The sequence below is a fragment of the Telopea speciosissima genome, chromosome 8 (genome assembly GCF_018873765.1).
Source record: "Telopea speciosissima isolate NSW1024214 ecotype Mountain lineage chromosome 8, Tspe_v1, whole genome shotgun sequence".
NCBI classification, from domain to species: Eukaryota; Viridiplantae; Streptophyta; class Magnoliopsida; order Proteales; family Proteaceae; genus Telopea; species Telopea speciosissima.
In genome coordinates this window covers 49,830,298-49,902,386 of record NC_057923.1, presented here as the reverse complement: position 1 = coordinate 49,902,386, position 72,089 = coordinate 49,830,298, and the positions used below count along the sequence as shown (strand labels likewise).

At 38.0% G+C, this 72,089-nt stretch overlaps 3 protein-coding genes across 3 annotated transcripts; all 3 read left to right on the top strand.

The window, feature by feature from the left end:
• Nucleotides 1-736: 736 nt before the first annotated feature.
• On the top strand, nucleotides 737-9,430 carry LOC122638234. The gene is made up of 7 exons (XM_043831100.1): nucleotides 737-1,173; nucleotides 1,455-2,343; nucleotides 2,648-2,927; nucleotides 3,759-3,866; nucleotides 4,758-5,036; nucleotides 6,298-6,441; nucleotides 9,044-9,430. The coding sequence occupies exons 1-7, from the start codon at nucleotides 885-887 to the stop codon at nucleotides 9,218-9,220; spliced, it is 2,166 nt and encodes a 721-aa protein (XP_043687035.1). The 5' UTR covers nucleotides 737-884; the 3' UTR covers nucleotides 9,221-9,430.
• A 23,329-nt stretch (nucleotides 9,431-32,759) lies between these two features.
• LOC122638382 (CTD nuclear envelope phosphatase 1 homolog) lies at nucleotides 32,760-45,789 on the top strand. Its single transcript, XM_043831310.1, has 6 exons — nucleotides 32,760-33,154; nucleotides 38,905-39,033; nucleotides 39,113-39,233; nucleotides 39,314-39,395; nucleotides 45,091-45,244; nucleotides 45,366-45,789. Exons 1-6 carry the CDS (start codon nucleotides 32,846-32,848, stop codon nucleotides 45,492-45,494), a joined length of 924 nt encoding a protein of 307 aa, XP_043687245.1. The 5' UTR covers nucleotides 32,760-32,845; the 3' UTR covers nucleotides 45,495-45,789.
• Nucleotides 45,790-50,577: 4,788 nt separating this feature from the next.
• LOC122672398 (putative serine/threonine-protein kinase-like protein CCR3) lies at nucleotides 50,578-51,507 on the top strand. Its single transcript, XM_043869880.1, has 2 exons — nucleotides 50,578-50,692; nucleotides 50,781-51,507. The coding sequence occupies exon 2, from the start codon at nucleotides 50,839-50,841 to the stop codon at nucleotides 51,505-51,507; it is 669 nt and encodes a 222-aa protein (XP_043725815.1). The 5' UTR covers nucleotides 50,578-50,692; nucleotides 50,781-50,838.
• The last annotated feature ends 20,582 nt before the right edge of the window (nucleotides 51,508-72,089 follow it).

The window sequence follows — 72,089 nt, the reverse complement described above, 5'->3', positions numbered from 1 at the left end:
GAAACCGATCCACGAACCCTAAAAACCCTATCTAATCCCTATACAAAACCAATATATACCCAGTTTCCAAACCGAATCGAGTCCAACCCAAACCAAATTTGATACCGAGAAATCCTTATTGGTTTGGTTTCGATTTTTCTAAAATTCCACCTAAACAGGAAAAACCCGAATCGAACCACCCGATTGACACCCTTACTAATATCGATACATAGCGGGGGATTTTGCACCCTAAGATTCCGATACCTTTTGAATAGGGGGGGAGAGGAGAAATACGAATTTTTATCCTCTCAATTACACTGCCCGTACTTGATCTTCAAGTACATCTAATAGAGGAAGGTGGACCTCACCTCAGGCAGTATGTTCGGATAATGGGTAGGATAGTCATTTCTGCCTCTTCTTTTAGATGCACTTGGGTCAAGTACGGACAGTATAATTGAGAAGATAAAGATCCGGGGAAATGCAAGTAAAACTGTAAAAATTTCATACGATAAAACCTGTCCCCTGTCACCAACGACTCACCCTTGACCTCTCACCAGAAAAGTATAAAGTAAACAATGGAGAAGCATTACCCAATCCGCCACGTGGAAGTATAATCTTCGTACAATTGTCCATCTGTCTCATCGTTCAGTATTCCGGGCCCACATAACACCCCAAAATCCATCTAAAGCTCTACTTTTTTCAAAGTTGGTGAGTTTCTAATTTTTTCTCCTGTTGCCTTCAGTTTTACAGTTGGGTGTTGAAGGGTGGTGATCATCATCTCATTCTTCAATCCAGCATGCAAACCTTAACCCCTTTTGACCATTTCGATTCACTTTCTGTAAATGATGATGGGGTTTTAGTTTTATTCTTTTCTTCCCTCACTCTGGATTTGAATTCTCACTTCCATGGCCGTATGGGATGTCGGAGATGTTTTGGATTTCTTGAGGAAGAATGGTTTCTCCGATGTAGAATCAGCTCTCAGAGACGATATCGTAGAGAGAGGCGATTTGAGTTCTTCAGATTTCGAGAGGTTTATGTTTCCAATTGCTCCTCCTCTTCCTCCGGTGAGAATTCGATTAGGTGGTCGACAATCGGAGGTTTCTAATGGTGTTGTTGATCGTTCCGATTCCATCTCTGATTCGTCAGATGATTTTGTTAGCATCGGTTCTTCTACCATCGTTGTTTCTCCCTCTGGTATGTCTCCAAATTTTGATTCCTTATCCCATAATTCGACTTCAGAATTGTCGATTTAATTAAAAAAAAATTTCATTTTTTCCTCTTTTCTTCTACTGGACTTTAGTAATATGGGTCATGTTCTTCTTTTGATCATAAAATTTGTATCTGCGATTGAGTTTTTTCTGTGTCATAGATTCCATAATCCATTGAAATTGTGCGCCTTGCTGATGTTTGACAGAGAATTTTGATTCAATGCTTTTAACTATGAGGTTGAGTTAATACCTGTGCATGTTTAACAGGTCTGACAAATCCATATGCCGTTTGGCCTGAAGCTGGACTTAAATCCGAAGCTTCATCTGATAGACTCTCTGAATTTGGTACTGCCCGTGATTACTATGACTCTGATGTTCTCTATGATACTAATTGGTACAGCGAGAAAGATGAGGGCTACCCTGAAAATTCCTCCTTCAGCGGACCCGAATTCTTTGGTTGTCCCAGTGAGGACAAGTATGTTACTGCGTCAGAGGCAGAGAGGCAATGTGATAGACTGTTTGGTATAAATTATGCAGCAGAAGGATTTCATTCAGTGACTAGTATTAATTGCTTGGACAAAGGGTGCTTTAATGATGCATCGATGGAAAATGGTATTTCAGTTGCTGAACATTGGAATAAGAATGCCCAACAGGAACATTCTGTTGAAGCAGGCTTTGAGGATCGGACTGGATGTTTTGGTTCTGCAGATCCTCTTTGTGACTGTTGTAAGGGAGAAAAAGATTATTACTGTGGGGAGTATGAGGATTATAACCACGTGAAGAGCTTGAAAGACCCTGAGCTGAAGGACATTCAGTTAAAGCTTGTGCCTGAATGCACCTTTTATTGCGATTCTAATTCAGAGCACCAAGGAAATGAGAGTTCGAACCACTCTATAAAAAAATGTTCTACAGAGAATGTAGATATGAAGTTCTGTAAGGACACCAATTTACATTCTCATGATTCAGAAACCGCTTGTCAACCATATGGAGATAATGATTATGTAATAGGAGATGGAGAAATGATAGGAGAGCCCGATGTATCTGGAATTGCAGGGGATAATGGGGATTGTGCTACTCCTATCGAGCATCTAGCATATGACATTGACAAGGATGAATATGAAATATTCAACCTAAGAATTATACATAGGAAAAACAGGTTTGGTGACTGTATCCTTCAACCTTTTCACTTCCATTAAGATTTAAAAGCTTAGCATGAGAGACTTCTTGGCCAACCAAAACTATGTATGAGCTAGAACATTCGAACGAGTCACCATAATATTTCCTCATAGTCAGACCTGGCAGAGCTCAGTTAATACATTTATCCTTTTTCCATCAGAGTTCGCTAATCCATAAAGGATCTGATACCAGTTACTTGGTCTTGGCCAAGATCTTAAAGCATTGGTTTGATTTTGGTCGTTTATACTGAAACACTTATATTCATTTTTGTGTGCCCTCCACAGGACTGGGTTTGAAGAGAGCAAAGATCTGCCTATTGTTCTGAATACCATCATAGCTGGCAGATATTACATCACAGAATACCTTGGTTCTGCTGCTTTCAGCAAAGTTGTTCAAGCACATGACCTTCATACTGGGGTGGATGTTTGTTTGAAAATAATAAAAAATGATAAGGATTTCTTTGACCAAAGTTTAGATGAGATCAAACTTCTGAAGTTTGTGAACAAGCATGACCCTGCAGATGAACACCACATCTTGCGCCTGTATGACTACTTCTATCATCAGGTACGTGCCTAAGTATCTTGGCCACTCTGATGCAGCTCTCAGCATAGAAACTGTAAGTTTAAGTGAATGGTCTCTATCTTTGACATCACAAGTTCATCTGACAAAGTGGCTGTAATCTCTCATTTCTTATTTTCCTTTGGCAACTTTCTGTAACATCTAAGCATGAGTGAAGGCTTTTATTTCGATTCCAACTTCAGAGACTGCAAAGATATTGCTAGATTTCTCCTCTCCTTGATAATTGTTACCAGCCTTATACCTCTAGAAGTAAATCATATCAAACTCAATCTTCTCTGCATTTGAGGGGTAACATGTCCTCTAGGTATTGTTGGGGTGTCCTATGCACTCCAAATTGTTGAAGCAGATTTGATTGGAGGAATCATTTGATCTCCTCTATGGCTTCAGAATTTTACCATTCTTTGGTCACTGGGAGGTGGTAAGTAAAACTATAATAGGTGATTTTACCACTATAATTGGCTAGTCTCTATTGCTGTGAGGTGTACCATTGACACTAACTCACATTATGAGGGTTTCGCTTCTGGTATCCAGATTGAACATCTCATACAGTGCCCGGATCAGCCAACGCTTTAACCAATGAGCTAGCCAATCAGGGTTTCATTGTCTATTTTGTAGCTTCTAATGCATACACGACTGTAGTCCTTGTGTATTTTTGGGTCCTGTGACTGTCTTGTACTCTTTCTTTTTCTTCTCAATACGATTTCTCTACTATATTTAAGAATAAATAAACAATGAGATCATTATCCAGACACTTTTTGTTTAATTTTGTTTGATCTTACGTGAGACTCTTTTTTCCTTTTTTGAACAACTTTACAGGAACATCTATTTATCGTTTGTGAACTCCTACGAGCAAATCTATACGAATTTCAGAAATATAATCAGGAATCTGACGGGGAGGTTTATTTCACATTGCGCAGGTTGCAGGTTGGAAACTTTGAATGTGATTATTTTTGGTCATCTTTTCGTTTTTAATATTACAAAAAATTCCTCATGAAAATAGAAGTTCATGTTCTTTTGAAAAATTAAAATACCCTTATAATTTACAAATCCTTGATGAAAAGGCCCCTTCTAAACTTCCATCAGTTTCATGATGGTCTCACCCTTTTTAACTTATCACTGTATTTGCACCTGGAAAATTTGGAATAAGAAAATGGTGGTTTTGCATAAGAAAGGATACTTTAAAGTCTCTCTCTCTTTCTTTTAAGATTCCCCTTGTTCTTCATACCAATCTTGTAAACTCAACTCATTCAATACTGTCTTTTCCAATTAAAGAGAAGTTTTCTATGGGGGTTTTCTCGCTTAGTCTATGTGAACTATAGGGGTGTCTTTGATTTTCTGTCGAGTAAGAGTATATATTAATTGGGCAAGAGATCTCTACTTGGTCGCATGGTCTCTACACAAGTGCCTGGGCCAATGGGGGAGCACACCTGGGTATCTACCCAGAGGGCAGAGGTGTCCTTTCATGGTGCCCTGTGAGAGGGCGTAGGAAACACCACCAAGTAGAGATCTTTTTCCCATATTAATTATATGTTTTTATGTGGGTAATCTTTGTAATTTATCCTTTTCCATTTAGTAGTCATTGGGTTAGGTCATCATTCTTCTCTTCTCATTTGACTAATGTATTGCATTACAAATTGATTTGAGATATTCGAGTTTGTACAAAATAATAAGTTTAATAATGTTATTTATTTATCATCTAGTATATAATTGGAGAGCAGAAAAAGGTTTCAGACACGGGTTAAAATGAAAAATCATTTGGCCATTCACTTTCTCAAAATGTCTGAAATTTAATTGTGGTTTTGTTGCTTTTATCAGATCATAACTCAACAATGTTTGGAGGCATTAGACTACTTGCATGGTCTGGGAATTATCCATTGTGATCTGAAACCTGAGAATATTCTTATCAAAAGTTACAGCAGATGTGAGATAAAGATCATTGATCTTGGGAGTAGTTGCTTTCAGACAGATAACTTATGCCTATATGTACAATCTCGCTCCTATAGGGCTCCTGAAGTTATACTAGGTCTCCCATATGATCAGAGGATTGACATTTGGTCTCTTGGTTGTGTCTTGGCTGAGCTATGCTCTGGTGAAGTAAGTTCTTCTAGTCTGTTTTTATTTGAATCAATCATACCATTAGTTTTTCTAGCTAATACTCTCATTTTAAACAGGCTTTCAAAATTCTTTTGGTAACTTCCATCCCCAGTTTACGTGGTATATATGCATGAATGTGTGTCCGTACTTGTCTATCTGTATTTGTATTATTCCATCTATCCAGTTGGACCAATGTAATTTTATATGCCCATTGTCTAGGTGAACTTATTGTCATAAATTATTCTATGCATGCTCACGTAGATAGGTCCATTTTGATATTTCCTAGTTATATCCTTAACATGAATCCTCTGATCATAGTTCATTTGCTGAAGGGAAATGTGATCTTACTCATTTCCTGTAACTGAATATCCTTAGGTCCTAATCTGAATTCTTATACATTTATGAAGAAAATGGAAGTAAACAGTGACATAAAGGTCCTCTGGTCCCTATCGATATTCAAAAACATATAATAGTGTGGGAGAGAACTAGAGTTGTTGAAATGTACATGCAAAAGTCTAATGCGAACATGAGACCTTATATTATATTTGCCACATTCAATGGAGTTCTGACTCTATCAATAGAAAAAGTATCCATCAATTTTTAATATGGCAGAAAAGGGAAACCATACCTTAATTCATCACCCATAAGGCCTTTGCTAGAATATGCCCAACTGAATCATCAAAAAAGTTTTGGGTTTCTAGGAGTGAACATCAGTCATTGAAAAAATGGATTTGATCACAAGATAAAGCTACCTTGATCAGAGATGTACCTCTTCAGTCCAATAAGACATGTATTTGCTCATATATTCATCATAGAAAGGCTTGCTGGCATGTGGAGCTTATTGTCCATGCTGGTGAGCAACAAATCCAACTTGCAGTGAAAACAAAATTGAGTGTTACCATTCAGGAAACATGACAACAATTCTCCGGTTCCTTCTATATGCTGATGCAGGCGTTCAAAGTTATTTTTTGGTGGATTTTATGCACAGTTGTAGAATTGCAAAAAGTAATGGAAGCATCTTGTACATATCCAGGGAATCTAGCAATCTTTCGTATAGTTTCTATTCACTACCATATGGTTCTATTTGCTGCCATATGGTTATGCTTTATGTGTATTTTCTGGTGTCAAGGCCTCTTATTAGGGCATGGGCTATTAAAAACTATTATGGTTCTTGTTATATCGGTATCATTTTGTCTACAGAGAGTCCCATGGTGTAATGGATATTATTATTTTTTCCACTCTAATGTCTGTGTTCTAACAGGTGCTTTTTCCAAACGATGCACTGGTAATTATACTTGCTCGCATGATTGGGATGCTTGGTCCTATTGATATAGAGATGCTGTTGAGGGCGCAAGATACTGACAAGTATTTCACAAAGGAATACGATCTATTTCATGTTAATGAGGTGTGTCTACATTCTTCTCCAACTTTAACAGATATTCAACTTCTCATGCTAGATGGTAACTGTCAAATTTTTTGCTCATATGCTCTGTCACTACTCACTATGATGAATATATGTGAAAAAGTTGAATACCATGGTTCACTCGAGACACATTATGAAGTTACTGGTTCAGAGAATCTTTGCCACTCATGCTTGTGGATATGTGGTTCCCAATCTGTTAATACCTCAGATTTGTTTGGGGATTGGCTGACCTTCGGAAAGTGTGAGGGGGCAACATACTGATGTAGTGAGGCCTGGGTATAGGGTGACATTTTCACTTTCTTCTCACTCTTCCTCTTACATTTATGTTATCAGGTCTGTTGAACGTCCCACGTACATAAGAAAAAAGTACTGAAATCTCAGTTAACATAGCGATGACCAAAGAAGTTGAACAAATTTTGTTGGGGTGGTTTGTTAAATGTCTATTTAGACAAGTAATAAGTTATTTATACTATTGGCTTCTTAATATCTTCTTCTGGATGAGGCTGTGGAAATGGTTAGGCACCCTTTGTTTATATCTACTATGTCTCTTATGATTGTGGCAACTTAAATGCAATATTTCTGCTTTATTGATCATCATCATTGCTTGAATCAGGGGTTAAATACCTGTTGAAGGATTCGTTCTTCTCTCAGGAACAATACACTCTCCTACATATATGTGTTCATCCAATGTGTCAATTTTCGCAGGTGCATCATCAGCAGATTTACCCTCTAAAACCTCCTGATTTTACCTCATGGTCATCATGGTCATTTATTTGGGTCTAAACTTTGGGTTTTTGATATGAGGTTTAACCGTTTAAAGTAGGTATGGATTTGGGGTTGGTCATAGGCTACTAGCGCTCCACCTTTGAGAATCTCCTGGCCCATTGCTAGACTGCCTATTGACTTCCATGGTGGCTATACATTTGTCTAGGATCTCACCTGTTTTTCTCTAAATGAATAAATAAATTTATTAGAAGACAGCCCAGCCACTGAAACAAGAAAAGTAAAATACAGCAGCAAACCAAACAGAGCAACCTCCATGCAGGGGAAAAAAACAAAAGACTACAATCGAGATTACCATGCTAATGGATAATACTCAAAGTAAGAGAAATCCTCCTAGCACACACTTTAGCTGTCTTGTAATAGCAGTCACTTCTAGAACCCAATTTAGCTGTGTTGGGTCTCACTATCTGATCTTTCTGGTATCTTAGGCATTATTGGAGTCTCTATTTATAGCTTTTGTTTTAGAATTAATTTTTATTGATAAATCTTGTAATTGGACTTCTCTTTTTGTTTTTAAACTTAACAATACATAATTATATGTAGGAGTCAAGATTTTCTGTGCAAGTGTGATGTGTAGCTCATTTTCAAACATCATCTTTGTTGTCTTCTGTCAACCATCTTCTGTTGAACCCTAAACAAGGGCAGCTGCAGAACATAATGATTGTTATCTGATTACTCTTCAGTGTACATTAATCAGGCAATCTCTCTCTCATTTCCACTTGGCTGATTTTTTCGTTCCCAACCAAACTCATTTTTATTTCTGTTCAATCACTATATCTTTTCTCTTACAAAAATAATTCAGAATGCAATAAGTACGCAACAAAATTCCATCTAAGGTTCATCATCTGTTCCAGAGTCCTCACTGCCACGTCCCTTCAATCATACGGGGGGAAATTGCACCATGATTTGCATACCCTGATCCAATTCATCTCTAAAACCATCTGTAACTGTGTAAGTTCACCGAGCTTTAACCAATCTACCCCCATTTGTGCAACCTTAGCTCTGATAAACTAGCCAATCGTTCTTTATCCACAAACTTGGATTTCTTTATAACAATCTTATAACCATCCATACTCTCCATCTTAATTATTGGAGAAATCAATTTTCACCCAGCTACACTCCAGAAACTGTATTTTATTTCGTCCTTTCAAGTTTCATTTGAACCTGTATCCTATATTCTTGGTGTTCTCCTTTTCTCTTCTAGAATTCTTTTGACACTTATAACATTTGTTCTCAGACTGTAATGTCATTTAACTCTGATTGATCGCATTTTCTTTCGTGCTCTTTTTCCTTTCTATTACATACCTCGTCCTTATTTTTTCTCATTTGAGCTGTGGCTATTTGTAGGATAGGGTTTTTTTTTTGGCAAATGCTAGGCCAAGGCATACATAGTATGACAGGGAACTTAGTGTAGCCGTACTGTGGGCCCACCCCTCTATGGGTAGGTGCCCCACTATACCGTTGCAACCCCCCCCCCCCGGGGGCGCGGGATATACTTTGGGAAAGCCTTCCCCTTTTTCCTTTCTTTCCCAACTGTCTGGTTTGCTCTTGGTCAGTTTGAATCCCTTTTCTTTGGTGGTTTATTTGCACCCCATCAAATGACAGAGGACTATTCTTTTCAATGAGGGTTGAAAACTAGTGATGTTTACTTGGACACTTTCATCTGTAGTTGAGGTTATTATTAGTCAACCATCTCTTGGCCGAGGAACCAAGAGCCTATGAGCTAGTTCTTCATTCAAAATCAAAATCATTGTTGACAGAACAGAGCACTTCTAATCTAAATTTTATTCTCTCTTTTCAGGAAACAAACCAAGTGGAGTACATTATCCCTGAGGAGTCCTCATTGGAGCATCATCTACAGGTTTCTGATGTTGGATTTATTGAGTTCATCAGTTATTTGCTTGAGATTAATCCACATAGACGGCCAACCGCAAAGGAAGCACTACAGCATCCTTGGCTGTCTTGCCCATATAAGTGAAGCTGTTCTTGAATATTTTACTGAGATTGGCATTGTGGGAATGTGTGGTGTTTTGAAGTTTTGAGTGGAAGCTCTTCGCTGTGAAAAAAGGTTTTGAGAGTGAGATTCTGCTCTGACTTTTTGTTGTTTAATGTCTATTGTGTGTACAGTGCTTGCAATTTTATTATTTTCAGAGGGTGAGCACGTAGAGTGCTTGCATTTTGAGCTTACAAATAATTAATTTTTTTCAATTTTTTTTTTGTTCTCTATAGATTTTCTATTTGATTACATTGTGTGCATATATGTCCAACTTGTGTCATCCTCTCTCCTCCGCTTTGAAAGATTCTTTTACCCTCCTGTGTCCAGTTCTCTGATTGGTGTATGCCCTTAGTTTACCAAAAGCTGATGGCATGCCAAACCCCTAGTTTTTTTCAGGCTAAATTTTTCTTTCACTCACAGTGAAGGGTCAGCCACAAATCTACCATCATCATTATTCCCCTATATTTATGTGTTGGAGGTTGAAATAGCCCTTCAATGTTTTCTTATGTCCATCCAAGAGCAATGATGGCCGGGGAATTCCTCCTTCACCATGGTTTAAAGAAAACTTGGTCCTATTTTCCATCTCTTTTGTTATGGCTAATGAAGAGAAGAGAGGCCGGGTAAAATAATAATAAAGATTCCGACCTTCTCAGGAGGAAAGTAAGATTTTTTTTTTTGAGAAAACTATGGATCACCATCGATTGATTAAGCCATCTGATAAACTAAGGTCCAGAATGATAATATGTTAAATGTCAGTCTCAAATTCAATCAGTTAAGCAGCTTCTCTTATTCCCTTCAGTTTCTTCTGTCCTTCCCCAACCCCCCCCCCCCCCCTCCCTCCTTGAAGGCTTCTCTTTGATACAACGAGACAACAAATTCTGGGACCTAATAAGAGGAAAAATGGGGACCATACATTGATCATGACACTTGGTTATGGAAAATGATCTGGAAAAACCAATCTCTATACATCACAAGTTACTCCTATGAAAATGATATTTTGGGATATACCTTTCTTTGGTAAAAGAGCAACTTCTATGAATCCTTTCTATAGTAATAATGAAGGCAGCAACCAACATCTACTAAAATTCAATGCTAGTTCTCAGCCCATATTTGGAAAGCATCACAACTAGGGTTAAAACTTGTCAGCATTAATCACTGCCTGTGTTAAAGTGCTTTTTAAGAAAAAAGAGATTTGTCTGTGTTTCATCCAAGATTTGCAACAAACAAGGAGAAGCTTTTATAGTGGACCTTAAGTATGAACTCCACTTCATTTGATTGCCTGCCAAGGGATAATTTTCCCTTGGCTAGTTTTTCTCCTATCCTGGAAGCAATGGATGCTACAATTGAATCACCTTTTTCCTCAGGGCTAGAATACTTTACGCCCTCCATTTCAAAGGAAGTTGGGGTTGAATCTGTTCCTATTTCTGATTTCCAAAAGAATCTCTTTGCAAAAACTACGGAGATTCAATCCACTGCTATGGACTATCTTACCATATGAGTTTTCATACCTTGTATATACGCTGACTAGGATAATTGATCTTGATTGATTCTTTCCATTATAACCAGCAATATCTTAGGTTGTAATTAAGCTCTAATTTGGGATGATTGATCCCTTGTAATTCTGTAATAATCTTGTATATATTCACCTCACATATCAATGGAAAATACACACAAATTTCCATTCATTCTATTATTTCATGTGGCCTTACCATATGCTTAACATGGTATCAGCCTAGACACGATTCTTGGGCTTCCCTTTCTCTTCTCCATTAAAGGCCGAAACCATCACTACCCTCCCTACCGCCACCACCGCTGCCACCACCATTTCACCCACATCTCCTTATTTCCTACATAGTTCCGACCAGCCGGGTACACCACTTGTCACCCCGTTGCTTGATGGTGATAACTTCCCTACTTGGAATCGCGCCATGATCATGGCTCTTGAAGCCAAAAACAAACTACAATTTCTTGATGGTTCATTGCCCAAGCCGGAACCTACTTCGGTTGATTTCTCATCTTGGATCCGTTGCAATAGTATGCTTCGTTCCTGGATTGTCCACTCCACGATTTTGACTATTGCTCACAGCATCCTTTGGTTCGACACTGCACGTGATGCTTGGCTCGATCTCCAGGCTCGTTTCTCTCAGAAGAATGCCCCTCGGATTTTTGAGATCCAACGTTCCATATCCATATTGCGCCAAGATCATGACTCCATCTCGGCCTACTACACCAAACTCAAGGGTCTCTGGGATGAGTTATCCTCTTATCGCACCCTCCCGATGTGTACTTGCGGCACTGTTACTACTCTTCATGGCTTGTTTGAATCCGATTCCCTCATGGGTTTCTTGCAAGGCCTCAATGATTCTTACTCGGCCGTTCGGAGTTAGATTCTTTTGATGGATCCCCTTCCATTAGTTGCAAAGGCTTATTCATTGTTGTTGCAAGAGGAGCGCCAATGCTCTATTCACTCTACTCCTGCGCCACTGACCGAATCTGTTGCACTTGCCGCTGGTTCTAGCAAAGGGACCAATCAGCGATCTAAACCATTTTATCATTACAATTTTTGTGGCAAAGATGGGCACTCTGACAGCCGCTGCTTCAAGAAGCACGGCTATCCGGATGGCCGCAACCCGCGCCTCTCCAATCGTGGTAGCAATCCACACTCCACTGCCCCTCTCTCTGCCATGGTTTCTGCTGCATCTACACCACCCGCGCCAACCTTGTCTACTGATCAAGTCACTTAGCTATTGGCCTTGATTAATGTTGGTAACACTCATCCTCTTGCATCTCTTGTGAGTAAGCTTTGCTTGGCCTCTTCATTCGGTTCCCCCCCTTGGATAATTGATTCCGGGGCAACCGATCACATTTCTTGTGATTTATCTCTTTTTTCCAATATTTCTACTCCATCTCATGCATTAACTATCACTTTATCTAATGGCACCCAAACCCCTGTTACCCACATAGGTGATATTGTTTTAAATTCAGCTTTAACTCTTAAGCATGTGCTTTATGTCCCTACATTCCGTTTTAATTTGCTCTCCGTTCCTAAACTCACTTCCCGTATTTCTTGTGCCGTTATATTTTATAATTCTTCTTGTCTATTTCAGGACCTACGCTCGAAGAGGACTATTGTGATGGGTAAACATTGTGGTGACCTTTATTTCTTGGATCTTCTCCATCGATCCATTGCTGCTGCTGATCGCTCCTCCTTTGATCTATGGCATTGCCGCCTCGGCCACCCGGGTTCTTCTGTTATTTCCTCTTTGAAACATTTGGACGCTTGTTTTTCATTTCATAAGGATTGTTTATGTACTGTTTGACCATTAGCAAAATAGACTCATTTTTCATTTCCTACTAGTTCTATCTCTACATTTGCTTGTTTTGATATGCTTCATCTCGATGTTTGGGGGCCATATCGCACACCCACTTTATCAGGTGCCCGTTATTTTTTGACCATCATTGATGATTTTTCTCGAAGCACTTGGTTATTTCTCATGCAAACCAAGGATGAAGTTCCCAATTTAATTCAAATTTTTTTTTCGATGATAAAGACTCAATTTGGGGTAACCATTAAGGTGATTCGGTCTGACCAAAGGACCGCATTTTTTAACCATCCCACCCTCCGCTTCTTACAACAGTTGGGAGTAATTCATCAATCTAGTTGTGTTTCCACCCCCCCCCCCAACAAAATGGTGTGGTGGAGCGTAAACATAGACACCTCTTGACCATTGCCTGAGCATACGCTTTCAGGCTAACATACCCTTACAATTTTGGAGGGATTGCGTTCACACTGCCACCCATCTCATCAACCGTCTACCCACTTTGGTCCTTAATGGTAAGACCCCATATGAGTTATTATTTGGAAAAACGTTATCTTTTGCACATCTTCGTGTTTTCGGATGCCTTTGCTTTGCTAGAAACATATCCATTCACCACAAGTTCGATAAACGAGCTTCTCCTTGCATTTTTCTTGGCTACCCCTATGCACAGAAAGGGTATCGGGTTTATGATTTAACCACTGGGAAATCTCTTGTATCCCGTGATGTTACATTTCACGAGCACATTTTCCCTTTGCAATCTATACCCGATGCTTCTCCCACCCCTGTGTGCCCCATTTCCCCATCTGATGATGATGATATGTTTTCGATTCCCCTTGATCCACCCCCCATCGAGCCGAATCTTGATGAGCCCGCCCCCTTGATGCCACTATTCCAAATGCTCCAACTGGGCCAAACCCAGCCCCGCCCGTCACCTCCTCATGCCCCCAGCGTACTAGGATGCTCTCTACCCTTTTAAAGGATTATCACTACACGTTAACCCCTTCCCAATTGCCTTCTTCAGCATTGGTCCAAGGTACACTTCACCCTCTTCATAACTATTGAGTATTTTCATTTTTCTTCCAATCATATTGCTTTTCTAACCTCTTTGGCTAGCACTACTGAACCTGCAACTTTTGCTGAGGCAATGAAGTTCCCACAATGGCGTGATGCAATGCAGGCTAAGATTACTGCCTTGACAGAGAATAACCCTTGGACCCTAGTTCCTTTACCACCTCATAAGAAATCCATTGGTTCAAAATGGGTGTTCAAAATCAAGAGGCGTTCTGACGGTACCATCGAACGGTATAAAGCCTGTCTTATCACCAAGGGTTACAACTAGGTGGAAGACATTGATTATCATGATACATTCGCCCCCGTGGTGAAATTTGTCACTGTCCGTACCCTAATTGCTCTTGCTACTATCAAAGGATGGTTTTTGCATCAAATGGATGTTCACAATGCGTTCCTCCATGGGGATTTGGATGAGGACGTCTATATGACACCCACATCCCAAATTTTAAATATTTTTTTGGTGTGCCTATATGCAAGACTTCCAGTCAAGGCAACTCTTTCAAAATGGATCCCGACAAGCCCTATTGTATTCTTTGTGGCTCATGTGTTAAATCTATCTAGCACATTTTTCTCTCCTATAATTGGTCTAGGCATATCTAGGTTGCTGGTCCATTCGGATTGAGAACAGAGCTTTCCTACCATCCATTGATGGAACAATTCTGCATTTTCACTCTCTTCCATAGTCATCTTGATAAACTTTCTTTAAAGTGATTTTTTTCTATGTTTATAATTACTTGCTACTTTATTTGAAACACAATGAACAATGTGTCTAATGGTTGGCTAAGCCTGACCCTTTATTGGATCTAAAGAACATTGAACGATGTATTTGTGATTTAAATATTCACCCCCACCTATCTTCCCTCTTGTGATGTAACTGTTATACCTCATGCGGAGGTAACTACATCTTCAAACTACGATTATCTTTCTGATTTAATTTATCCTATTATGATTTGTGCAATAATATTTAACTTAGGTCTAAATTCATCTGGTTGGGCATTCTGCATTTTGTAAGAAGGGAAATTCATTTTGGTCATTGAAGGATATTTAATTATTAATGATTTTTTTGGAACTGGAGGTTTCTAGCATAGCCAAAGGTCTCGAACATGTTTCATAGTTGGGTTTCATCCTCCTCCAACTCAAGCAGCATGTTCGTGGCCTCTTGTCTCACTTCTTTTGAAGATTACTAATTTGTTCATAACAATTTCCTTTTCTATTAAGAATGATCTTTATATCACTTCTTTGACCAAAAGGATAACTTAATATGCCTAAAAGGAAAGGCAAAATTTGTTTACCATATAAACAATGTAGATATTTCTTCTTTTATTTAATATAGGTTTATTTTTATCAAAAAAAAAAAAAAAAATCTAAGATATCATCTTAGTGTTCATGCAGAAAGATATGGAATCAAATAAACATGATATATAAAACTTCATCACTCAATCATTCTTTGCCATCAGTGGACTCATTGAAATGATATAACAGTCAAAAAAAAATAAAAATCCAGACCCACATAATTTGATTAACTTTATGAATAATAATAGCAAAGAATGTAATATGGTTAGCAGCCGTGCATGGTTACAAAAAATCATTGATGAAAGTAATTCTCAAAATCCATGTAAGCGACCCTAATTAGTTGAGATAAGGACTGAGTTGAGTTTCAATTTTTAGAATGTCTATAACAAAATAATAAATCCAAGTTCAAACATGCTCTAATATTTCGTAATGGATCCTATCTCCTGGATTCACAAAATGGGAGTGGAAGTTGGAAATCTATAATTTGGTCAATTTCACTCGACAAAAAATGCAATAACAACCAATCAAGGACTGATGTAAGTGAGACAATGGGCTGACTCGAGTCCAACTCATATTAGATGCTCTTCAGGTTATCAACTACATCAATAGCAAGGATTTAGGACATGCCTTCTGGACCTGTTCGAAGTACTACTTGAAATATTATCCTATGGGAATAGCCTATGCTCCTCATAGGAAGTCACCACTTAGATTAGGGTTTAAGATTTCATGAATAAGATTCCAATGTGAACATAGATCAATTGAAAGAATAGATACGTATCAAGCTACGGATCAAAGAAGGTGTGAGGTACTTGAACCTGCTAACTAAACATGTCTTCCTATTTATTTAGTAATGTTATAAAGGAATTTTCTTATTGACACCTTACTTTATTACCCTCTATTTTATTCCATAAAATAACAAAGAGCAATTAAATGAAAGTGTCAAATTCTACACACAACTATAGATGTACCATTCATACATTTTCTTTTATAAAATAAATTATATTCTATCATAATATGATCCACATAATATATGAAAATAAAAGACAGAGATATGATTATTGAAGGAAACGAAAATTGATGAAGAAAAGAAAGAAAACATACATCTATGCGTGCACTACAAAACTATATATATATTGTCTACATATCCATTTGGCCGATGCTCTTTTTAGTTACACTTTAACTTAAATTAGCCATATTTTAAATAAGGGATTGCTTGTGTGACACCTCTATATATATTATTATTTAGAACATGTAACATTCTTTTGATTATCTCCTTGTTTTATTCCTAAAAGTTGTTTAAGTCAAGATTAAAAAAAGTCAACATAATCTAAATATGTGCTTGATATTATGTCATTGTTAAGAATTGTCATTGTTTTACATATTTTTCAAATAATGTATGAAATGATAGAATTTTTATCAATAGAGAGCCTTATGTACGCCATGTTGTATACTACGCCATGCATATGCTATGTAGTAGGGATGATGAGCTGATATCAATCTAACCTTGGTCAAAAGCATTGGATTGCTCTCAAGAACATCTTTAAGTATTTGAAGAGGACCAAAGATTATTTTCTTGTATATGGTTCATACTCTTAGTTAGCAAATTCGCGAACTATTCGCGCAGAACTTTTGAACAAATAAAATGCGCTCTTGATAAATTAATTCAAATATCCGATAAAATTCACGTATTCTATAATAGCATGAGTTAATTGTGTTTTATACACGAATTACACATTTTTTGTTATCAAAAAACAAAGTTTTTTTCTTAAAAAAAAATTCCGAAGCAAAACCAACCCCCAAACTCCGAATCCTTCTCCAATACTTCATTTTCCTCAAACTCTAAATCCTTCACCAATACTTCCTCTTCTCAGCGTAAGAGTATAAGACTCTGTAACCCTAAGTGGGTAAGTCCAGCTCCTTATCTTTTAGTTTTTGACTCTTGATCTTCCTACAACTTCTGTCATCTTCTCCGTCACCGATGTTCATTGCAGTGGTTCCAGTAACTATTTATAGTATTATGCATCAAAGTATCAAACCATCTTCTTCCTCTTGGTGCATTTGATTTCCGTGGCTTGAAATGTTGGTTTGTGGTATTGTGCATCAAAATCAAACTATCTTCGTCCTCTTGGTGCCTCTGATCTTTGCGGCTTAGAACGTTGGGTAAGAGACTTTCTCCCATGCTTGCAAATTCAAAGAGACTTCTTCCTGTTTATGAAGATAGTTTCTTCAAGAAACATCCTTCAGCTTTTTATTGATATATTATTTTTTTATTATTACTTTATTTCTATTGTAGTATATTTCTGGTTTTTATGGGACATTGTACTATATTATTTTTTGTTGCTTTACTTCCAATTCATTGAGTAAGGGATCTGCCATGGTCTTCTTTATTATAAAAACACCATTCTATTTGCCTCCTAAGGCCTTATTAATCTATGGGTAAAAGTTGCTTTATGAAATAAAAGTTCTTTCTTTTTTTAATTTTATTATAATATAATTAAATATCATTATAATTTATGTTTGTTTTCCTATTCATAGTTTTAGTGTATGGTATATAAGCTTTTGAAAGTTTCTTTTGTAGTGAATATTTATCAACATTTGTTGGATTTGTTAAAAGACATTAATTGATTCAAACAATATGCATCATAATTGTTGTATTTCTATAGTTCTTTGACACTTGATTCTCAAATCACTAAAGTTTACAATCTTTCTTTGTCTCTATTAGGGTACTAGACAAACATGGTTAGACAAAAAGATGAATTATGAAAGTATGCACATGATTTAAAGGGACGGTTTAAATGTAAATTATGTAGTAAGGAATATACTGGTGGTAGTTTAAGACTGAAATATCACTTGACTTGTAAGAAAGAAAATGATGTTGGAATATGTACCAAAGTGTCTGATGATGTGCAAGTTGAGGCACTTCGTGTACTAAATAAGGATAACAAGAAAGTTAGGATCGGAGAAAGTTTAACCCCTTGCAATATTGGTTCTTCACTTAACCTCATCCAATAACCATTTGCAGATGAAATGTTTAAGAAAAAGAATAAAGATGAAGTTGATGATGACTTAGCTAAATTCTTTATATTGAATAACATTGTTTTTAATGTTATTCAGAGTCCTACTTTCAGTTAAATGATGAGATCTGCTCTCAGTTATGGTCCAAGTTATTCTATCCCTAGTTATTCTACATTGAGGACCAAATTGGTGCAAAGGACAATGAAGAAATTTTTTTTGGTAAAAGCAATGAAGGATGTTAAAGAGTATGTTTTTTCGGTTAAGGAATCATGGTCAATTTCAAGGTGCACTATAATGTCTGATATGCGGACTAATATGGAGGATCGTGTCTTTATTAATATTGTTGCTTACTCACCCAAGGGGGTTGTTTTTCTTAATTCCTTTGAATGTTCTGATTTCTCCAAGACAGAATTATTTCTTATAAACATATTTGAGCATGTAATAGAGAAAATTGGGTCAGAGAAAATTATTCAACTTATTTCAGACAATACTTCTAATTATGGGATAGCAATTTCTTTGATTATGAAAAAATATCCTCATATTCACAAGATTCGGTGTGCTGCCTATGGAGTGCAATTGTTTTTTAAAGACATTGATGCACAAATTTCATGGATAAGAGAAGTATTTCATAATGCAAAATTGATTGTTGACTTTATGTATACGCATAGTACCGTTTTAGCTTTAATGAAGGAAGTCACAGATAACAAAGAGTTGAGAAAATCTTGCAAGACTAGATTTGCTTTTAATTTTTTGATGCTTCAGTCTATTCTTAATGTTGAAGATATGTTAAGACTTATGGTGACATCAATAGAATGGAGGAGCAACAGGCACTGCAGGTCTGAATTGGGAAGATGGTCACTCAAATAATTCAGAATACAGTGTTTTGGCTGAATGGAAAGGATGTATTGTCAGTTTTAGAACCTCTTATCGTAGTCCTTCGTTTAGTCAATGGTGAAAGAGCTACAAACTCATTTTTGTATGAGGCAATAAAAAGGGTGAGAAATACCATCATAGATCGTTGTAATCAAGATTCATCAAAGTATAGGAGGTTATTGCAGCTGTTTGACAGTAGGAAAGAGACAAACATATTACATCAGGTTCATGTGGCTGCTGTTTTTCTTAATTCTTCCTTCATGTACGAGGGGAAGATTTCATACAACCAAAGTGATGTACAAAAGGCAATGATCCATATCATAAAGACTATGGTTCATCCAGCTGATAAAAAATAATTTTGCAAGGACTTTAAAGAATATTATGAAAAAGATGAAAAATTATTTCATGAACTCTCATTGACAATGATTGTTTGTCATCCATGTAAATACAAAAATTTGATAAATTTGTTTTTATTCTATTTTACAGTTTTATATCAAAATATAAATTTGGTAATGAACTTATTCTCTATTTTTTTTTATTATATATGTAGGTGTATGGTGGTCTATGCATGGGAGTTATGTTCTTTTGCTTCAAAAAATTGTTATTCATATTATGAGTCAACCTTGTAGTTCATCATCATGTGAGAGAAGTTGGAGTGCTTTTGAAACAGTGCAGACCAAGAAAAGAAACAAACTTTCTCCTGATATGTTGAAAGATTTGGTTTATGTAAGGATGAATTCCCTTATGAAAATCAAATCCAAAGAAATTGAAAAGTTTGATAAAGAATCAATTAAGTTGGATTAACTTGTTGAACTTCTAATAGATGAAAATGATTATGGAATTGAAGTTGAAGTTGAGGAAGGTGCAAGAATGGAAGATGATGCAAAATGGCTTGATAGAGAACTTGTGATTGGATCTGCACTTGACTCTGATAATATTGTCACTCCAATTTATAGTGGCACTCTAAGTCAATTACGTAATATCACTCATACTCTTTTCACATATGATTCAGAGACACAAGCACCATCGGATATGAATATTTGATTTGTTTTTTTCTTTATGATATAAATTATATTTTGTGGATTTCATGATCTTATGATGGATAGTATATATATTTTTTTATTATAGATAATATTTTATGAGATTTCATTATTTATAATAGACGATAATTTATTTTTTTATGTTTATGAGAAGGTGTTGTTGATACTTTGCTGTGTTATATGATAATCATATAGCATGTAATTGAGGACTATATATTCAACTCTTTCCTTTGATAAAATCATTATTTACATGTTATTATTCTATTTATTAAGTGATGTACATGTCTATCGCAAAGGGAATATATGCCTGAATTTTTGCTTCCGAATTTTTATAGAAAAATTGAACAACGTATTATTGTCAAATGCATTTTTTTTGCCAAATTTTTGAAAAGTATAATTGCCGCCTAGTTCGTTTAATTCCCGCACACATCGGTATCCGTATTTTTGCCGCACCTGAACTTACTAACTATGTTCATACCAATTATCAGTCATAGGTTATATAGCCTTAGATTTTCAAACTGATAAAGATGATAGAAAGTCCATGTTTGGTATGGTCTTTATGTTAGGTGGCGAAACGTTAATTTGAAAAAGTATCAAATACAAGTTAATAACTGAATCAACAATATAGGCTAAGTAATGAGCAGCTAACGAGGCAGCCAAAGAAGAAGTTTGATTGAAGAAGTTTTTGGTTAATTTGATAATAGTACCTGAGCTCGTCATGCACCCCATACCATTATATTGTTATAATCAGGGAGTGATAGCAAAAGCTAAGGAACTCAAAGCACATCAAAGGAACAAATATATGGATCAGAAGTATCATCTCATTAAAAAGATTATTCTGTGTGGTGATGCAGTCGTCACCAAGATTAACTCTGTAAATAATTCATCTGATTCCATTGCAAATGATTTTTCATCCATTGTATTTGAAAGACATGTTGAGAACATGTTTAAAGTACATGAGAGGTTAACTTTAATGTACAAGTGGGAGATTGTTGGATATATGTCCATCAAAATCGAAATTTTAATTAATATTAATTTTTTTTTATTATGCATGATTATTAACAGGTTATAGTTCTCTTTAGAATTGTTCAAATTTGTACTCAACTTAGGGATAGGATTGGATATCTTGATCATATGTTCATCAAAATGCTGATTCCAATACATAGATGAGAGTGTACTTATAATGTGTTTATGATATACGTTCATAGGAGAATTTTGCATGTATCACTACTAGTTGATTAGTACCAAAATTCTCGTTTAAAGAATTTGATTTGTCCCTTCACCTGAGAGGTCCTTATTGTTGGATATGTATCCATTAAACCTGATTCTACAAAAAAAAAAGTCCAGCAAACCCAATTTAATTAATAAAACGTTTATTTCATTTTACGTATGACCCCTGAGGTTTAACGAAAGTATAATTTTACCCCCCAGTTTTGGATTATTTTGTGTATCCCCTTGAGGTTTACAAACGTTAACAAATACACCCATTCCGTCAGTTCATGACTAACAGTGTTAAAAACATGGGGTAAAATAGCAAAGAAAAAAAAAACCTGTAACTCATCTTCCCCAAATCGATTGGGGAAGATGAGTTGCAAGTATCCTTGTAGGGAATACCATGGAACCGATCCCGATTCACTCTCCTCCCTTTCCCTCTTCCACTTGCTTCCATTCGACATTTGCTATGTCTACAACTAATTGTGCAAAAACTTAGCGGAGAAGTTTGGAGAGAAGCATGAGTATGGGATAATGGAGATTAATTCCATACGAAAACTTTGAATTAATCTTTTCTTTCATCTGATTTATTCTTCTTCTTCTTTTTTGCAACTGTACACTCTAACAGTTCCAAAAGTTCAAAGTAGTGAGCATTTACAGAACCATTCTCAAAGACCGAAGACTAACCAAAGAAGATATCAAGAACCTATAACCCCGAAAAAAATACGCTTTACTCAAAATAAGAGATAACATGGCATAAACTAAACGAAAAGTAAAGAAAAAGGGGAAATTACTGAAACAAAAACTCTTTTTTTTTTTGGGTAAAAGGGGATATTACTGAGAAGAGGGGGTGATTACAACCAGTGACTTCACCAACACAGAGGTCATGAAGCCACCGAATGGAATTTGGCCAATCCGTTGAACACCCAAGCGACAGGGCCTTCCGGGCTAGGGCATCTGAAATATTATTCATAGCCCTAAGAATAAAAGAGAAAGAAACATTCTGAAACTGGGACGCCAGCCACAGGACATCTGAAATCAAATCCTCCACATCTACAGAGGGGGGTTTACCACCCCTAATAAATAAAATCGCATTTCTGCTATCGGATTCTATGATGATATTCTCACAACTCATCTCCAGAGCTGTAGCAAGGCCGTTCCTAATAGCAAGAATCTCCCCTTGGATGATAGAACCAAAGAAATAGGGGATCATCGCCCTTATTTGAGCTCCAGTATGGTCATGCAGAATCACACCTAAACCACCTCTATTTTCATCGTTCGGAAAAGCAGCATCGCAATTCACTTTGATCACCCCAATCGGGGGGTTTCTAAAGATTGCAAGGCTTGGAAGAACTAGCAACTTCAACACTCGATGCAATGTCCATCTTTCGAGAATCTTCCTTGAATTCTAAGTAAGCCTTATCAGCGATCAAAATAATATCAGAGGGGGACGAAGAAATACCGTTGAAAGCAAGTTCATTTCGAGCTCTCCAAATATACCAGCAAAGGAAAGAGGCTCTAGAGAAAGCACTACAAGCCAGGCTTTTGTCCTCACGTAACCAATAGTCCCAACTTTGGATCCAATCGGCTAAATGAGAAGCTTCCCTGGGGGGGAGAATTGCAAGGGGGAACCGAACCACACACTCCTTGCAAAAGGACAATCAAAAAGAAGATGATCACCTATTTTCGGGGTCACACTACACCTCAGACAGATAGGATCCATTTGAACTTTGCAAGACATCAAGGTTGCTCCAGTAGCCAAGGCTTCATTACACGCTCTCCAGAGAAAGGACTTAATCTTGGGTAGAGTCTGAATACCCCAAATTCTATTCCAAACCGAGTCTAAAAACAGTTCCCACTGCTTGATCCTCGACGAGGAAGCGCTGGCTCTTAAGGACTCCTCTTCCTTCTTCACCAACAGTCGATAGGCTGATTTAACTGTAAAGCGACCATCAGAAGCTACCCCCCAGATCCTCTTATCTTCCCTAGGGAAGAAACTTAGAGGAAATTTCAGAATAGCTTTAACTTCTGAGGGGTGGAAAGCATCTCTTATCAAGCCCACATTCCAACTACAAGTAGTTGGATCAATAAGATCAGACACAACCGAAAGAGTGCAAGCCTCAGGTTTTGGGAACTTTAGCATATAATCCGGCAGCGAAGGGATCCACTTATCAGCCCAAATGTCTATCGAGCTACCCTCACCAACTTTCCAAACAAGACCCTCTAACAAGACATCACGACCCGTCAAGAGACTTCTCCACCCCCAGGAGGGTCTGTTCCCAAGCTTAGCTTTTAAAAAATCATAGTGGGGGAAATAGATGGACTTTAGAAACCTCACCCATTGAGAATCAGGAGAAGACCACAGTCTCCAAGCAGCTTTCATGAGCAGAGCTCTATTATGAAGCTTTGTATCCTTAAACCCCAAACCACCCCTAGACTTTGGTTTGCAGAGCCGGTTCCAAGACATCCAGTGAACTTTTTGTTTGTCTGCCGAATCACCCCAAAAGAAACTGGAAGAAGCTTTGGAGATAGCATCATGAACTGAAATGGGTAATTTAAAGTGGGATCCCGCATAATTTGTCATAGGGGTCACTGATGCCTTCAGGAGCACCTCCTTCCCCGCATGAGACAAAAGCTTCTCTTTCCACCCTTGAAGCTTACCAAGGGTCTTTTCTTTCATATCATTAAAAACCTCTTTTTTTGAAACACCAAAATATGTAGGTAAGCCCAGATACTTCAAAGGACCTTCACCATGCTTTACTTTTAGGATCTTTGCAAACCACCTCTTGATTCTGTCATGAGTATTGGGGCTGAAAGTGAGGCTAGACTTCTGTAAGTTTATTGCTTATCCTGTTGCCTGACAGTAAAGATCTAAACAGTCTCTTAGAGAATTCACTTCCTGCAAGTCAACTTGAGCAAACAATAAGCAATCATCTGCGAACAGTAAGTGAGTAATAGGATCTCCTCTATGCCGAACCTTAACACTCCTAAGGTTTCCAACGGCTTCAGGTTGATTGATAACAGCTGTAAGGGCTTGGGAACAAAGAATAAAGATGGTTGGAGAGATCGGGTCTCTTTGACGAATACCTTTAGAAGGAGCAACAGTACCCTTTACACACCCATTGACCAATAAACTATAAGAAACTGAAGTAATACAGGCCATAACATGATCCACCCAATAACTTCTAAAGCCCAGTTTGAGGAGCATACCTTCAGAGAAACTCCATTCCAGCCTATCGTAGGCCTTGCGCATATCCAGCTTTAGGGCCAAAAATTTCTCTTTCCCCTTCCTCTGTTTCTTTATATAGTGAAACAGTTCATGAGCCACCACAATATTATCAGATATCAGTCTATTTGGAATAAAGGCTGACTGGGTAGGGGAAATAATATTGTCCAAAGCACCATTAAGACGGTTAGCAATAATCTTTGTGGTGATCTTGAAGGTGATATTGCACAACCTTATAGGCCGAAACTCATCCGCATTTTCAGGGGCAGCCACCTTTGGGATAAGACAAATGTAAGTCTTATTGAGGTCTCTAGACACCTGGCTGGTCCTAAAAAAATCCTCAACAAGACCAAATAGATCATCTTTCACTACATCCCAATGTTTCTGAAAGAAAATAGGGGACAAACCATCAAGACCGGGTGACTTTAGAGGGGCCATGGCGAACAGGGCCTTGTAAACCTCATCTAACCGGGGGGAAAGAACACAATAAATTATTTAGATCATCAGTCACCACGGGTTGCACCGCATCCAAGACCAAATTTAGAGCATTATTATTTAAAGGCTCAGAAGAGAATAAAAACTCTCCGAAGTCAAAACTCTAGAATGAGACGAATTGGGTAACAAGTAACTATTTTATACCTGAATTGGAGACAAGTTTGTTTTATAGAACTGTTGTACGTTCTCATTCCCAGTCTGGTTAGCAAGACTTTGGCAAACCTTGCTATCCATCAAGCATCTCTTGATGTTGTTCCAGTTCTTAGTGTTGTTAACCCTGTTCTGCAACCAATTCGAATAGTCTCCCAAACCTTGCTATCCATCAGAAAATGAGGGTTTGGCTCTAGAAAAAGCCCTAGGTTGAACCATTGAAGAACGGGAGAAAGTGAGGGTTGCGATTAACCTTTTGGGGAAAATATGGGTCATTGATCAAAGGGAATGTCGGAATTGGACGTCTAGTGAGGGAGAAAATGTGGATTTAACACCAAGTATGCAGGGACAAGTGTCGATTCCCATCTTTCCATTTCTTCCATGTTGAAATAGAGAAAGAGTCTCCGAATTGTTGGAGTAGGAGAAGAAAAAATAAGCAAAATTCCCAACTCAAGTTGCAAGAATTTAGAGAGGAACTGGGCATGGAAAAGAGTGGTCAACTCAAGTTGTGGCTCTGCTTATTTACCTGCAGCATTCATCAGTATCGTTTTGTGTACACCTGAAAAATGCAGTTGAGACCTTATGCCTGTGTTTTGTTTAGTTAGATTTATGCTTATCATGCCTAAATATCGTTAGAAATGGGTTCCCATGAAATTAGTGCAGATTTTCATGGTGTTCCTGTAGACACCACATTTTGACACCTTGGAAGTGTGTCTTGGCAATGATGGTCAAGGACGTAACTCGTGTGGTGATTGAATGGTAAGAATTATCAAATTACCCCTACCCCACTTTTTGTAACCAAACTGTCCCAAATAGAGCCTAAACCCCTAACATAGCCGTATTTAACTATTTTAAGTCCATATTTGAAGTTTCACCCAAATCCAACACCTTTGTGAAAATGACCATTTTGCCCCTAGCACGGTTCTCGGTATTTGGACCACCCGATTTAGTCCGAAACACTTTGGATGACCTCATTTGGTCATATTGTGCTTACACGTAAAATTTCATGTAATTCCGATATCATTTGGACCTTGATCGGTATGAAACACCATTTATGTGCTTTCCTTAATATTCGTATGACCTTTAGGCAAAATCCAGCCATATCTACCACACGGATGGAAAGTACGGGTTGAGACCTTCGCGGCGATATGTGGTGCGTCAAAATCGGCCATTCGGTTTTGAAGATATTAGCATTTGAACGTGGACCTTTAAAATGGAATCTTTAAATAAAAAAATAAAAGAAGTGGGTCAAACTGAGTTCGAACCGGGTCAACCCAGTTTGTCCCAGCCCAGCTGGACTGTCGGCAGGGGACAAACCCCCACCATTTAGGCTGAGCCACACAAGGCCCATCACCCATGCCCACATGCATGTGCCAGCCAAGTCAAGCCAAGGCTGCACCGGCCTAGGCTGCCCAACAGGTGCTGAAGCACACATAAGTCGTGCCTATCAGCCCAGCCAGCCACCCTCTTGTTCCCTGCCATTAATGCCCCAAGGTTCATTCAGTCATTTCCTCGAACACATTTTTTCCTACAAATAGGTTGTGTTTTGGAGGGTTCAAGGACGGAGAAAAATTAGTAAAAAATTACCCTCACGCAGACCTTGATCTCCTCTTTCAATACATGGTTTTTTCATCCATAGATTATGCTTCATCATTCATATAAAATTCCATAAATATCACCACTCTTGCCATTTGGCGCAACCACACTTGGATCGGCTTTTGGAGGTTTCCGGCGACTGTTTATGGTCAAACAAGGTTACTAAAGCTGAGCCTAGGCACTTCCGCGCCTCAAGGGTATTTTTCTATATATTTTACTTATTTTTAGGTATTTGTTTTGATTTTCTTTACAACAAAGGTCGTTTTTCAGTTATAAAAATGTTAAAAATGATTCAAGAGTGATAAAATTCTGAATTTTTCAGGGATGATGTTTACCACTATGTTTGATATTCATTAATTTTCTCAAGCTCCAAATCATGGTTTTTGTGATATTTTTGCCCCTATGAAGGATTTTGGATTATGTAAAATCTAAACATGTGGGTGGGTATTTGGACAAAATTATTATGACCATGTTAAAGATCATGTTTTAATTAGTAGGAATGGGCTCTGGTTTGATTCAATTCGGATTTGTGGTGGGGATTTCGTATTTTTCTTTGTTTTTCCTTCTTTTTCAGTATTTCAGAAAATATTAAAACTAGTATAAATGCAAAAAAATTATGGAATGCATATTTCATCATGCTCGATTTTATGGAATCATTATCCACTGACATGCATGTTTGATCATTTTTATATGAGTTCCGCACCCCATTTAGGGATATAAGTGTCATTTTTCTAATTATAATGAAAAATTTTGGAAAAATAAGAACAAATGTTTTCATGCATGACATGCTATTTTAGAATGTTTTAGGATGTTTTCATATGCACACGTGACCATCATGCTTGATAAATATGCATAAAAAATCATTTTCGCCCTCTAGGGGCATTTTGGTAATTTACCAAACATGGGCCTAGACTATCATTCTGGAAATATCATTTGGTGTGTTCAGTCATTTTAGGATGTTTAACAGATGCCTACAATGATTCTAAGTATTTTTTTGACACTTTTACCATTTTGCCCTTAGGGGCATTTTGGTCATTTCGTGACCAAACCTTGTTTAGGACCCCTGAAAGGCTCCTGTTTCTTTTGCCGCATGTTTTAACATTAATAAACATGTTTTAAGCATAAGTCAGCATTTTCTACATGTTTGCCATAACAGGGGCATTTTGGTAATTTTCACCACCCCACATTTCCTCAGCATTTCATGTGCTCTCGATGATCCAAATGCATGATGTTAATGTTATTTAATCATGTTTTGCTTATTTACAGCATTTAATCATACCTTTGTACATATTTTGGCCTTTTAGTGGCATTTGCATAATTTTGGCTATTTTTGGCCTATGAACTGCTTTGCCTGTCAATGATTGTCTTTCTGCGTGATATAATTAAACTTGGTTTTTGTTTTTTTACAGTCAACTATGTTTTTTACCATAGAGTTAGGTTTTCTAACTTAGGTAAAATCCATTAATTAGCTTTTAACTAGGATGCATAATGTATATAATCATCTAGCCTAGTGATAGTAATTAGGATTAAAACATTAATCTTAATTAGCCTAATTAGGTTCATAAATTTCAATCAAGATAATAAAAAATCTTCAAAAAAATTAGTTTAATTAAGTGCATAATATGTATAACGCAACAGTACACAACAGAGTTTGGTCTAGGAAGACTGGCCGTTGGCCGGACGGTTGCTGGGGGCCTAACACCTTCCCAGTCCGTAACTTGACACTTACCCAGAGATCTGGGGCAGGCCATCCATTGAGTCATTGGAGTTAATTTAGCGCCTCTTCTGCGAAGGAGGGGCATCATTCATTGGTCCTAAACCCTAAATCTAGGTGGCGACTCCCATTTTCCCATTTTCCTTCTTTCCCCCGGGTGCATACACCAATGACCCTCCATTCGCTACACCTACAGTTCCCTACAAGGATACCTCCAACTCATCTAAGTTGCAGGGTTTTTTTTTTGTTGCAAGGGCAAAGTTGTCATTTCACCCCATGTTTTTGACACTGTTAGTCATGAGCTGACGGAATGGGTGTATTTGTTAATGTTTGTAAACCTCAGGGGGGTATGTAGAATTATTCAAAATTGGAGAGTAAAATTATACTTTCGTTAAACCTCAGGGGTGGTATGTGTAAATTATCCATATTTTTATTGGGCTTTTAAGTTATTCCATGAGTTTTCACCCAAAACGATTCTCGACTAGGGACAGGACCGGACATCCCGTTTATATGAACGTCACATTTTATGTTACCAGAAATGAGTTTTCGGTGTATAAATGTGGGTACACACACTATATGTGTATAGAAAATAATCTGGTAGGAATCTCGCATGTGCTACTGCCGATTGTTTGAGAATGACATTCATACCTGTCGGTTGACCTTTGACTTGAGAGATCCTATTTGTTGCAATGCTGGGTTACTTGTTTTGGTAAGCCAATGGTTGACGTCCTACAAATTATATATCGGCGCACTGGACACATGATCATGCATTATTAATGGAACAAATGCTCAACATGGAATCCAAGTTAATTCGGGAATATCAAGGAGAGACAAAGTCTATGATGGATCAGACAGAAATCTGGTCCCAATGTCATTTTTGTAAATTATTTACAAAACTATTTTGTAATATGAAAAAATAATTATTTATATATTTAAATTTATTTAAAATATTTTTCGGGCGTCTGATCACGATCACAGAATCTTTGAAATGAACTTGTACAATGAATTAGAGGTTGTCAGTTTTTTTTAATTACATGCTCTATAGCTCATTATGGGATATTGGATTAGTGAAAGATTTTATTTGCAAATTAAAGAGTTTAATTGTGCAAGACAGTTTTTAAGAATATTAAATTGGTTAATTATCTTTTTTCTTATGGCAATAACTAAAATATAATTAGATTATATGATTGCCCATAATTAAAGAGATAGCAATCCCTTTGAGATTCTACCTCTTCACACTTTAGAAGCAAGAGATGTTGTGCAAAATAGCAAGTGGACAATTTTCACCAAGTTGGCAAGTTACGATTTTGAAAACCTCACTCGCACAAGGCAAAAAAGCAAGTTTAAGTTTTAGAAACTAGAACTTGTCTAAGCAGCCCCACTAAGGAGAATTATATATTAAAGAGAAGGGGAGAGAGAGCTTCCACGTTTTATGTGGTTTTTCTCTCTCTCCTCTTCCACGTTTTTCTCTCCCTCCCGCTCCTTTGTGTGTGTGTGTGAGGTGCAAGTGCTTTTGGGGTTTAAGAAACTCTAATTGGGTGGTAAGTTGTGTCACTTCTAATTGCGTCTGATTGGAGCATTCAAAAAGTTGAAAAAGCCGATCCATCTTCTGCTCGAGTGTAGAAGAACTATTATTTGGAGGAGGAGCTTTGATTGCGGCTCTAAGATAACCAGAGCTTTCCCGTACTTTTTTTTGGATTCACCGTGGTTTTTCGAATATAAATGCAAAAGCGATGTTCTACGATCCGTTTCCGCTGTGCCATTGGTTTCAAACCAACACTTGTCATTGCGATTATGCATTACGGGTTTTGACGCACCAATGAGTTGAAGTTTTCCTGACTGTATATCAGTGTGCTGGATTCATGCTGTTTGATCATGAACGAAAGAGTTGCTCAACATGAATTCACTATTGAGGAGAGAAAATATCTGTGTATGATTGGACAAAAATCAAGATCCTATAATACTTTTATAAAGTGTTTAAAATTTGTTTTTAAAACTAATATTATTTATTAACATATTTTATTTTTTTTAAATATTTTGAAAATGTTTTTCGTCTAACCATTGACATAGAATCTCTGCATTGGCATATTCGAAGGATTGGGTTTTGGCCAGTAATTTAGTTGCATGTCTATAAGCCATTATCTCCTATTATTTTAATGGAGGGACTGGTATGCAATCAATTTGATTAAATTACGAATTTATATTTCTTTAAGGAGATAATGGTACTAAATTATCTATTATTATATATGTAATATTGTTAATATGATTAATTAATATTATATGATATTTGGGGTAGGATATCCATTGACATCCTACTTCTTCCTTCTTTGTAGCAACCAAGGATACTCGTCATTAATAATGACATTTGACATTGTAGGGATTGACAATGACACGACGAGATTAAGAATCTCAAGGGATTAAGAATCCTAGACACAGTTAGAAAAGGTAGCCCACTGTAAGTGCATAATCTGATCTATAGAAGAGAAGGAGGGTGAGGGAGCAATCAAAATCGCTCTCCTCCATAGGGTTCTCTCACTCGTTCTTCTCCTTTCGGTGAGATTTTAGGGTTTCTTGAAACCTTAAGGGAGAAAGTGTCAGTGTATGCATTCTTGACGAACACAAAGATTGCGTGAACATGTTCCTCTTGCGGTTCAAAAAGATAACATGTTTCCTCCAACTAAAATTTTGTTTCGAAATTGGAGAAAGTAAAACAGTGCAAAGTTAAAGGGTAAAACAGTCTGATCAATATTGACAACGGATAAACACTTGGAAAGAACTATGGCTATTCAAGAGTAGGTCCCACAGAAAACCCACGTGTCACTCCACATCAGTCCAATCAGAGACTGAGAACATAAGTTGAATGAAATAATCTTTCTATCCTTGGGGTTTTGAGAGGTCAACCTATTTTTTTTACTTTACATAAATACCCCTTGACTATTCTAAAACTACGAAACTCACACACACACATGGCGAAGTGCAGCGTCTGTCATAGTCTCTACGTCAACAATGCCAACGTCCAACCAATCGTCCAAAGTCCAACCCAAACTCCAATTAAATCTGTCCACGTGTCTTGCAAAGAAGATAGATCATCATCATGCTACCATATGATTGGCCCTTGATCCATCATCCTAAAATTGAAAGGTTTCAATTTAGAACCGTAACTGAAAATGAAACTGAAACCGACCGTTTAAAATTGAATTAAAGTAAATTGGTTCGACTTTAGTTTCAAAAGCTGAAATCTTTATTTGGTTCAGTTTCTAATTTTATGATTAAAACGGTTGAACCAAATTAAATTACCAAATTTTGAACCTATCAAGAGTCGAATAAAATTATATTCATTTTTAATAATGCAATCCAGGATGATAAATTCTGTTAGGTTTGATGTTTGAAAAAATTTGATGGATTACAATCTTAATTCTTAATGGAGTTGCTTGGAGGGTAATGATCTATGTAGTCGACCCCATTTAGTTGGGATAAGGCTGAGTTGTTTTTGTTGTTTTTATGATCTTCACAAATAAGGGTTTTTCTAAGGGTAAAGATCGAAATGTAGGACCAAACATGGACCTAAACCAAATAAGAAATCGAATAAAAATCGAAATCTAACCCATTCCAGTTATTTTTGGTTCAGTTCGATTTTTATTTCTACATTTTGTATCTTGAATTGAACCAAAAAACTATTTCGATTTTATCCCATAGTTGGAAAATCAGGTTTTCAAAAATACTTAGTGTATCAGCCTTGTCAAACAACTTGGTCAAGGTGACATTTTTCTCTTATTTTTTTAATACAATAAATATGTTTAATTAAGAAAAAATACAAAAAATATGGAGAGAAAAAGAAGAAGAAGAAAATAAGTGAGGAGACGAGGAGTTGAAGGGTCTACTCTTGTTTTAGAATATGAACTTACTATTTTACTGAACTCAATTTCTGAGTGAATCTACTTGACGACTTTTCTAAAAAATGATTAAACTCATCAAGTTTTTCATGACTCGAGTAAAAAATACTGACTCTTATTTGATTCGGACGATGTATAATTGAATCTCATCATTTTTTATCTTGATCTATTCTACACAACTCTTGACCGTGATTTTCCAAAATTTTGACTCGGCTCAGTCGAAACCCGTTTTTTCAACTATGCTTGATCCGATATAGTGATATACTATGTTTTGTTTCCCCCTCTCTCTATATCTCACTTTGTTGAGAAATAATAGTTAAAAAAAAAAAACAAAAATAAGATTAGCCAGGTCAGCCTCAGTGGGGCCAACACCACCGTCACCAGCCGCAGCACGGCACCACCAAAAGAAAAAATAAAACAAAGAAAAGTCCAAATGAAGAGAAGAAGCTTTGGGAGAAGAGCATATGGAGCCAATGGTTGCAGAGTGAAGAGGGCTTCATGAATTTGTTTGGCTTTTGTTTCTTTCTTGTTTCTTCTCTTTCGTAAATTGTTTACTCTGAAGTCCGAACTGAAGAAACTCTCATTTTAACAAATTTCCCTGAAATAGTATACGACACCGCGAATTCGTTGGCCTTCTTTGTAATCTGATTCTTATCCATTTCTCTCTATTGATCTCTCTCTTTGTTTTCTGGTTTTCTGTGTCTCGGCCATGGCCGAGCTGGCCCAGGCCGAAGTGTATTCGCCTTCGCCTAAGCCTTTACAAGTATGGAGAACAGTGTTAAGCTGGTTGGTGTTTTTCTTCCAAATCTTCCTTCAGATCTTGAGGGGAACACCTTCTATGGCTCAGGTTCTTTCTTATGTCGGACTTCGACACCCTTTGCTTACTTCCTCTTCTTCTTCTCCCTCTTTTAAGCCCTTGCCTGTTGTCGAACTCCCTCTTCGAGACTCGCCTTCCACGGATTCACAGGTATGCTGCGATGAGGATCTCGTTGTTGATGAACGGATCGAGAAGCTTACGGTACGTTCGATTTCTCTTGATTTGGAATTTTCTGACTGCTTTCATTTGCTTCCCTCTGAGCCCTTAGATATTGATTATGTTTCTCCTTTTCCAATTTTAATTTTTGCGCTCGAAGCCTTTCAATTTAAAGGAAAATATGAAGTATGTTTTGGCTTCTGAGTCCTGAATTTAATGCTTGCGCATGATGATCTCATAGCATTGATGGATTGTCGAGGCTAGAATTAAATTGTTCCTAGATACGATTTCACAATTGTTCTTCTTCATAACAATAGACAGGTTCTATCATAGGCAAAGTCTGGTCTCAGAGCAGTGCCCCTTCCCCCTCTTCTTTTCCTCCTTCTTTTCCCTTGGCATGTCAAGAAGTAGGTTACTCACACTTGGAACAACTCTTACGGGAACAGTGAATTTTAGGGGTGTTTGATTAATTCGTTTCTTAGGACCTATTTCTGAGAATGGATCTCAAGCTGTAAACTTGGGTCTTTGTTTTTCTTCTGCTAGTAACCGCACTCAATTGGCTATTAACATTATGGATTATTTAATACGGTAAGGACACCCTATACCAAGGATGAAAACAATGGATTGTATCTATTGGCTGTGGACATGAATATCTCTAGTCACGTTGGATTGTCAACTTATTAGTTTTGCTGATATTTTGGGGTGTGAGTTGGAGGGGTTGGCAGAAGAAGTACCTGAATTTACTTATGAGAAGTGGCTCTAGTTGGAATTCTGGATTGTGCAGTGGGAAGATTTTCCCAACAAATTTTCCAAAGTAGAAATTTATTTCTTTTCGACAACTCTAGGGCTCTAAGTCAACTACTTTTAAGTAATACACTTCATTTTGAATCAAAGGATTATTTTCTGCGGATCCATCTAATGCTACAATATTTTCTTCTAATACCTCCAATGGTTACATGGATGTTTTTAAAACCAGAACATATATCAGATCATTCTGACTTGGAGGATGGCTGTCTGACCATCTAACCTTCCAGTCCAAATGATTCATGGTTCTACCTGTCATGGGTAGAAAAGATAAAAAGGTCATAGTAATTATTTTATATATAAAACTCAGTATTTTAATGCAATTACATTTTTGTTGTGAATGGTTCATCATGTGGTTTAATACGTTCTGGTCTTAGTTTTCACTCGTCACAACTACATGTGTTTCAGTTAAGCATAAGAATTTCCATGTTCCAGGGGTCTGACCATGTGATTCAAATGATTCAATGGTGGACTGGGCAATCTGTTGATGACTCAATGATAGAGTCCATGCATAATTGTGACTTTGAGAAATTCAGCTTAGCATTTGATGACTTGAATGATCCAACCACAGTCTGACCCTTTCGTCTGAGCTTCTAGGAGAACACTACTCCTTTCTATTATGATTAACTAATATTAGATGTCCCTGAGCATTGTAAGCAAAACATGCAACAAACACAAAGGATTTCACCACACTCAAATATAAATTTCTACAAGACCTTTGATTGAACATATCAATGCTTTTGCATCTAGGGGTGGTGGATGGAAGTTAAATTATTCAAGGATTTCACCATGCAAAACTTGGAAGCCTCTGTAATCTAACTTTAGCTACTGCAAGAAGGGGAGAAGATGTGTCAAATTATTCAAGGTTTTCACCATACAAATCTTGTTGCGTCTGTAATCTAACTTTAGCTACTATAACAATGGATAAAGATGATCTTAACTTGATTTTGCAGTTTTTCATTTTTTAAAACGATAAAAGCAACTGCTAATAGCAATTTATTCGGCTTGCTGTGAGCTCTGGTAAATGGAGCACACAAATCATGCTTCACCATGAAATCTATTGTGGATAATTCTCACCACAAATAGAGTAGCTGCAGCTGGAAGATGATTATTTTTGTGCCCTGTGATAGTTACATACAGATTTTTCGTTCCAATCTTTTTTTTTTGGGGGTTAGGGCTAGGGGTGAATAATAAATTCATTACCAAAAGGAAAGGAAACAGAAGGGGAAGAAGAAAAATAAAGAATTAACCAAACAAACGAAGCAAAACTCTACACAGAGGGTTGAGGAAGGAAGGGGGGAAGGCCCCAAGAAACAACAATATGCGTTTTTCTTGGGGAGTCAACACAACAGGAGGAGGCGGATGAAAGCTTGCTTCTGACATCAAAGCCAATGGAGTCTCAAATCTGCTGGAAGAATTAGGACCTGGGAGACCTTTTTCTGAGATTACATTCCATCCAAATGTGGTTGATGGCAGCATGAAAGGCAAGCTTACCGAGAACATCACAGACAAATGAACAACCGGAGGACATATCCACCCAAATCCACTCTTTCAAGGGGAAAGATCCTACGGCTTCTTGGCCAGCATTTGGCCAGTAGCCCTTTCCAGGTAGTGGATGAGAAGAGCAATTAAAGAAGAGGTGATCCACATCTTCTAAAGCATTCCAACAGAGACAGCATGATGGGGAGACGTGAATCTGATGATGAACGAAAATAGACTTCATTGGGAGGCAGTTTGAGAGGGCCCGCCAAACAGTGAAGCTATGACAGGGGATGTAGAACTTGACCCAAACTAGCTTTACACCAAGGAAACAATAATCCAAGAACTCTGACGAGGTTCCAAGCCGATTTGGAGCAAAAAAGCCCAGAAGGGGAAGCAAACCAAACCATTAAATCTCCCCTACCCCTAGGCCTTCTGGGAATGGAGAGCAAGACATCACAAGCAACAGATAAAAGGGGAGAGGAAGAAACAGAGGGGGGGTGGGTGGGGCAGTCAACCTGGCTGATGACATCTGCAACTAAAGACTGCCTACTACGACCTGTGCTGCAAATAACTCTTTCACTTAATGTGTGAAGGAGGACCCCCATGGGATGTCAATGGTCAAGCTAAATACGGGCAGACACCATCATCAATGAGATAGGAAGCTTCAAAATCTTCCGCCACACCCAAGAGGCATCAGAAATGGAAGGAGCTGTCCAAATAGTCATTGCAAAGAAGCCATGAGTAGAACCAATCAAGCCAGATACTCTTAAACTTAAAAATGCGAGCTTCCAGATTAATTTGAGAATATTAGCAGAATTAACCTCTTTGATCCTCCTCAAGCAAAGACCTCCTTCATACCCGAGGAGATAGATAGCGGCCCTGCTAATAGGGTGAATAAATCTGGGGGATTCAGCTTCTTTCCAAAGGAAGGCACACATAAGGGACTCCAAATCTTTAATAGTGGACTGCGGTAATCCAAAAGCGCCAGACCAATAAATGTAGCAGGATTGAAGGACGTATCTGATCAATTCATGGCAATCGGCGTAGAAGAGAAGCGCTTCCTAATCTGCAGCCTCTTACACATAACATCTAACATGGGGGTGCAATGATGAGCTATCAATCTGTCCAGAATCAAAGACAACCCCAAATACTAACTTGGAAGTTGGCCAATGGAGTACCCAATCTTCTTGGCTAGACTAACCTTGACACCATCAGAGACCCTCGCGAGGAATAAGAGAGATTTCGAAGGGTTGATCCGAAGGCCCAACAACCCTTCAAAATGTTGTAAGCAGGACATGATGGCCTCAATCAAATCAATGGTAGCTTTCGAGAAGATCATGAGGTCATCAACAAAAGCACGGTGGGAAATGTTGAGAGCCTTGCACTTGGGGATGGGATAGATACATTGCTGATCCGTACTGATCTGAATGCTTCTGGAAAGGACCTCCAGAGCTAAAGTGAAGATCAGGGGACAGCCCTGGCGAATGCCCACTGAGGAGGTGAAGAACCCGGCTGGACTGCCATTGACAAGCACCAAGAATTTGAAGAATAGATGCAGTAATACACCCAATTGACAAAAACTGGAGGGAAGGCTATCTTGAGCACGAATCGAGAAATGAAGCCCCCATCTCAAAGAGTCAAAGGCCTTGTGGATGTCAATATTCAAGAGATACTTTCTGTCAAAATCTCTGACAAGTTCATTACAAAAGATGATGTCATCTGTGATACTTCTGCCTACAATGCATGCCGATCAATTGGCATTGACTAGAGAGTCCACTACCAACTTGAGCCTATTGGCAAGGACTTTGGTTCCTTATCTTTGTTTCAGTTGGTTATGAGTTGTGACAAATTCCAGTCAGCCAATTTACTGCAGTGCTCTTCAACTGATACAGAATTTTAGAGGGCATACAATTTGGCGTTATACTCAAGGAAAAGACCTTGACCTGAGGCGTAGGAGTTACATACCTTGAGGCTTATATGTAAAAGTATAAAGTGGACAAGTGGCGCCTGCTTCTTGTCTCAGGGGTCAAGTTGTGCCAAGGGGGCATGTACTCCAAAGAGAAGACCTCTACCTAAGGTGTAGGAGAGTTCCAAACTCTTGAGGCTTATATATGAACAAACAAAGTGCACAAATAGTGCCTTCCTCTGTCTCAAAGGTCAAGTTGTACTGAGCGCATGTACCTCATAAAAATTCTTGTCATGGGAAAGATATTTTTTATTTGTTTTGAAGAAACACTTAATGCTTAACATAGATTTTTTTCTTAAAAACCTCTTCTTTATTTGTATCTTTTGTTCTTACCTTTTTCTTTTCTTTTGCGTTAGAATATTTGTAACGTCCTGTGCATGAACACTTTCTGTTGCCACTCTAATGGTCTCTTTTCAGCCAAAAACAGACAGTCGGGATTAGTCCTCCAGATATTTTCTTCTTCCTCTCTGGCACCCGAGACCTTAAAAGCCGCTGGAGTTCTTCATTTTCTTTCTATACCACTGCCTGAAATCTTTTTTTAAAAAAGGCAATGATTGCTTCTCCATCACGATCTTCTCTCTGGAATTGGTGCTTGGAATGAGGTGGAGAAAGCAGTTGAAACTTAATGGAGAGGGGAAGGGAGGAAGAGGAAAGAGGAGTCATAGTACATTAGCAAGAGAGTGAGAGAGGGGTTTGAACAGAACTTTTTTTTTTTTTTTTTTGGGGGGGGGGGGGTTACCCATAACAATGATTCCAGCCTAGACCAGTTTTCTTGCTAGCCAGTAACACCAGTGATGCAACACTGCCCCCTTGCAACACTCACTGATGCAACAGTCTGTACTTTATTTTGTGAAATTTTCCTTAAATGGAGATCCCCCCTTATGGACCATGTTCTCATTGCTCGAACTGTGCCTCCAACAACATCCCACTGTATTCCTGAACAAGATGAGATCTCAATTGTAAAATAATCCTCACAATATTGAGAAAGAGCAGCCAAAGTGATTCTCCCCATTGGCCTTTGCTATCAGCTGAAGGTGGAGATTTCATCACAGTAACAGAATTGCCAAAGCTGAGAGGACAGAAAGGTGCAGATAAACATTGTAAGTTTGTAACTGTTGGATCAGCATCAGATGAAAAATCCATGGGTGAGGACAGTTTGTTGCAATATACTGCCATGCACAGTTCATTGCACCAAGATTAATATTTTTTGCTTCCTCTAAATGACGTTCTTGGTTTCTGTTCTTAACTGATTGCTATTAAAGAAACAACAACAAAATCATGCATTAGGAAGTCGCTGCATTCCTTGTCAAGAAAGGAAAGCCTTACCTCATACCCTGGCTCTTATAAACAGTGACTGGAATTATGATATTCTGTGTGTGTGTGTGTGTGTGTGTTTGTGTGAACTGAAACTGCAAAAACATGTCTTTCGCTCATGGTTCTGATAGACTTAGCTTGGCATGCAGGTGGTTGTGTGTGTGAACTGAAACTGCAAAAACATGTCTTTCACTCATATAGGTTCTGATAGACTTAGCTTGGCATGCAGGTGGTTCTTGACTTGGACGAGACACTAGTATGTGCATATGAGACATCTAGCTTGCCTGCCATTGTTCGTAATCAAGCTACAGAAGCTGGGTTGAAGTGGTTTGAGTTGGAATGTATATCCTCAGAGAAGGTCTGCCTTTACTAGCTGCTAATCTTATTTCTTTGGCTTTCCTATTTTGATGCATGAAGATATATTCTCTTTGCTGTAGGACTGTGATGGAAAACCCAAGGTCAATCATGTCACGGTGTTTGAACGTCCTGGTCTGCATGAATTTCTGAAACAGATTAGTAATTTCGCAGACCTTGTGCTATTCACTGCTGGACTTGAAGGTTTGCACATTACATTATTGTCTTCTTACCATTGATTTCACTGGCTGTTTTCCATAAACTAATCTTCTGGAACTATACAGGTTATGCCAGACCTCTTGTTGATAGAATAGATGTTGAAAAGCGAATTAGCCATCGACTTTATCGGCCTTCAACAATTAGCACGTAAGTCTTGCTGCAATTCAATGGAATTTGCAAGGGTAGGGTGGGATTCGAGACTTTGAAGCTACTGTTATTATAGGAAATGTGTTGGGGGAATTCTATAGTCTGAGGGCAGATGTTGGTTACCAATTCCTAAAATCTTCTATTGGATACATTTTTCCTATGCATCTTGTTCTATCTTCCTCTGACTGCATGCAGAATTTCTACTACGGTAGTGCATGCTTATGTTTCTTTATTCTATTAAATATCATAACGTCAAAGTGCAAATGGATATGGTCTCCATAAATGAAGTAAAGGGAGGCAAATTGATATGTTGTTTTTTTCTTAGTTGGCATCTAGATCATTTGGGAGGGAAGGAACCATAGGATGCTTTGAGGATTGGCAAGATGTACTCAAGAGGTGATTAAGCTGATTGTTGTGTGGACTATTAAATGGCTGTGTCACCTTGGGAAGCTTTTTCTGACATCTTTATAGACTATTTCAGCAGACATTTATCCACTGTGGCTTCCTCTAATGTGATCCCCAGGCAGATCCAACATGAGTTGGATCCTCCTATGCCCAACACCATCAAAATGATTGTTGGAAGTTCCTTGGGAAACCTCAGACCATCTGGCATGGATGGTGTTCCAAAATGAGGATGGGAAGATCCTTTATGTGTTCTCAGGTTCTATTGGTGTCAGTGATTCTGCCACCACCAAGCTCAAGGCAGCTTCAGGAATTGGAGCTCTCCATTTCTAGAGGCTGGTTGAACTCTATTACTGAAGTTGACTCAAGGTTGATAATGAACTGGCTACAAGCTTCAGGTGGTGGTCCCTGGGGACAACGATTAAAGTATTGGTATCGCGTATCTGAGCGGTGGGGTGATTTTAAGAGACGTATCGTATCGTATGATATACATGGAAATACACTTTTGGAGCAAAAAATAGTATAAATAAGCAAAATATAACATGCATCATGCATAAACACTAAAATGAGGAACAACGTATAGACAATTGCATTCAATTGAAAACCTACCTTTTCTGAGAACTTCTTCAATCTCTGATTTCAGCCACTTGAATGATCGAAAGAAAGGTTTGTTGGTTGAATCTGATTCGTTGTTGATGCTTCAATGTAAACCCCAAGTCAAAAAAGTGGAAAAAAATGAGACTGAGGGCAAGGAACGAGACTCTTGGGTGGTCATTTCCGCCTTCAGAACTCGTTTCTGAGTTCTGGAATGTGAACATGAGCTTTGAATGGCCTGTATCGCAATGTATCACAATGTATCGTGCCGTATCAGCCCATATATTAGCAATCCGTACCGATACTTTAATTTTTTTCAACCCCTTAACTTGTTGTATCGATGAGTATCGGTACGTATCGGTAGTATCATATTGTATCGCACTGTATTAGCAGATACAATGTGATACTTATCGATACATGATATTTTTCAAAAAAGATATGTAGCTCACTGTATCGTATCGATACCCTGTGATACTGATACGTATCAACTGATATGATACGATACGGTGTGATTCTTTAAACCATGCCTGGAGATATCTTTATCTAATTAGGAAAGCTAGGCATCTATGCTCTTGGAGGGATTTCTATTTTTTTGAGATTGTGATCAGCTCACTCCCTGACAGATGAATTAGCTGGGGGAGGGGAGGAAAATAGGATTCTTTTGTATTTGAGGTTTGTTTGGGCTCTGATCCTTCTTGTGATAGACTGTTTCTGTATCTTTAATGTTTCTTCTGTGATAAAATCTATTTTTACTTGTAAAAGAGGGAGGTGGGTGGGTGGGTGGGTGGGGGGGGGTGGAAAGAAATGAAAATTAATGGTGGGTTTGTGGACAAGGGAACTAGACATGCAATACCTCAGCTAAGCCTTGGGCCAACTATTTGGGGCCATCTACAGAAATCGTGTTGCTCGGTTCAACCCTATTCTGTTCGGTCATAATTGATCATCTGTTTTCACACCATTTGAATCAAGCCACCTCCATTTTGCACCATATCACTTGTTACTCGTGCAATCATCAGTCTTCGCCACATATGGCTGAGATCCTTCAGTTGACTTCTCTTATTGGTGCTATTCCTCATTGCCTAGAATTGATTTAGTTGTGAACCTTTCCTTCCTAGTCTTGTTTCTCACACATGCATTTATTTCTGAAGTGGCCTTCCTAGTCTTGCCTCTCCTAAGTCCCAACAGTGGTATGCATTGCTATGCTAGCCCTTGATACGATACAAGCCAAAACTATAAAGGAAGAAAAAAATATTTTTGTATAGGACTAAGATGACCTAAACAGTCGCGATAGAGTACAGCAGCAGCCGCTGCCACCGCCGCAGAGCAGTGACAGCAGCAGAAAAGCAGGAGAAGAAGGAATGCACCTGGTGGCAGCGGGCGACATCAAGTAGGAGAAGCCCTTGACTCCACCACATATTAATCCCCCGCTCTTTCCTCTTTTATTTTAGGTAAAGTTTCCTATGGTTGGTCCACCCATGGAAGCTTCCATGCACTGACCACTTAATGTGCCACATGGAAGGATGATTTGGCAAAATCAATCATTGAAGAGGAAGGGCATGGTCTAGATTATTTACATTCAATTTTCACGGAAGAACTCAATCATTTATTACCCATGTATTGGCATCTTTTCCTTCTGGTTTTAGCCATCCATTTATTTTTCTTGCCACATGGCCAACCCTGATTGAGTTCAAAATTGGCAGGTGATCAGGTATCATGGGATGTACCTTTACACAAAATTTGGGTTCTAAATGATCTGCCATGTGCAGATATTGGTTCCTACCACCTAACATCCTATGGTCTGACCTAATTACTGCTTATTTATGGGCGATACTGAAACTTTTTCTTGCCACATGGCCAACCCTGACTGAGTTCAAAATTGGCAGGTAATCAGGTAATCATGGTACGTACTTGTACACAAAATTTGGGTTCTAAATGATCTGCCATGTGGCAGATATTGGTTCCTACCACCTAACATCTTACGGTTGGACCCAATTACTGCTTATTTATGGTGTATTATGTTTCAAAATGGTAGGTTGCATCTATCCTAAGCTTATCCATTCATAACTTAACCGTATGAATGCATATCTTTAGTGTCTCTAATACTTATCCGAGATATCACTTGACACCTTGATCCCAACACCCTCATTTTAGGTGCATTTTTTTTTGCATCTATTTTACAAATTCAGTTTCATAAGGCACTATGGTCTTATAGCTGTCTTAACTCTTAAAAAACATAACCGATGGCTGTAAATGAATGCATCAGCCCAACAACATTCCATAATCACCTCTCCACTTAATCCACTTGTGGTAATTCTATGGAAACCTTATCTTCAATAACACCTCCCTCCTTATTGATCATTGAACCAAGACAATGAAAATTGGTCGGTGTGTATCTCTTGGTCATCAATCTTCATCCCTGTTCCTGCGATTGGTAGCAGATTTAATTTCATTGATGTGATAACTGTAATGAATAGGAACTTTAAGTACATCCAATATGGATCACCTCTGGTCTTCTTTTAGGATGGATATCCATGAATGCAGTTATTATGTCCTCATTTTTTCCTTAATTGTGTCATAGTAGAGCACCAATTCATTGAATAATGTCTCACATCCTCACATATCCTTTGATTGAGCGAGCCTCAAGCAATTTTTTCCCCATATGCTTCATCCATTGTGAAAGGGATCACCTCTTATACTTCTTCTGCTTTATTATAAGAGTACCTCGTTTCCAAGAGGTAAGTAGGTCAAGTGTAATAACTAACCCATTTTATCCCAAAAACTCAGGTAATATATGGGAAGATAAATGGCTTCCTGTTCTTCTATTTTGTTGCATAGGGTGCATCTGTTTGTTAGGTGAAAGCTGATTGATTGAATGTTCATCACATATAACCTGTTGGTCCCAGGACCCGCTAAAGTTTTTGGTTCATGAATTCAACTCCATTTTGACAAGGTGATACTTATGTTTTGTAAACCCCCCCCCCCCCAAAAAAAAAAAAAAGTTCTGTAGATGATTTTTCTTTATGTACTATTTTTTATGATGGACAAGAGGGTATATAGGAAGGTTTAGTCATTCTTGCACTTAATTGTTAGTGTCTTCTTTCCTGCCGTGTTAAACTCCTTCCAATCTTATAATTACTGGATTGCAAATGTGGTTCACCCAAGCTTTGGCTCAATTGGAAGTACTTAGTGTCTGAATGAGAGTTGTCAGATAAAGCAACCTAGCTTACCAATTCCTGTTAAGCACACTTCTGCATTTACTTGTAATCTTGATGAGTTTCGAAGCATAGGGTTTGGACTAGATTTGCTGTCTGTGTCCTTTTGGTTGCCAAGGACACATTGTGTTATCTGTCAAAATTGGAGATGAGATATTATTGATGCCCCTTCTTTTGTGGAAATTAATAAGGTTAATATTTTTCCCTCTTCTGATTGATCTTAAAATTGCACTCCACATTATTGGAAGTAGCATCTCCCTTACAGTTTTCCTACACTTGGTATGGCTCCAAAATACTTAAATTCTTACTTGTATCAATATATTTACTAGAAACCGGTTTCTTTTCCAAATGATCTTTCTAGGCACTCTAATATGGTCTTTCTGAAATAGTATGGACATTCCGACGATCTTTGTTATTTTTAGAGTTCTTAACTTAATTATCCTAGAAAGTGGCCTTAATCGACTTTCTCTGGCCTACATCGACAAAGTTTTTTATGTTTCATTTTTGTCTTAATCTGTTTGAATGAATATCTTCCAAAGTGTCATACATAAACTTTGTCCCACCATGATAGTGCTCCTTAGTATCACTTGTGTTGTTGCTGACATGCACCACAATATTTTTCTTCCATTGCTCTTCTTAGAAACGGTGCTTATCGGCTTATTGAAGAGCCTAGTAGCTAGGATAGTTTATCTCCCATGCATTTGCGAACCGGACTACATCTGCTCTAAAGTAGGAAGTTACATGCAGCTAATGAATGAGACAGAGTTTATGATTCTTTTGCAAGTTATGTACCTGATAAATGAATTGGCTGAATAATTTAGCTGATATATGATTGATCAACACTGTTCTGTGGGTTAGGGGTTATTTGTCATTTGTATTAGCTTTGGATGTGTCTTTGAAATTAAACATCTTGTGTGCATGAATATGGGGTCAAGATCCTGAGTTGAGAGGAAACTTTTTTCCTTTCTGAAAACAAATTGTGAGGAAACTTTGGCGTGAGGACTAACATAGGATGGATTTGCTTCCAAATTGTCACATGGTATTTTCTAGGCATCTGTTCTGGATTTTGGTACAATTTATCTATTTATTTAATATACCTATCCGTGTCTTCTTTCATGGGTAAAACCATTATCCTGCTTGAGGTTATCAGTAAGGAAAACATGCTTGATCTATGGGACTATCTTTGGGTCGTCTTAAAATATGGCTTGATGTAAAATACCTCTGCATGTTGATCTTCTTAATGGTCCATATGTTTCAGCTCCTTCCTCCCTGCATTCCCAAATGGACACACTTCCCCTTTGCTATAAAGTTTATGTACTGTGAAGGGCCATGATGATGGAAAAGTAAAATTTTCTTCTCTTTCCCTTTCTATCATTGGTTGAGGCACGCCACTTGACTAACATAACCCTGGATGTTTTTTAAATTTTGAAATGATCCAGGTATAAGTTTACCTTGTTTGAAGAATCTTCTGGCTTTGCTTGAATCAGGAAATACCGGGAACACGTGAAGGATCTGTCTGGTATATCGAAGGATCTCTGCCGAATTGTTATTGTTGACAACAACCCATTCAGTTTCATATTGCAGCCAGTGAATGGAATACCATGTGTCCCGTTTTCTGCTGGGCAGCCTTGCGATGACCAGGTACCTTGAAGTATCAGGCTAGTCCTAGACCACTGAGAATTTATAGTTTTCTTGCTCCCTTAATACAGGTTTTCTAATCATTTTCTTGCCAAAAATTCTGATCAGTCTTTTCTGCATTCAGCTTTTGGAGGTGCTTCTGCCACTCCTTAAGCGACTATCTTTGCAGAAGGATGTAAGGCCTGTACTCTATGAAAGGTTTCACATGCCTGAATGGTTTCAGAAGCATGGGATCCCTATTTCTGAGCTATAGGTACAGATGATACATTGGAAAGCTTTGGTCCTCAATAATCAAATGTCTGCATGGAAGCACATCCCTGAATCTGCAATTCAAGTACAATTGACAAAATTCCCGGATTTGCTAAATTTGTTTGCAAGTCTGCATGTAGGATTAATTTCTAACCATGAATGTAGAATGGTTATGGCTCCAACTGCTCATGTGATATGTTTCTGTAATTACATGTTGTGGGTTTTTGGATAGTTGTACTTTGTCAAATATTATTGTTGTTAAGTGTTTAAAGAATAGGAAGGCTAGGCATTCATTGTAATTGAATATTCACCTAAATGGTTATTGATGTACCAGCCTTGTATTACATTTACTTTAGAATGCAATATGATATGGCTTTGGAGATCCCATAATTGATTTCCAATTCTGGGGAATTTCAACTTTGACAGTTGCATTTAATGACCTTGCAGCAGTATATCAGATTTCTTTTTTGGGAAAGAGGTCGCTGCCTGGGCCTCTAGAGCTTGCACTTGTGTGCTGGTCAATGGGAGTGTGTGTGTGTGTGTGCGCACGCGTAAGCATCGCCTTTAACATTTTCATGCCCTTCTGGTCTATGCGCAGGAGCCACACGACCAGGTAACGTTCTTTTCTCCTAAATTATACTATTCGTATTGAAAAGAGAGAGTTTGAGATTTTTCATAGCAGTTTGATCAACATGAAAAAGAAAATTTATAAAAAAAGATATAACAGCAGTGTCCAAAGGTAACATTGGCACTATTTTTTTTTTTCTGTATAGTTTAGTAATAACCAAATTTTTTCGGCTTTGAGTTAAATGTTAAAGCACATGTGCAATCTAGTAAAGATCTTGATATCTTGTATACTCAAGTAATTACCCTTTTTTTCTCTCTCTTACTCCTAGGTAGCACTTCAAATTTGACAGTGAAAGCATGGTTTTAGTGCATGTTACTGTCTGATATCTCGTAATGACCAAAAGAACTTTTTAATTTTTTATTTTACAGCAAATTTGGACAGATATCATCTGGTACGTATTGATATTGACTGTGATTAATCTCAGATCTGATCCAATACCGCATAAGTATGGTTTTAGTGCATGGTATCGGATTGGGTATCGGCATGGATCGATTGTATAGGACAAATGTACACTTGATTTTCCATAAAAAACAGGTTTTTTAACCGTTTACTCCTTTGTGCTGTTTCACTGATACAGTATTGGCAGAGTATTAGGATCAGTGATTAGCAAAACTAATACGTATCAAGTAATATGATACCGATACCTCAAACCATGGGTGGAAGGGAGGACGCAGAAGAGGGTTCCGAGTTCCGGTGCCATGCACATGGCACGGTATAGAGACATGATCCTACACAAGGGCAGGAGATTTATCTTCGATGTCTACACTTTTGCCACGTGTAATGAGGACCCCACATCTGCCAATAACGTTGTTTTATTTCAACTCCACCTTAGGGGTGCAAGTTTGGCCTTGTCGGCACAAACTTGCCCTGGCCGGCCCCGAGTCCGAATAGGGCTTGGGCTGAGATATCTTGGCCCTGAGGACGGGTCAGGGCTGAAAATTTCTAGCCCCGAGTCAGGGTTGGGTTGGGCCAGGTTGAGGCCTTGGGTTGGGCCAGGTTGAGGCCTTGGGCTGAGCCTAGCCCGGCTTGATCCAACCCGACCCTATTTTAAGCTATACTATAAAATGTATATTGATATAATTTATATATTACAAACTGTAAATGTCATCCATATTTTGTTATATAATATATTATATATGAAGATAATAAGGTATATACATTTTGTTATAGTGGTATTTTACCTAAAATTGATAATTTTCTCCCTGACCCAGTCCAGCCCGTGCATCTCCCTTCCCCCTCCTCATGATTAGGACCAATCAAGGACAGCCCAGCCCGACCTTGAGGGCGGATCAAGGTTGGATTTCCAGGCCCTGAATCAGGATCGGGTCGAGCCTAACCCTAGCTAAGGGGAGTTAGGGTTGGACTAGGGTTTTATAAAGCCCGGCCTAACCGGACCCTGTTGCATCCCTACACCACACCATTTCTTCCGTGTGAGTGAGGGAGGCATGGTTCTCTCGTAACTCTCAAGATTCTCAATTACACGACACGTGGATTGGAAGGGGTGGGCTGTATACAAACTGAGTGACTTTTAACCGTTGGGGCTGGATTTCCACCATTTTCAAATTCCTTTTCTAGTTCACAACTCACTCTTCTTAGTTCTTTCTCACGGAATCCCTACTACTTAAACTCTGCCTCTGCAAATTTCTTTAGTACACCAAAACCCAGTGAAGCAGATGAAGATCAATCCAACTTGTGTCGCCAGTACCTTCACCTTCATCGTCTTCCTCTTCCCATCCCTAACCCATGGCCTCGGTTCAGCTGCCACCATAGCCATCATCTCCGGCACCAACACTGTTTGCGGCATCGCCGCCGGGATCAACTTGCAGACTATCATCTGCTATCGACAAAGTGACCATAAAACAATTTTGATAAATCCATTGATCTTCTTCTAAGTGATCTCAGGTGGTGATGAATTCTTCTGTGGCCTAATTTCAGGTAGATTCACTTTGCTCTGTTACACTTTCCCTTCTAATCCCAGTTTCACAGGCAAAATAGTCTGCAACAATAATAGCGTTAGCTTGAGGGATGCAACGGTCGGGGTATACCATGTTTGCGTTTTAACGAACAACACTGGAGTCGCAATGTGCTGGGGATTGGCTGAAAATAGCTTCCTCTCACCATTAGAAGATGAAAACTTTTTGTCTATTACATCGGGAGAAGGGTTTTCTTGTGGGATTTCTGAGTAGCACTAGAAGGGTTTGATTTTGGGGGGACAAATAACGTATCTACTACAGGTCTTGATTACCAATTTGGGGATTTCTCAATGCACAATTTAGATGCAGGGAATTCTCATGCTTGTGGATTTAACATGGATGGGCTTCTCATTTGCAGAGGAAGAAACGCTACAGGGCAATTGGGAATCCAGAGATTTTCGCAACCATTCGAGTTTTCTGTGCTGGCATTGGGTATAATCCATAGTTGTGGGATTAGATTATGGGTTAAGGAAGTTGTGTGTTGGGGAGGAAAAGGAGGATTTTCAAATAATGTGGCGAAGGGTATTTCGTTTGAGAGGATTGTGGCTGGTACATGGTATTAACTATATGCACTGGCGGATTCACTGGGCAAGGGGTAGTCAATTAATAACCCTTATTTGTAGGAATCCATTGATCCTCCCAGCGATTCACATCCATACATTTGCCAATCCGATAGCAAAGTCCTGAATGCTTCAACTTTTGACCTGCAATTATACTTCTCCATCCCCAACTTGGATCATCTCCCTCTTTAGCTTTGAGAAAGGATGTTTTAAGGAAAATAAATTGCTTTGAGGGATTGGTACAACAAGCTATCATAATCATTCCATAATCTCCAAGCAACCCTCGACAACGAGGTAATATTGTGATTTGCCGGATCACGAAATCTCAATCCTCCTTTCTCCTTAGACATACACGTACGATCCCATGACACCCTATGCATTTTGGGTCGTCCATTCTTCTCACCCTAAAGAAATTGGCAGTTTTTTGCAGAAATTGTTTGTAATGTAATCTGGGTAACTGGAAATGCATATATGCATGATTTTGCCATAGATGATACAACTGACCTCAATAACACTTCCTTCCCCGCATGAGATAACAACTGAGACTTCCAACCTTGCATTTTGTTTTCCACCCTGATAGAAATGTCATGGAATAATGAAGCTTTAGATAATCCAAAGTCAATCGGCAAACCCAAATATTTTTTTGACCTTGAATCATAAGGTACTTTTATTATCTTGGAGAACCATCTTTTCATCTTAAGATGTGTATTAAGGGAGATACAAGACTTCTTAAGATTTATAGATTGCCCTGCAGCCATACAATAAACCTTAAACCAATCCCTTAAAGTACAAATTTCATGTAGTCTAACTTCAGAAAAGAAAAGACTGTCATCGACAAAAAGTACGGATGTAATCGGTGGGGCATGAATACACACCCTAGTATCACAAAAAATCGCCATCAGTCTCAACCTTCATTAACAAACAACTTGAGGCATGCGAGCATAAAATAAAAAGTACCGATGACAAAAAGATCACCTCGTCGGATACCCCTGGATGGAATCATAGTACCCCTTGGTGCACCATTAATAAGAATCTAGTAGGAGAGTAATGCAAGCCATGACTAGTTGGACTCATTGAGAATTGAACCCCATTTTTAGAAGCATTCTCTCAATAAACATCCACTCAAGCCTGTCATAGGGTTTAGACATCTTGTATTCTTAGTAATCAGCAAAAACGGTGGTGGTTTTTCTTTTAATATTTTACACCCGATGTGGCTAGATACTGTTCAATACTTATTGATATCGATTGTGACCAATACTAGATCGATCCAATACCGTGAACTAAAACTATGGGTGGAGTCATGGTTTTAGTACATGGTATTGATCACTTGCAAAACATTGATACGGTATCGGTTGTATCAGACAAATTTGCCTCTGATTTTTCTTAAATAGCAGATTTTTTTTGACTATTTACCCCTTTTTCGTACCGTTTTATTGATACAATATTGGCATAGTATCGAGATTGGTGACTAGCAAAACTAATATATATCGCCGATACGAGTCATAGTTCTCTCTTAAGTCTCAAGAATCTCAACCGTTCTCAGTTACACGACACTTGGATCCGAGGGAGCTTATGAGTATACGAAACTGAGCGGCTTAGCCGTTGGGGCTCCACCATTTCAAATTCCTTTTCTAATTTACAACTCATTCTTCTTACTCACTAAATCGGCAAATCCCCACTACTTTTAAACTCTGTTTCTACAAATCTCTTAAAGCACACCAAAACCAAAACCAAAACCAAAACCCAGTGAAGCAGATGACGATCAATCCACCATGTGTCGCCATTACCTTCACCTTCATCGTCTTCCTCTTCCCATCCCAAACCCATGCCCTCGGTTCAGCCGCCACCGTAGCCATCATCTCTGCCTCCGGCACCGATACCGACACTGTTTGTGGCATCCGCATCGGGTCCGGCTTCCAGAGTACCTTGCAGAGTATCGTCTGCTATCATCAAAGAGACAATAAAACAATTTCGTTGATTCAAATCATCACCTTCGAAGTGATCTCAGGTGGTAATGAATTCTTCTGTGGCTTAATTTCAGGTAGACGCGCTTTGCTCTGTTACTCTTCTCCTTCTAATCCCAATTTCTCACGCATAATAATCTACAGTAACGATAGCGTTAGCTTGAGGGATGTAACAGTTGGGGTAGACCATGTTTGCGCTTTAACGAACAACACCGGAGTCGCAATGTGCTGGGGATTGGCTGGAAATAGCTTCCCCTCACCATCACAAGATGAAAACTTTTTGTCTATTACATCTGGGGAAGGATTTTCTTGTGGGATTCTGAGCAGCAATAGTAGGGTTCGATGCTGGGGGAGTGATAACCCATCTGCTACAGATCTTGAATACCAATTTAAGGATTTCTCAATGTACAGTTTAGTTGCAGGGAACTCTCATGTTTGTGGATATAACATGGATGGGTATCTCATTTGCAGAGGAAGAAACGATACAGGGCAATTGGGGAATCCAGACAGATTTTCGAAACCATTCGAGTTTTCTGTGTTGGCATTGGGTATAATCCATAGTTGTGGGATTAGATTATGGGATAAAGAAGTTGTGTGTTGGGGAGGAAAAGGAGAATTTTCAAGTAATGTGACAAAGGGTATTTCATTTGAGACAATTGTGGCTGGTACAGGGTATACTTGTGGAGTAGTAAGTAATGGTTTCAATTTGATTTGTTGGGGAGCTGTGTGGAATAATGAGAAGGTTTATGTTCCTAATTTTCCTAGGATTGCTCCAAGTCCTTGTGTTCTTGATAACTGTCCCTGCAAACCATATGCCAATTCCGGAAATATTTGTATGAGTGGGCTTACTATGTGCATGAGATGCTGTCCTAAGATTTATATTTGCTTCTGAGGTATTTATTTCAGTATGCATGATTTTTATTGATTAAATGTATGAAATAATGAAGTAAAAGCTGTTCATGCTTAATTCTCATTAGTCAATTACTCGTGTTTCAAGCGATCTGATTTGGTATGTTGATTTTTTTGATGTGATCAGATCCGTCGGATTAGAAGATCTTACGGTCACGTTTGATATGGTATGGCTGTTATGAACAACTTCATCTCGGGTTTAATTGGATCGTTAGATCGGATGGCAATCGATCTAATGATTCAAATACAAAATGAACAGATATGTCTATTCAGAAGAGGTGCTTCACTTCTATAAAATAGAAGTGCAGTGTTCAAACGATCTCTCTCTCTCTTGCAATCAGTGTCTCTCAAAGAAATTCTGTGTTTCGTCTTTATTGCTTTATTGAGGCCTGAAGGTGAAATTTGTCATGTGAGGACAAATATCTCCTTTAAGATAGCGAGTACGCGTTCAAAGCAAATTACAATTTCCTTCTCGATTTGATTTTTTCCAACAATACCTTGGGTGAGCCATGAATTAATTGATCTTGAGCAAATGATTCACTGTACTTGGTGTCTTGGGCTGTTCAATCTGTGACATCGTGGACGTACTTCGCACGGTTTCATGGATCCCTCCTCTCCCATTTCCTCTCCTGAATCCTCACAGTCAAGGTTGATGAAATCCATTTGGTGGATGAGGCTCCAGATCGTTTCATAGTTTTAGACTCGTATTTAACAACTTTAGAAATTAACATGCATGTAGTCTTATTTTCTCAAACCTTAAGAAGATAAGTTTATATATATTTGATAATTCAACAGGATCTTTTACAACTGTTGGCCTACCATTTTCGTGAGGTATGATATAAAGGGAGAAATAATCGTCTTTTATCTTTCAAAGAGTAGAGTAGAAAAAAGCTATCAATGAGTATGAGTATAATTAAATAAGATTATTTATACTAGAGTTTTTATTGGTTTTATTCGGTTCGGTTTTTCATTCTGGATATTGTTTGGTTCAGATTGATCCTGTTTCAATCGATTCCATCATACCCCAGTCCAAAACTGTTCTAATAAGGATCGATCCGTGTTTTCAGCTGGTTTGACCGATTTGGGCTAGGTTTTGACAATCCTATTTGTAGTTGAAGGAAAATCGAATCCAAAAACTACAATTTGGATCCTCTACTGCCGAGCTGCCCGGCAAAACTGTACTGCCAAAACACAGTGAGGCGTACAATAACCGCCTTACCTCTCTGCCCGAGTGGGGGTAAGGCGATCATTACACACCTCACCGTGTCTGGGCAACACGGTCCTACCGGGCAACTCAACAGTAGAGGATTTGGATTCGAAAAACTAACACATGAATCATACATGGTACCCTTTTCCCATTTTGTTCTTTTTTTTAAAATTCCCACCCTAGTTCTTTTTAATGATTTGAATTCCCATGCTTGGAATGCCACATGGCAGAAATACTGCAAGTGAATGCCATTCCCAGGATTACGGCCGAAAAGCAAAGGGTGGTCTACAACTCTACGTTCAGGGTGAAGCAGCAAAGAAAACTAACGGTATGCGATGACAATTGCTTGCTTAGCCTATCAGTGCATTTCCAGTAGAGTGTAGACTCCTAGAAGATCCCGAGTTCGACTCTTCTATCTTCATCTTGTGCCTTAAGGCACTCCTTTCCTTCCCCCTTCTCACCCCACTTCCTCCCCCATCTTACTCAGCCACTCTACCCACCCCACTTCCTCAGGTCCTCCCCCACTTACTCAACCATTCTCTAATAGTTGTAGTTAAAGTCAATGGAGCATGTTAGATGTTGTTGGTGAAGCCTGATTTGGTCCAGAAAGTGTGGTTGGGACCTTCGAAGGGCCGTTTCGGTCTCGAAATGTCCTCGGAATGCCAAAAAATGGTGGGGAGGCATGGAACTCTGTTGGGCTCGTCGAGATCTTCGAAATGAGTACTTTCGAGCCATGTGTTACGTTTTGGTCCGGCTCAGGTTTTTTGGCATTTTTGGGCTAGGGGCATTTGTGTACTTTCTGGGGTTAGGGTTTTCCTATATATTGTTCTTATCTCTTTGAGATAGAGTTATGAGGGTTTGTAACATTTTTCAGAAAAAATAGTGAAACCTGTACTACTGCTCGGCCGTGGACGTAGCTTCCATCTTGGTGGTGAACCACGTAAATCTCTGTGTTGTGCGTTGTGTGTGCTCTCTCTATTTTCGTTTTTCTTCTACAAATTGCCATTCTAGGCGTTGTTTTCTTAATAGTTAGATAGGTAAAACAAAAATGGGAAAAAGAACTCTGTCCGGGAGTGTGGCCTACGCCAGCACTCCCATGAGTCTATCTCTCTCCTCCCCATATGAAAAGACAGTTCTGCCCCTTTGTTTTAAGGAGGAGAGAGATAGACACATGGGAGCGCTGGCGTAGGACACACTCCTAGACAGAAAACTGCTTCCCAATAAAAATATATATAAATAAATAAAGATTCATGTACAATGCACCCTTTTCTTGCCTTATAATGTACATACAAGAATTTCAAATACATATATTTTAAGGGAGACGGGTTCCCCACGACGATAGTGTGGCATACAAGAATTTCAAATACATATATTTTTAAGGGAGAAGGTTCCCCACGACCCCAGTGTGGTAATGAATCTGCACACACCAATAATGATAGTGCAAAAAATGGTATCACCCATATAGGCCCAAATGGTCAGAGTAGGAGAAAGAAACCCATGTGAGAAGGAAATAGTACCTCGTGAGAAAAACTTTCTTTTTTTTTCTTAATGAGGTTCAAAACTTGACAAGTCAATGGTTTGGTGTTTATACTTAAATCATAGATGATTATTCTAACACCAAAAAATTTGGATCAATGCAAATGAGGATTAACCAATCGGTCCAATCCATAGAACCCTCAAGGTTGAGTCAGTAAAAAGAGTGGTTTATGAACATATATATCTTCAATGTATCTTTCTTAGATTATGGATCTCTATGACACAGGCATCTACAATACTTGAACTCTTAAGGCTTAGGGTAAATACTTTAATGGACATTTTGGATAAGCTTGTCAGAATTTTGCTTCTGGGTTTCCAAAAGCCAGCATCTAGAGTTAAAAGGGAGGATACAATATCTATCAGCCCATATAATTTGGGTCCAACCTGCTCTTTCACATGACAAATGGGCCTTATAAGAAGGCTTCTCATTGTGGGCAATGTAGGAAACTAAAGCCCAATTACCAGGGCCTTAGTCATAATATGACTACCCAATTAACAATAGGGTATGTACCCCCCGCCCGAACACACTGCCCAAGGTGGGGGTAGGGTGGTCATTTCCACTCTTATGTGAGGAATTGGAGAAAATTGGAGGGAGCACAGCGAATTGGAGGTGATAATTATTCGTCTGTAGTCTGTATCCCTTTAAAAGTGTTGGGGTTCTCTTACATATTTGTTTCTTGCGAAAGAGAATGCTACCTGGGTCCGTGTGGTATGCTGCCCATGCGCCTAGACATAGGGGCGTGTGTGCAATAACCGCTGCATCCCCTGAAAATTCCGCCTGTCCATTGGGGATGCGGCGGTCTTTTCGCCTACACCTGTGTCTGGGCGTAGGGGCAGCACACCGCAATCGCCAAGGTAGTGTTCTTTCTCCCCTGTTTTTATTAATAAATAGGGAGAAAGAAGGCTACCTGGGTGCGTGCGGTGTGTTGTCCCTGCACCCAGACACGGGCGCATGAAATGATTGTCGCACCCCCATGAGAAGGAGGAAATTTCTGGGGGTACAACAGTCATTTTGCTCGAACTTTTGTCTGGACAAAGGGGCAACACACCGCACGCGCCCAAGTAGTTTTCGCTTTCCCTAATAAATATATGGAACTCATGAGTCATGTGTCACATTGTTTATTTGGTTGAATACCTTCTTATACCTACATACATATATCCAAAACGTACAATTAAAACTTCATCAATTGTGCAACTTAAACATGTATATCCAGACCTACAACTTGTATAATAAAAATAGGACTTATTTTCTCAGACAAGCAGCACCTAGTAGAATGATTCTATAACAAAAGACATTATTCCCATCATTCCTCACTGAAATGGCATTGCCCATCATTTAAAAACATTGCATTAGGTGAAACAATCAATAAACTTTGGTCAAGATCTGAACATTTAGAAAAAATATTCAAAGATGAATTTGGATTCAAAATTTGATAGATGACAAGGCCAATTGATATGTTATCTATCCAATGATTAACATTGCCATTTCAGTTCTTCACTGATCAAAATGAAAATATAAGTTGATATTTTTTTCTTTTCCTAGTTGGTGGATCATTTATTTGAGATAGGCCATAAAATTTGACATGTGGGCAATCTGATTGAAGTCATATTTATGTCAAAGCTGGATTGACCATATCAAACCTATAGATAGGGAAAATCAATAGCTCATCAAGGTATACTCTCTACACTTGCTTGTTTGGAGAAACTTTTGGCAATAAAGAAATCGACATGATTACTTCCTACTTACGACTGTGTATATGTTATAGATTGTAAAATATATATGTTAATTGAATTAGATACAAGAGTATACCTATATCCAATTAGTTAAAATTTTAAAATTAATTCAAGGAAAATGTAATAGTAATCAAAGTTTTTCACACTTTTGAGATCTTTTAGTTTCCCAATCAATTTTGTATGTAGTGTTTCCAAATCTCTTAAAATTTGGGACCAAAGAGTTGTCCATAAATGGTGTTTTTAGTTTCACTATTACCATCTTGATAATTGAAAGTGAATAAAGTATCTATTTACGGATTATTAGCCTCTCCAATTCCTTAAAGTGTGGCAGTGCGGCAGTGCTAATTGGAGATGTTGACACCTGGCAGCTGCCGCATCCAACGGTGTGATCTCATTGATATGGACCGTTGGATGCAGCAGCTGCCAGATGTAGACATCTCCACCTAGCACTGCTGCATTGCCACACTGAAAGGAATTGGAGAGGTTAATTTTACACATCGCTGTTTTAGAGAGAGAGAGAGAGAGAGAGAGAGAGAGAGATGTGGTTGATGTAAAAAATAAATTAAATAAAACCCGAACAAACAGGTAAAATAAATTTTCACTTCATGTGGTTGGGATAAAATTGAAATAATAGAAAATCTAAATGAAGAAAAAGAAAAGGTTCACTGAGCCACTGGGGCAGGGTATGCTAGCAACTTTGTGTCTATCACCACATTTCTATATGAAATGATATTCCTGTCCTCTTACAATATCATTTTATCATATCTCATTAGTGTGCTCCCCTATGCCGTTTGCTCAGAGAATTCTCTATCACCAAGAAATAGGAGAACAAGTTTCAAAGAGGCATCGATGTGAAATGACACAATGACTGGAGAGTATGAAACTTATATGGAAGACCTTTCTGTCCCAATGTATTGACGGGTTTGAAAATGTATATTAGAAAATTTATTGGAGAATTAAAAGGTCTCAAAAGTTCAAAGATTTTTTTTTTATTAATTTTTTTAAGGGAAAAGGGTTCCTATGCTTTCAGTGGCCTGGGTTGGTAATCTTCCTCGCCACACAAATGGTGGCACGAAGAGAGTATCATCTATATGGGGCCATATCATCAGGGCAAGAGAGAGAAATAATAAAAAAATGTCAGAGGACCATTTAGGGGCAGAATCATCCACATGGAGCTCACATGGTCAGAGTAGGAGAGAAAAACAATAAAGAATCCCATATGAGACGGAAATAGTAATATTGCATTGGGCGTGAGAAAATTTTCGCTTTTCAGAATATAAAACGGGCAAAACATTAATTGAGTCAAGCATTGAATTCTTGATCATCGAACGGCTAGGCCGGGATTGAATCCTGATAAAGATCTGGTCCATTGAAACTTATCAGCCCTACACAAATTAAAACAAAAGCTCATTAAGACCTAACCAATCTTATCCTTGTTGATAAAGGATTTATACTTGGATTCAATAATTCACAACATGCTACAGGCTTAGCTGGTCTTGCCTTTACAAAAGTGATTGTACACAATCATGAATTATTATAGACAACCATTATAATTATACTTGATTCATAAACAATGGTAGGAGAGAGAAAGGGAAACAAAAGAAAAGGTGGGCTGCTAGTTTCTTCCATTTTTGCCTTTTCCTTTTGGGTTGATCAGATGTTTTGTTGTTGTTGTTGTTCTTGGTGTTAATTGCATTTGTTAAATAGAACCTCCAAAGTTGTCCGCTTTGCTTTGGTTTTATGTGTTCTGATGCTTTGAGAAGTTAAGTTCAATCTTTCATCAATACAACAAATATTATGAAAAATCATTGAGAAGAATGAAAATTTTTCTTGGCATGTTTTGAATAAAAATGATCCTTTGTTAGACAATGACATTTAAACAAAACAAAAGTGAGACATTAGCCCAAGGGGAAGAAACAATATATACCTATATAAAGTTAGGCAGTTAGGCCTTTAAGGAAAAAGATTGGCAGCTTGGATTATGAACTCTCTAGAAGTTAAAAAACGGGTTGGGCACGCCGCTAGCTTTCCTGGAGTTAGCTGTTGTGCCCAATGGAGAGAGTGAGATGGGGAGGGCAAGGAAGTCATTACGATAGGGGGTAGGAAGAGACAGACTTAGGGCTAGGCACAACGCCAGTGTGCCAACCCTAAAGTTTTATAGATGAACATTTATATCATAGGACTGCCTCTTTAGATTGAAATAAGTTTTTTGATACAAAAAGAGAAACGACTCTTTTTGTAGATATGTTGTCTACATCACCCTGTTTGATATTTGTGATGTTTTAAATAAAAAATCCAAATAATTAAAAATTAATGCTTTACTCTCTCATGCCCATTTTTATTCTTGACCTACATGTCATGAAAATAGTCACTGGAGGAGAAGCCTTTCACTTGCGACAAAGTAGAGAAAATCATAATCCTTATTGAACGGGAAAATGTTGGATCATTTAGAAATTCTTCTTTAACTATATTTTTGTCATCTATCTACAACAGGGAATATTTTAGAAGTGATCAAATATTTATTGAACTCAATCAAATCATTAAAAAATAAATTATTTATTAGGTGTTTTTTAATATGAGAAATGACAGCTAGGTGAAAGTGTTCATTTAATTCTTCAATGTTATGGCCAAGAAGGAATATTAGTTAATATGGGAGGCTTAAGTGGTTAGGATAGTGAAATCCTTTGCGTGGTCATCCATATAAGAAAAGAGAAGGCTCAACAAAAGAAATACCATTCTATTCAATGGTTACAATGACCAAATGATCAGTCTATTGGGTAGAAAATGTGACATACATGAAAAGACTTTCAATTAAACCCCAATCAAATATCTATTATCTAATTTGATTACCTAAGTCCATATTCATCAGAGTCAAATTATATATCTTCTGCACCAAATCGAAAGAAAAGCCTTATCTACTGCATATGACGTTTCTTTATGGATCACATTTTTTGCTTTAATAATGCTTATTTTTTTGATAGATTATTCTGGTGTCCTATCTCAAATCACAGCAATTAAATAGAGGCCAAAGATACTAGAACACATAAACTACAAGCCAATCCCAAAAGATTAACCAATTTTTGGGACTTTAATATTGCTTTAGTAGTATACTTGGGAGAGTCAAACTAGACCCCAACATGATAAATTAGTAAGAGAGGGTGAGGCATTACAAATATTATGAAAGAAATAAAGTTTTCTCCCAAACATGGTTTCAAACATTGCTATTGGTGTCTGTATCGATCTCGGCCAATACCAATATTGATATATATCGGTTGTATCAGGTCGCATTGGATGGTAATGCCCTCAAGTTTGATAAAATAATTAATTATTATTTTTTTTGGATAAATGTGTCGTTACTAAAGCCGCTCAGCCAATATAGAATAAGGCAGCTATCGGTATCAGCCGAGGCCATGGCCGATACGGATCAACTCATACAATCAATCCAATACCAATGTTTGAAACCATGCTCCCAAACCTATATTGTTAGTCTCCTTAATCCTCTCCTTGCACACAATAGTGATTATAATCTTAAGTAATCAAACACATCATTAGTAGTAACACTCCACTTTTTTTTTCTTTTTTTTTTTCTTTCTATTTTTTGTATGTAAAGATGATTGCAAAGAGACAAACAAAACCAACTATATTGTGACAAACGTATCTATCAACCATAGGGAGACAAACTATATTATGACAGCCTCTCTGCAAGGGTTAGGCTGCTACGTACATTATAACCCTCCCCAGACCCCGCAATGGCGAGAGCCTCGAGCACTAGATATGTCCTTTTTATTTATTTTTTCTTTCGAAAAACATAGATAATAAACACATCAATCTATAACTTATATTGCATTTTATAGCAAATGAAGTCTCAATTACATATGTAAGTCAATATTATTGGATGCTATATGAAGTGAAACAAACCATTGTTGCACAACTAGCCTCACTACCAAAAAAGGGGGTCTACAGTGGTGTTTAGTGTAAAACGCTACATATTACACCATTTTCTAACGATATTTATAGGACAACGCTGTTGAATTATAATTTTGTGACGGCATTTGATAAAAAGCGCGGTTGAATAGGTCTATTTAGCAGCGTTTGTTGAAACGCCGTCATAGGACTTAGCCCATGTACTGCCATTGCACCTTTTTCTTGTAGTGCCTTTTAGGCAACTTACCTTCCATTATACTTGTACCACTAGAATAAGCAAGAATAAGCACAAAGAGGATTCTCAACACATAAGAGACATTGTTGTTGAAAAATTGCATAATTTCATGTGACTGAGTAGAAAAAGTACATGTATTAATATGTTAAAGAAAATTTGTATAAAGCCAGAAGGTAATATAATATTTCCCCATCTTTAGGTTCTATATGGGAGATTTTGTTTTTCTCTTGGGGATGGAATCTAATATTTTACACCCTTCCCACGCTAACAGATTTTATTCAGAGTATGTGAATGTCTAGGGGACCCAAATTTATTGTTCATGTCATCAAGGAAAACACATTGTCTGAAACATAGAGATTAATGTTGTGTTTGATATGCATTCTTGGAATACATTTCAGGTCGATTTCACATTATCGGATGATAAAAACAAATAAATTTTTATGTTCTTGTCCGCAGAGCTAAAGTGTGAGCAATGTGTTAGAAATCCTGAGCCTAGGCCTCATAAGCGCCCACTTGGGGCTGATGTGAGACCCATGGCCATTAGGGTTTGGGGGGCCAATAGGTGGTCCCTCCCTTTCTATATAAAGATGGAGAAAGAGAGGCAGCAACACATACGTGACCAGCAGTCTCTCCTCCCCGAAAAAAAAAGAAAAAGTTCTCTCTCTCTCTCTCTCCCTTTGATGGGTTTGTGCATCGCTAGGGATTCCATCATGTTCCTTTGGACTTGAAGGGTGGAATCTCCATTGGAGAAACCTAACGTGTATATTGATCGTTCTAAAGCTTGCAACGTTGGAATTCATGTGGATCGACGTGTGGGGCAACCGGATCCTTTCCGCTGCATGGGAAACATCAACGAGGTAAAAACTCTAACCCTTATTGTTTCCGTTTTACACAATGGAAATACGGTCCTTACTCTGTTTTAAAACACACACCTTAGTAAACATTTTAATTATAGATTTAATAGCCAAAAGTATAGTAAAAATTTTCCATGACCAGTTGCTCATATTCTACTCCAACTATTCAACCATGCTTTGCTGATCAATCCAGATGTCTACGGTTGTGGCTCTCAATTCTCTTGTTTTTTGCAGTCCTTTGAGCATGGTTCTTGCCTCGGCTTCTTGTGTGTTCCTTGTATAACCAAAATCCATGCAAATGTCAACAAATTTCTTATTATAAGTCATAATCAATGCCCATCCTACTTCATTTTTTATTATCATAACTTTCATCACATATAATGGTATAGCATCCAACTATAAGCAACTCATGGTATTCAGATAAAGACATACTCAGGGATGCAAGGTTGATGCCAATGCAAAATTTGGGATGCATGCTAGCTTTCCATACTAAAGGCCACATAGTCAATTTTTCGCTTAGAAGCCACAGATATTGAACATTGTCTATTAGTCTGAAGTTGCAAAGATATAGGAACCAGACAACAACCTTAGTTGTTAAAATATCATTTTTTGTAAATGAATAGAAAAGAAAATTATAATGCAAGGTTGATGCCAATAGAATCTTGGCAATGAGAGAAGCATTACTACCGCACTTTTAAAATTATTTGAAATGCTAAATATAGTTTAAGAACAAGGACAATTGAAAAATAAGAAAAAAAAAAAAAAAAAAAAAACTATTTATAAGAGGTCATAGAGTTGAGATGAACTAACAAATTTGACATATGATTTATCTAAAGATTTTCCTGTCTGATAATTACAATGATCAATAATTTATCCACTTGGCAAAATAAATTGTTCGCACGCTTATTTAAAGAACAATTTTTTAGGAATTGACTTAAATATTTGATATGATAGAATGTATGTATGTTAACTTTATATGAGTGAGTGGCAACAAAACAACCATATATTGTTTGACTAGCAACACAATTTAAAGCTAAATTTGGTACAGGTAATTCCCATCATTCTTTGTCGACATATAAAATTTTAGCCCAATCCAAATTTTATACATGGGGGAAAAGATGTTCAAAGATTAACTAAAAATTCAAAAACATTAAAATTACCCAATGAATAATCCAATACAAATAGGTCATATGATGGAGTCATACCACCAAATTTGATAAATGGCTAATCCAAAGTTGATCATACCTATCCATATGGATAGCACTTTCTAAATCATGTGCCACACACATGACACAAATCATGTGTTATTTACATTCAGTATAATTTTAATGGGGATGCAAACTATCATATAATTCGGATGTAATTAGCAATCAATAAAAAAATATAGAGCTTACTATGCAATTCGAGAGGTCTTCAGTGTACAGAAAATGGACTTTCATTTGCATACATTTTTTTTGATATTTTGAATTTCAATCATTGGAACTATATTATTGAATATTTAGTTAATTTTCTCAACATTTGTTTCCTTTTAAATTTTTAGGGTCTTGTTATGGAATACCCACTTCTTAGTTGATCAATGAAATCACATTGAACATCAAATATTTACAATTTGATTGCTTTGCTAGATCAAAAATTTCTAAATATGCATATCACAAGTCTCCTTCCCATATGTCAAGTCTCAATACAATTAAAAAAAAATTTGGCTAGGTGATAAAACAAACTACTAAACAATCCAAGACCACGAAAAAGGTGCACGGGACTATGATGAGATGCATTGAAATAAATTGGAGAGGAGGGGGGGATATGCTATTACATGAGACAATGAAGGTGAAATGATTGAATTTGAGGTTTACGGAAAAAAGAATAATTATTGAATTTGAAGACTTTGACCAATCTATCCAATAGTTGGAATTGCCAACATCATCTTGTAAATAGGAGCATTTACCTTTAGAGGAATCACCTACCTAAGCGATCCATAAAATTTTCCTAATTTTAGCAGACAAACTTACTATTTAGTTATTGATAGTATGGAGACGATTACCTGAAAGGCAGCACAGGAGGCCAATGGGAGTATGCACGGAAGCATCAATAGAGGTGGAATTTCTTCCTTTCATTGGGGGGTGGGGTGGTCATTTTACGCCCCTTTGTGTCTGGGCAAAGGCCACACTTCTTTTCAGGGTTAGTTTTTCCTTGATATTATTAAAATAAAAAGTTTTTCACATAATTAAAAACCCACACCCACTCACAATCTCTCTCATCCCTGACACCTCCCTTAACACTGTTTATCTCCTCTATCTTCCTATAAATGAAGTCGATCGACGCATTGATGTGGCGTGATAAAACCTTCTCTCTCTAGTGTCGAGGTATACTTGTCAGATAGATTATAATAAGATGAGAGATTAAATAAATATTATATTATTTGGGTAAAGTGCTTTAGTCTCACATCGAAAAACTACAAGAGTTATAAATGATATTTATTATATTACCTTATTTATCTCTTAAGTTAAACCGAAAAAAGGAAGACATTCTATGGTGTATGTGCAAGGACGGCGTAGCCGTCCGAGCACGCACGCCCACGCATGGCGTGGGCAGTGGACTGTAGAGGCATTAGTGGCATACGCATGCACTTGGCACTTAGCACGCTTGCATCGCGCTTCAAGCGATCTGATCTGGTACGTTGATTTTTGATGTGATCAGATCCGTCGAATTAGAAGATCCTACGGTCACATTTGATATGGTATGACTGTTGTGAACAACTTCATCTCTGGTTAAATCTGGAATGTTAGATCGGATGACAGTAGATCTAATGGTTCAAATACAAAATGAACAGCTATGTCTATTCAGAAGAGGTGCTTCACTTTTATAAAATAGAAGTGCAATTTCAAACGAAACATCTCTTTCTCTTGCAATCAATATCTTTCATAGAAATTCTGTGTTTTATCTTTATTGCTTTGTTGAGTCCTGAAGGTGAATTTGTTGTGTGGGGGGGCAAATATCTCCTTTAAGATAGCGAGTATGCGTTCGAAGCAGATTACAATTTCATTCTCGATTTAATGTTTTCCAACAAAACTTCATCTCTACTATTAATTAGACAAAAGGTTTTGTGCACTACCGTGCAGTATACACGATTGCACATAAGACCTTGAATGGGAACAAAAACCCCCATCAAAATGACAATGCACCCCCTATTTAACGAATCATCGATGCTCCGTACATTGATCCCTTCACATATTATTAGTAAACAACTTTACTAGCCATGCATGCAATTGATTATGACTCACATATATAAGTTGATCGGCATTGAAATAAATGAAGGTGGGGGATAAGCTATTACACGAGAGGGTGATGCAATGAATGTGCTCCATGGCCAAGAATAGAAGGGGAGTTTAGTTTTCCATCGGTCGAGTAGTGTGTGACAGTTTGACTTATGACCTTGGAAGGGTCATTCCACCCAGAAGCTCGGGCTTTTGGATTGGATGTCATTAAGTGGTATCAGAGCGGGTTGTCCGTGCATTGGCCATGTGAGGGTCCATTGCCTAAAGCTAGGGAGAGTTGATGCAGTGAATGTGCTCCATGTCTAGGAATGGGAGGGGAGTTTAGTCTCACATTGATCGAATAGTGTGCGGCAGTTTGACTTATGACCTTGGAAGAGCCTCTCCATCTTGAAGCTCGGGCTTTTTGGTTGGATGCCATTAGAGGGTGAAATGATTGAATTTGAGGTTTATCTAAAAAAAAAAAAAAAATGATTGAATTTTATTTTTTGGTAAATAAATTATTGAATTTGAAGACCCTTGACGTATCTATCCAGTATTGGAATTGCCAACATCATCTTGTAAGATGAGCATTTACCTTTAGAGTGCAGTTTTGAGACATCAACCCACCTGAGCAATCCATGAAATCTTCCTAATTGTAACAAACAAACTTATTATTTAATTATTGATATTTGGGAGACGATTACTTAAAAAGTAGCACATGGGGGCCTATGGGAGTATGTGTGGAATCAATAGAGGTGGGATTTCTTCCTTTCATTGGAGACGGGGTGATCATTTTACGCCCCTTTGTGTCTAAACATAGGGCTACACTACCTTTTAGGGTTCTTTTTTCCTTGATATTATTAAAATAAAATGTTTCCCACATAATCAAAAACCACACCCACTCACAATCTCTGTCATCCCTAACACCTCCCTTAACATTGTTTATTTCCTCTATCTCTCTATTGATGAAGTCGATCGATGCATTGATGTGGTGTGAGAAAACTTTCTCTCTCCAGTGCCGAGGAAAACCTCCTCCCTATTATTAATAAGACAAGAGGTTTTGTGCACTGCTGTGCAGGATACATGATCACGTACAGGACCTTGGATGGGAACAAAAGCCCCATAAACAAGACAATACACTCCATATTTAACAAATCACTAATGCACGAAATCTCCCGTGCATCGATCCCTTCCCATATTAATAATAAACAACTTTAGTAGTCATGTATGCAATTGATTATTCTAGCTGACTCATATATGTAAGTTGATCAACATTGAAATATATTTTTTTTGGGAGGGGGGGGGGAGAGATATCCCATTACATGAGAGGGTGAAATGATTTAAGTTGAGATTTTTCAAAAAACAAAAAAAAAAAAAAAAAAAGAAGAAGAAATTATTGAATTTAAAGACCCTAAACCTATCTATCAAATAATTGGAATCACTAACATCATCTTGTAAATAGGAGCATTTACCTTCAGAGTGCAATTTCGAGACATCATCCACCTAAGCGATCTATATAATTTTTCTAATTTTAGCAAACAAACTTACTATTTAGATATTTATATTGGAGATTCCTTGAAAGGCAGCATGGGGGCCAATGGGAGCGTGCATGAAAGCATCACTAGGGGTGGGATTTCTGCCTTTAATTTTGGATGGGTGGTCATTTCGTGCCCCTTTGTGTCTAGGCATAGGCCATGCTGCCTTTCAGGATTTTTTTTTCCCTTGATATTATTAAAAGATAAAGTTTTTGGCATATTCAAAAACCCACACCTTCTCACAATCTCTCTCATCCCTGACACCTGCCTTGACATTGTTTATCTCCTTTGTCTCCCTATTGATGAAGTCGATTGACTCATTGATGCGGTACGAGAAAACCTGCTCACTCCAGTATCGTGAGAAAACTTTCTCACTCCAGTGTCGTTGAAAACTCCTCCCTATTATTAATAAAACAAAAGATTTTGTGCTCGGTCGCGCACAAGACCTTGGATGGGAACAAAAACCCCATCCAAATGACAATACACCCCCTATTTTATGAAACATCGACGCACGAAATTTCTCATGCATCGATCCCTTCCCATATTAATAATAAACAACTTTACTAGCCACACGTGCAATTTATTATTCTTGCTGACTCACATATGTAAGTTGATCAACGTTGAAATAAATTAGGGGGGGGGATATGCTATTACCTCTGAGTGAAATGATTGAATTTGAGGTTTACTAAAAAATTAAATGATTGAATTTGAAAGCCCTAGACCTATCTATCCAATATTTGAAATTACTAACATTATTTTTAAATAAAAACATTTACCTTCAGAATGCAGTTCTGATATATCACCCACTTGAGTGATCTATAAAATTTTCCTAATTTTAGTAGACAAACTTACTATTTAGTTATTGATAATAGGGAGACGATTTCCTGAAAAGCAGCACAGGGGCCAACGGGGACGTGCGCAAAAGCATCAATAGGGATGGGATTTCTGCCTTTCATTGAGGTGGGGTGGTCATTTTGTACTCCTTTGTGTTTGGGCATAGGGCCACGTTGCCTTTTAGGGTTATTTTTCCCTTGATATTAAAAGAGAGAGATTCCCACATAATAAAAAACCCATATCCACTCACAACTCCCCTTGACACTGTCTCTCTCCTTTGTCTCCCCATTGATGAAGCCGATCGGCGCATTGATATGGTGTGAGAAAACTTTCTCACTCTAGTGACATGAAAAACCTCCTCCCTATTATTAATAAGATAAAAGGTTTTATACACGACTATGCAGGATACATGATCACGCACATGACTTTGGATTGGAACAAAAGCTCCATCAAAATGACAATACACTCCCTATTTAATGAATCATTGATGCACAAAATCTCCTATGCATCGATCCCTTCCCATATTAATAATAAAGAACTTCACTCGACATTGATTACCTGTTGATTCACATATGTGAGGTGATCAACATTGAAATACATTGGGGTGGGAGGATATGCTATTACATGAGAGGGTGAAATGAATGAATTTGAGATTTACCAAAAAAAGAAATGATTGACATCTACCTTTAGAATGCAATTTCGAGACATCACCCAATTGAGTGATCCATAAAAATTCCCTAACTTTAGTAAACAAACTTACTATTTAGTTATTGATATTAAGGAGACATGAGACAGGAGACGGTTCCCTGAAAGCAACGCGGGGGCTAATGGGAGTGTGTGCGGTAACATCAATAGGAGTGGGGTGTCTGCCTTCCATTAGGGGCGGGTCGATCGTTTCACACCCTTTTGTGTCTGGCACATGGGCCACACTGCCTTTCAAGATTCATTTTACGTTGATATTATTAACATAAAAAGATTCTCATGCAATAAAAAACCCACACCCATTCACATTCTCTCTCATCCCTAACACCTCCTTTGACATTGTCTCTCTCCTTTGTCTCCCTATTGATGAAGTCGATAGATGCATTAATTTGGCGTGAGAAAACCTTTTCACTCTAATGTGGTGGAAAACCTCCTCCCTATTATTAATAAGGCAATGGGTTTTGTGCATGACCACGTATGATATACAATCGTGCACAGGACCTTGGATGGGACAAAACCCCCCATCAAAATGACCTAACACCTCCTATTTAATTAATCATTTTCTTTATTAATAATAAACAAATTTAACGAGTAAAGTTCCTGCCTCTCACCCAAGGTTCTAAAACTCGAGTTTCGACTAGGTTTCGAACAGCAAGAAAACGAGTTTGTCTTGGTTTCGATCATATCTCGGTCGAAACTTGGGATTTTCTCCAGGCTAACTCGAACCTTGATTTCGAGGCCTAGAAGTTGTTTTTTTGCCCTGATTCTTGTTGTGCTGCCTATTTTTCACATTTTAAACTCAATCCATGCATTAGTTTCACATACAGAATACTAAAAATATTACTTGTGGTTTTGATCCAAGTTTGATACTATATATTGTTCTTGGACATGGTATCAAATAAGGTTTGAATGGAACATAACTCCTTCAATATAAATGAGATTTAAGCAATCTTGGATTTGTTAGAAAGCTTTGTTTTGATAGATTTCCAATAAGTCCAAGATTGCTTAAATCTGATTTATATTGAAGGAGTTACCTACCGGTCAAACTTAATTTGGTGTGCACGAATGATGTCAAAATCGCTCTGAATGAAAATATTTTTTTGGACACCAAAACAAATGAATATTTTATCGCATTTTTTGTTTTTAACAATGTTTTACCATATTAAGATTTATGAAATTTTTAGATTTGAAAAAAACCCCAGCATTAGAAAGTTGAAAATTGCACCTACGTTTGAAAATCCAATTTTTGTTCTTGAACTGGGGGGTTGACTTTTTTTCCTTTTAAAATTTGATTTTTTAACTATTTTTATTGGATTCAAATAGGAGGTATTTGCTTATTTATGAATAATATATTAAGTTTACTTAAATGATATTAGACATAACTAAGTGTCTGTCCTGACTTCTGGCATAAATACCTGTTTGTCCTAGTTTTGAGTCAAGTTTCTCATAGTTTCGATGGGCATATGTATCGAAAACACAGAAATATGATCGAAATCAGTCGAAACCATCGAAACCCGATCGAATCCAAGGATTTTATAAAATTCCCCTTCAACTCGTCTCGAAAACCTGAGAAACCGAGTTAACTCGATGGTTTTGACAGGTTTCGATCGAACTTTTGTTCCATGCTCTCACCTGATAGTTCCCAGCTGAACACCTTAAGCTATGAGTAATTTGCACTAAAACGAACCATTCCCTTTATTTTCAAACAGGGAAGGAGGGAATGGATGATGTGGCGGTTTTCCAGCTCTTTGATTGTTTACTGTACCAGATGGGTTTTCACTCTCTTGGTCCTGGTTCAGAAAAAGAAGGTTGGTGATCGGTAGATCAGCTACTCCTGTCAAATGCCAAATAGTTACGGGCTATGGAGCTGATGTCAGACAAGACACTCAATGCGTCTATACTATTTGAAATGTTGGGTGACATAAAGGAGGGGGAGGGGAGGGGAGGGGAGGGGAGGGGACGTTACATATTTCATTGACATATTAACACGAGTTAGTGAAATTATAGGGGTGGGAACGTCTGATTTTTAACTTATTTTACAGGGTATTTTAATAAATAAAATTTGGTCATGCTATTTTGGGTTTTCCTCTAACCAAAGAAACATCCTCTATTTAACGAATCGTCAATACACAAAATCTTGCATGTATTGATCCTTTTTCATATTAATTATAAACAAATTTACTAGCCACACGTTCAATTGATTATTCCTACTGATTCACGTATGTAAGCTGATTGGCCAGGTCCTATCAATAAGGCCAATCCATATTGGTATCAACAAACAACAGCTGGTAGTATAAAAACCAAGGAAGACAAAAATAGTAAAAAAAAAAAAAAAAGGCAAGAGATCTCTACCGGGTCGCATGGTAATTGTGAGATGGCATAGGAATCACCACTAGTAGAGATCTCTTTCTAAAAAAATAAAATAAAAAAATGGAAATCTTGGAGGGTAAAATCATCCAATCCAATTTGGCTAGATACGATCGATCCATATTAATATCGCGTCGACGACACCGGCCGGCACCATGAACTAAATCCATGGGGCGAACGTCCAGAAATGAAAACATACCAAACATGACTGATTAATTCGCTTAATTTAATTCATTAACAGTAACGGTGGCCGTGTAAATAAGGGTTCCATTTTCAATTTTATTTTTTAACTTTTAATTTTCAAACAGTGAAACAGTAGTTCCTCACTTTACCAAACAGTCGTTTGTGATGTCGTGGAGGGCCGTGGGCCTACTCTCTTTGGTCCATTTGATCTATGCACCCTTTTTCCAGTTCATCAGGTTTATTCTATGCCGTAGATTTAGGATAACACAGTTGCCAGCACGCTCCACGGGACGAAAAAACAGGACATGTCGGTCATTTTAAACGAAGACAAGGATTTGGGATTTGGGATTCTCATCTCAAGGGCAATCAATTCCATCCTCCCAGTGTTGACCGTTACTCTCAATCATGGTTCGTGATTTTGGTATTGGCTGGATCGGATTGGATCGTCCAAACTCGGGTAAATATGTCACTTTTGTCCCTATTTTTTTATTTAAAAAACTAATTTTTTTACGTTTTTACCCCTATCTGTACAGCTGGATCAGATCGGTATCGGGATCGGTCTTGGCCGATACCAATCCGATCCGACCAAAATCGACCGATCCAATCCGATACCTCAAACCATGCTCTCAATAGAGGGAAGGATGTTGGGGTCCAACAACTTTACCCTTGATTTTCCTTTTAAAAAATAGGTTTTATTTCACTATCTCACTTCTTGATGTACCGTCTCATTATCCTCTCAGGTTCCCTGCCCGATACACTTATAAGGTTCGATCAGATTCTCGTAGGAGAGGGATTTCATCTGTGCGACTAAGGCTCCAATGACTTGGGCGTCCAACTCATCTTTAACCACCAATCCAATGGTTGGGAGGACTTGGGCATGCATCCCAACACTTGCCAATTTTTGGAGATGCGTATCCAAATCCTCCCTGTCATTGGATGGGCGGTTGGAGAGGAATTGGAGAAGATCTTTTTCCCATTCGAGAATGGTTTTCATACGAGAACCTGATTTGGACTCTTGCTTTATAGAACACATACTTTAGGGAGAAAGAACGCTACTTTCAACGCCCAGACACAGGGGCATGTGAAATGATCGCCGCACCCCCATGGAAATACGAAAATTCCCAATGGACGGTGATCATTTCACATACCCAATGTCTGGGTGCATGGGCTGCACACTGCACACGCCCAAATAGCGTTCTCTCCCTTTACTTTAATATTGCTTTCCTAGCATAATTGGGAGAATCAAATTAGACCCAAACTTGATAGTTGGGCAGTGAGCTATTTATCAGTTGAACTTGAAGTCCACCTAAATTACCACATTGCAAATAAGGAAAATGTTTCCTTCACCAACTGTACAGTCGTTAGTGGACCATAAATATCTGGCTCTCTATTTATGAATGTTCGAAATTATCCCTATTGTTGTATGATACCCTATCAACACCATTTGAAGGCTTCGGTCAAGGGTTTGACCTTGGCCGAAGGAAAACTTGGTCCTTGGAAATATTTTGAACAAAATAAAAATTTCTCCCAAACATGATTTCAAATATCGGTATCATTTCAACTATATTGTGATGTATCAGATGGTTTTGCCCTCAATTTTTAATAAATTTTGATTTTTGGACAACTTTGTCCATACCAAGAACCGTTCCACCAATACGCGATCAGCTAGGTATCGATAGCGGCCTCAACCGATACAAGTATACAACCAATCCAATACAAATGTTTGAAACAATGCTCCCAAACCTATATATTACTATTCATACCAAAAAAAAAAAAAAAAAAAAAACCTATATATGACTATTTAGTCTCCTCAATGCTCTCCTTACACAAAATAGTAATCATGATCATAAGAAATCAAATACATCATTAGTTTTAGGGAAGCAATTTTTTGTACGGGAGTGTGGCCTACACCAGCACTCCCATGTGTCTCTCTCTCTTCTCCTAATTAAAACAAGGGGGTGGAGATGTCTTTTCACATGGGGAAGAGAGAGATAGACTCATGGAAGTGTTGGCGTAGACCACACTCCAGGACAGAGAACTTTTTCCCTTAGTTTTAACACTCAACTTTCTTTTTTCTTTTTTCCCTTGCAAAGAGATTAAAAACCAACTATATTGTGACAAACGTATCCATCAACCATAGAGAAATAAACTTTATTTTTTTGTTAAAAACCATAGAAAATAAACACAACAAGCTATAGCT

Coding starts and splice junctions, on each gene's coding strand:
- LOC122638234 (XM_043831100.1), top strand. CDS start 885: ATGGCCGTATGGGATGTCGGAGATGTTTTGGATTTCTTGAGGAAGAAT. Junction 2,344..2,647: donor ATTATACATAGGAAAAACAG/GTTTGGTGACTG, acceptor TGCCCTCCACAG/GACTGGGTTTGAAGAGAGCA. Junction 3,867..4,757: donor TCACATTGCGCAGGTTGCAG/GTTGGAAACTTT, acceptor TGCTTTTATCAG/ATCATAACTCAACAATGTTT.
- LOC122638382 (XM_043831310.1), top strand. CDS start 32,846: ATGGCCGAGCTGGCCCAGGCCGAAGTGTATTCGCCTTCGCCTAAGCCT. Junction 33,155..38,904: donor AACGGATCGAGAAGCTTACG/GTACGTTCGATT, acceptor CTTGGCATGCAG/GTGGTTCTTGACTTGGACGA. Junction 39,034..39,112: donor AATGTATATCCTCAGAGAAG/GTCTGCCTTTAC, acceptor TCTTTGCTGTAG/GACTGTGATGGAAAACCCAA.
- LOC122672398 (XM_043869880.1), top strand. CDS start 50,839: ATGTGCTGGGGATTGGCTGGAAATAGCTTCCCCTCACCATCACAAGAT.